Source organism: Diaphorina citri, unplaced genomic scaffold, assembly GCF_000475195.1.
Source record: "Diaphorina citri unplaced genomic scaffold, Diaci psyllid genome assembly version 1.1 scaffold1876, whole genome shotgun sequence".
In the NCBI taxonomy this organism is placed as follows: Eukaryota; Metazoa; Arthropoda; class Insecta; order Hemiptera; family Psyllidae; genus Diaphorina; species Diaphorina citri.
Window position 1 is genome coordinate 1 of NW_007379302.1, and position 58,711 is coordinate 58,711.

At 39.9% G+C, this 58,711-nt stretch overlaps 4 protein-coding genes and 1 long non-coding RNA gene across 6 annotated transcripts; 4 read left to right on the top strand and 1 right to left on the bottom strand.

Annotated features, from left to right (window-relative positions):
• Positions 1-8,824: 8,824 nt before the first annotated feature.
• Positions 8,825-11,889, top strand: LOC103517525 (the record flags this gene model as incomplete). The annotated part of the gene is made up of 3 exons (XM_008482562.1): positions 8,825-8,888; positions 9,261-11,640; positions 11,770-11,889. Coding segments are annotated over 3 exons (2,564 nt in total), but the record flags the coding sequence as incomplete, so codon positions are not given.
• Positions 11,890-11,955: 66 nt separating this feature from the next.
• Positions 11,956-13,950, bottom strand: LOC103517526. Its single transcript, XM_008482563.3, has 3 exons — positions 13,933-13,950; positions 13,355-13,642; positions 11,956-13,196 (listed from the first exon to the last, which is right to left on the bottom strand). The coding sequence occupies exons 1-3, from the start codon at positions 13,948-13,950 to the stop codon at positions 12,636-12,638; spliced, it is 867 nt and encodes a 288-aa protein (XP_008480785.1). The 3' UTR covers positions 11,956-12,635.
• A 1,343-nt stretch (positions 13,951-15,293) lies between these two features.
• Positions 15,294-18,239, top strand: LOC108253470. Of its 2 annotated transcripts, none has more exons than XR_001809753.2 (3): positions 15,294-15,389; positions 17,464-17,668; positions 18,214-18,239. It is a non-coding gene; the product is annotated as an uncharacterized LOC108253470 (long non-coding RNA). The 2 variants fall into 2 exon arrangements; XR_003393766.1 differs by lacking the exon at positions 15,294-15,389 and adding an exon at positions 17,285-17,313.
• Positions 18,240-20,416: 2,177 nt separating this feature from the next.
• Positions 20,417-23,324, top strand: LOC103517527 (ESF1 homolog). Its single transcript, XM_017447488.1, has 4 exons — positions 20,417-20,442; positions 20,997-21,092; positions 21,401-22,064; positions 23,175-23,324. The coding sequence occupies exons 1-4, from the start codon at positions 20,417-20,419 to the stop codon at positions 23,322-23,324; spliced, it is 936 nt and encodes a 311-aa protein (XP_017302977.1).
• A 512-nt stretch (positions 23,325-23,836) lies between these two features.
• LOC108253469 lies at positions 23,837-24,322 on the top strand. The gene has a single exon (XM_017447489.1). The coding sequence runs from the start codon at positions 23,837-23,839 to the stop codon at positions 24,320-24,322; it is 486 nt and encodes a 161-aa protein (XP_017302978.1).
• The last annotated feature ends 34,389 nt before the right edge of the window (positions 24,323-58,711 follow it).

A 58,711-nucleotide genomic window follows, 5' to 3' on the forward strand; every position in this document is an offset into this window, starting at 1 on the left:
ATACCCTATACCTACATATCTATGTACCTACTACGACTGATAATAGGCCAAACCTCTAGGCATACCATTAAGCAGCGTCCACACTTTACTTGTTTCGATACCAAAAAATCCTCTTTGCACCTGAAGGATTTTTATACCACCCATTTCTTCAATACCTCCCTCCGGACCAGTCCCCGTGAGTTCTCATCAATAATAACAATAACAACAATAATAAACTCTTGGGTGGAAGGTAACCACTAGGCGAGATTGACGCCGGAGGTGTTCTCTCCCACTTAACCCTCAGAGCTCTATTATTATTGGTCAAATTATCAAATAAATGAGGCTAAAAATCCATGTCTCGGCTGGGATCGAACCCACGCCATCCAGTTTACCAGCCGAGCGTCTTGACCACTGCGCCACTGAGGCAGGTCAATGTAGCCAACAGGTTGAGGACAGCTGGTTCCGAAAACCCAATCAATAGTCGACGGGACAAAGATTAGACACAGTGATTGTCTTATTAGCAAACCGATTAGTTGAGCTCATAACGTGAAATAATAATATGTACCATTTATTCGCCCACCTAAAAAACGTACCATTTATTGGCCCACCTGTACCATACGCCACATAAGTCTGAACTGGACGAACTTTTTCAAGATCCAATTTCATCAAAAGAAAGGGCTTAAAGACTGCTATCGAACCAGTGCTATTCAAAAATTGTAGTCATAAAAACAAAAATTAGAAAAATAAATGTGTGCAGGTGGGCCAATAAATGGTACGTTTTTTAGGTGGGCGAATAAATGGTACACTTACCCTATTTATAGGTGCCCAACGTGCGTACACTTAAGTACCCACCTACCTCCTAATATTAGAAGGGAAAATGGGTTTAATAAATGAAATAAAAATAAAATGATGTCTGATTGGGGGTGCAATAGTCCTACATACTGGACTCCGCACACAGGAATTTCGTCAAAGGCCCCCGTTTCATTGTAATGTAAAAGTCTGGCTATACATAGAAGTATTGATCTATTTATATTTTAATTTTAATTAATTAATTAAGAGCTCTGACTGTTGAAATCGTTTGGCCGAAGAAAAGAAACCCCACCACTCTGTGATTTTCAGAGAAATGAAAGAAACCTTAAAAAAATAATAATAATTATTATTAATAATAATAATAAAAACAGGAGGGCGTGAGTTCAATCCCAGCCGAGGTATGGAATTTTATCCTCAATATAATTTGAGATTTTGACCACAGAGATTGTAATAGTCTACTGCTGTAGTAAAGGGACTTAAAGGGGACTACACATCTATCCTGCAAGCCGGTTCGTGCATGCCAGTTCGTGCCAAATACTTGTCCGTCGTGCAAGAGTGAAGGCACGATCGTGCTAAATGGCACGATTTGTCTGCATGAAGCCTCGCACGAAGTACTGGAAAAAAAATCCAATCAGTTTTGATTTTAGCACAAAAGGACATCGTGCCAGTGTACTTTTCCCAGTTTTTATTAATGAATATTTTGTCAAAATCGTTTTTTCGTCGTATTCAGCGCGAAGCGACGGACTGATAAATGTGTAGTCACTTTCAAATGCTTGATATCTTGCTTTGCACGATTTGCAAGCTTCGTGCAAGGTTCGTTCCAGGCAAATCTGCACGTCGTGCCCCGCCGGATAGATGTGTAACCCCCTTAAGGGACTTTTCAGTCCTATATCCAAGCAGTATAAATAAGCTCTATTACCTATGTATTATTATCTATTATTATTATGTATTATTTGGGGGCACGGTTGGTCCAGTGGTAACGCGCTTGCTTGCCATGCAGAAGGTCCTGATTTCGAATCCCACCATCGATAAAAATTTGTACTCGTTTTTCGATTGCAAATATTTCAACGGGTTACTTTCTGGTGTTCTCGTGTTGACCCAGCACCTAAATGGGAAGTATTGTGTCTCTTCTCGCCCATCTGATGAGAGGCATACTACGGGATGGACATGCTACGACACAGGCCACATGCGTCTAATGTAGCAGTTGTTCCATTGCTACGAGGCATACAGGCATACTACGGGATGGGCATGCTACGACACAGGCCACAAGCGTCTAATGTAGCAGTTGTTCCATCGCTACGAAATTTTGACCACAGAGAGTGTAGTAGTCTACTGCTGTAGTAAAGGGACTTTTCAGTCCTATGCAAGCAGTATAAATAAGCTCTATTACCTATGTATTATTATCTTGAAATTTCAAATTTTCTTAATGAATTTGTGGGAGCATTCTATCAATGGCTGGAGAGAGGCCCTATTGCTTATCAAAACTACATAAATAAATCAGAATGAAACAGCGACGTCTATTAAATAAATAAAAAAATCTTGAAATTTCAAATTTTCTTAATGAATTCGGGAGCATTCTATCAATGGCTGGAGAGAGGCCCTATTGCTTATCAAAACTACATAAATAAATCAGAATGAAACAGCGACGTCTATTAACACTACATATTTATAGTTACAAATAAATTTCAATTGACATCGACACTCCCGATCAATTGATTTGATGAAGGTTAAACAGCGTTCACACTGTCGGTCAATCGATATCGATCGACGAGGAAAATCTGTGTTGTCGAGGTAGTGTGGACATGTCAGTCGACAATGTGTAAATACATTGAGAGATTCGATTGAGGGAACTGTAACAACGGAGGTCCTTTCGTTCCGAAATTGAAGAGAGGAGACAGGATATTAGGAGCTGTTCCGAGAACGAACCTTATCTGTTTAGAATAAAATCCGCCCCGAGTGGGAATCGAACCTGCGGCCTAACGCTTGCCAGGAAAACGCGCTACCAAAACCAAGCTAACTAGGCTGGCAAAGGGTTGTAATTTGGTTCCCAAGTAGACAGCGAGAGCTGTTTAAAGTTCGCCCTGGCGGGAATGAAACCCATCATATTTGAGGCGTTCCTTTTTTCGGGAATCAAACCCATGACTTCCTAAATTCAGGCTCCCCCTTTTTTACAGTATAAAGGAAAGATCCCACCCTGTATTTTATATCGTGTGTCACAACTCCACTAGTACATCTGGACCGGTGACCCCAAGTCTAAAACAAACAGTGTACCACAATCGATATCGATCGACGAGGAAAATCTGTGTTGTCGAGGTAGTGTGAACATGTCAGTGGACATGTGTAAATACATTGAGAGATTCGATTGAGGGAACTGTAACAACGGAGGTCCTTCGTTCCGAAATTGAAGAGAGGAGACAGGATATTAGGAGCTGTTCCGAGAACGAACCTTATCTGTTTAGAATAAAATCCGCCCCAAGTAATCGATATCGATCGACGAGGAAAATCTGTGTTGTCGAGGTAGTGTGGACATGTCAGTCGACAATGTGTAAATACATTGAGAGATTCGATTGAGGGCACTGTAACAACGGAGGTCCTTTCGTTCCGAAATTGAAGAGAGGAGACAGGATATTAGGAGCTGTTCCGAGAACGAACCTTATCTGTTTAGAATAAAATCCGCCCCGAGTGGGAATCGAACCTGCGGCCTAACGCTTGCAAGGAAAACGCTCTACCAAAACCAAGCTAACTAGGCTGGCAAAGGATTGTAATTTGGTTCCCAAGTAGACAGCGAGAGAGCTGTTTAAAAGTTCGCCCTGGCGGGAATGAAACCCATCATATTTGAGGCGTTCCTTTTTTCGGGAATCAAACCCATGACTTCCTAATTTCAGGCTCCCCCTTTTTTCCAGTAAAGGAAATATCCCACCCTGTATTTTATATCGTGTGTCACAACTCCACTAGTACATCTGGACCGGTGACCCCAAGTCTAAAGCAAACAGTGTACCAGCAGCAACAAACTTGACTCCGTCCCAAATTTCGTATGCCACTTTGCCGCTTGTGTCATAATATTAATATTTATGAAACTGAGTGGTGCCCAAACCTGTGTGACAAACTCTGTTCCATTGCTATAGACCAGGGAATAGACCAGCTTAGTCTGGCTGGGGGACTTTAAACAGGGAGTATACCAGTGTAAATTCCGCTTGAAAAGAAATAACAAAGGTTGAGTGAGAAAGGCATCTCGTAAATTTTTTGCAGCCAAACCATAGGATTGATTTAGAACCTGACGAAGAACACCGACCCCTGTACACAGGAAAAAGCGAATAAGAAAAAAAGAAGACAGTAAAGGTCCGTTCCCATTTGTCGTGAGTTTCATCCGATTTTGTCCCACTACACACGAGTTTTTCTTTCCGAACGACACAAAATGTCCTTGTAGGCATCATGTAGGCAATCTAATTTAAATGAGAATGTTCCCACTACGTACGACACGATTTTTTTTCCCAACGACAAGTAAGAACGAGCCTTTACGCACCCTATTCCCATCAAACCCACTCATAGAATTCTGAAAACCCACATGACTCATCTTCGCCCCCCTGTTTGTGAATCACTCAACGTCATTTGGTATCTTGTAAGGTTTTTTGTCATTTCATTTTTAAGATAATTATATTAATATTTTATTCCATCATAAATTTATGTGTCTATGGACTCTATGACATCAATAAATATGTATACTTAGGTATAATGTACGTACCGATCTATGGGCTATGGGTATTTTCCCATAAAAACGCTCGTGCATATGGTGGCGAAATCTTCAAAAAGAAAAAGTGACCCATGATGTTGTGACACAACACATATCTAATATTATTTGGAAGTGGTTCTTCTTCTAAAAATTAAGATATAATAATAATTTTATTCTTTATTTTTGGTGATTGAAAATTGGCTCCGATTCGACTAGAAAATATAAAACAATCCCCCTCCCTTCTTCCCTCCTCTCCCCCTCCCCCTCCGGCGTTCTACATCCGCTGACGGTTTTTAATATCTCCAATGAAGCTTGACCTGTGACCCTCTGGGCTAGTGGCGTAGCAACAGTTCCGGCCTCTCATTGAGGCTCAACCAGATCAGACTTCTTTGATGGTCAGCCTAGCTAGTTTGCTTGGTTGGTAGCCCATCTACCTTGCAAGCGCTAAGCCGCGAGTTTAACTGTAAGCCAGCCTAGTTTGCTTGGTTGATACCGCGTCTGCCTTGTAGGCTCTATGTTACTGGTTCGATTCCTGCCCGGGACGGATTTTATCCTAAATCGATAAGGTTCGTTCTCGGAACGGCTGGCTCTCTCCTATCCTGTATTCCTTCTCTCTTCGATTTCGGGACTATAGGACCTTAGCAGTTACGGTTCCCTCTGTCAAACATCTTGAAAAAAACTTGGGTTCTACCCCCAAAATAAACCCCATGTTTTTGTACTCAACGAACTCTCAAAACAGGTGGAAACTGGAAATAACCGTTTCATATAAGGCACCTAGCCACCTAGCTATCTACTTATGGTATCTTACTGAGATTAGTCTAAACTCCTACTAAGATTAGCCTGAACTCCTCGTCTGAAGTGTATGTTATATCACCGACACTCCCCAGTAGCATCAAGTAGCACTTCAATATGATGACTCCTCGTCTGAAGTGTATGTTATATCACCGACACTCCCCAGTAGCATCAAGTAGCACTTCAATATGATGCTCTTTGGCAATCGTACAACAAACAGACAAGTCATGAAGGGGGAATAGAGGAAGGGAGATATTAGGAGGAAAAAAATATAGGGGAAAGAGGGAAATAAAGATGTAGAGAAAGAGGAAAAAGTAAAAGAAAGCACAAAAAGAAGAGGGAGAGAAAAAAAAACAACAACAACAACAAAGGCAAAATATGAAATTAGGAAAGTACAAGTTATGTAGAAGAAGAGGATACAGTTTGAAAGAAGGGAGAGAGGAGCAGGAGGAAGAAGAAATATGGGGAAAAAAGGGTAGGAAAGATGGAAGATGGAATAACGACGACGAGGGGCAACATTTAAAAATCAAGGGAACATATTTAAGAAATATGGAGTAAGAAATATGAAAGATGGAAAAGAGAGGCGATAGAATTTAAAATCAAGGGTATGAAAACAGGGAGTGGGGAAATAGGAAAGATGGAGAAGAGGAGGTATTTTAAAATCAAAGTGCTCAACAAGGTTGTTATTATTATCGGCACCTACGTACCTATATAATTATACTTTCCCCGAACGGATCATTCTTCTGGACAGCCAGCCTAGTTAGTTGGTAGCGCGTCTGCCTTGTAAGCGCTAGGTCGCGGGTTCGATTCCCGCCCGCGGCGGATTTATCCTGAAGGGATAATATTCGTTGTCGGAACGGCTGGCTTTCTCCTGTCCTGTCTGCTGTCTCTCTTCGGAGGGAAAGAAAGATGTAGAGAAAAGCGAGAATGAAAAGAAAACAAGGCCAATAAAGGAAAGCGAGGGAGAGGAAAATAGATAGGAAAAAGAGTACCTAAGTCAGAAACAAAAATACAAATACTACCTGGTGATGAAAATACGAAAAATGCCATCGGTCAACTTTAGGCCCTTTAGAGCACTAGACTCACTCGGAAAAAGGGCCCATACAGGACCCCGGAGGGTGGGGAATAGTTGGGATCCAAAATTAATTTTCTTATCAATACTTTCATACTATTTGCAAGACTGGAAAGTCCCCACCGACAAGGTCTTGTAAAATAAAATATAGGTCTTGTAAAATTATTTAAATGAACATTTCTGTAAGGCTTTATTCATTTGGTGCTTAATAGATTGACAATTTGTCAGCCTTGAAATGAATAAGCCTACATGCCTACAAAGAAATTTGAAAATAGGAAAAAAGGGTAGGAAAGATGGAAGATGGAATAACGACGACGAGGGGCAACATTTAAAAATCAAGGGAACATATTTAAGAAATATGGAGTAAGAAAATATGAAAGATGGAAAAGAGAGGCGATAGAATTTAAAATCAAGGGTATGAAAACAGGGAGTAGGGAAATAGGAAAGATGGAGAAGAGGAGGTATTTTAAAATCAAAGTGCTCAACAAGGTTGTTATTATTATCGGCACCTACGTACCTATACTTTCCCCGAACGGATCATTCTTCTGGACAGCCAGCCTGGTTAGCTTAGTTGGTAGCGCGTCTGTCTTCCTTCTCTCTTCGATTTCTGGACGATAAGACCTTGGCAGTTTCAGTTCCATTTGTCTAACCTCTTAAAAAATCTTCTGGGCAAATTAATTGAAAATTTCCACGTCACTTTCACTGCATTCGACAGAATTGAGGAGCCTTGACGAAACATAATTAAAATGAGAACGGGGAGGGAATCTGTACAGAAAAAGAGGGAATACATAATATGTACGGAAAAAGAGGGAATCTGACGGAAATAAGCAAACTGTGTACAATTTGTTTAACAAGTAAGGTCGTACTGCGTTCATCAATAATTCAATTATCGGCGGATAATTCGGATGAAAATTGTTAACGTCATTTAACGTCACCTTGCGTCGCAAGGCTTGCGATTTCACTTATAGGTGAAACTATATTCCATTTATCTGTACATATAAATATGTAACAACAACAAAAACATCACCAACAACAAGACCACAATATAGGTACTCAATTACTCATGTCCATCTCAGTCCATCTGTAATTGTGTGTACCCTTGTATACATGACATTCAGTAAATATCTCCACATGACAACTCACCAAACTGTTTCTATGTCAAGGAACTTTCCTACCTGAAACACACAACAATCTCCTAAAACAAACATCAATAAAGAAAAAATGAAAAGAAATTAAACAAACATGGGAAAAAAAACATTAATAAAGTTACTGTAAATCCCAATGTGGACTGACTGCCCATTTTAGGGTAAACGACTAAGGCGGGGGACACCTTGTACAAGATGAAGTTTGTTTAGGAGATGGGTCCAAATAATGGACATCAGGGGGCCCTGTTCCTCCAAACTCCAAAGTCTCATCATTAACTGAAATACGGTATCTAAGTGTGGCGTTATTTCGGACATTCGACGTAATAAAAGGCGTTTAATGGACTAAGAAAAACTCAATTTTGATAAAGGGAACTGTAAAAATCGAAGAAGGACGGGATAAGAGAAAATCAGCCGTTCCAAGGACGAACCTTAGCTGTTTACAATAAAGTTCGCCCCGGCTGGAAATCGAAACACACACAAAAATTTCATGAATAGGGCCCTGATTCTTGTAGGAATCTAAAAATGGTCATAGTACCAAACTCATGTAGATTATGGCAGATCTTACTATTGGGAGTGTTCGGTCCCTGTCCGCCTACCATGTCCTAACAGAGAGTTTGGTTAAAAAATATTGCAGCTAAATTATTAGTATACCTATGTATCCTGTTTTCCTTCTCCTCGCTTTCGGGACGATAAGACCTTAGCAGTTACAGTCAACTCCATCAAACCTCTTGGCAAAGTTAAACGCATATTATAACTTCGTAGTAGTGTCATGGATCGTAGATTATGCAATTATGCACCTAAATAGAGTAAATAGTAGTTTATTTAAAAATACTCCCAGACTGAGAGAGACACTTTAGAGTCTTTAGACGTAGATAGGTACTTGGGCAGTAAGTACTTTCCATCAAAATTTGATGTTGACTTTGATAATGGATAATTGTAAAAATAAATATGTAAATAAAAAAAAGCTATTAATAAGGAAGGTACTTACTATCCAAGTAGGTACCTACTTCTAAAGTGTCTCAGTCTGGGAATATTTTTAAATATACTGTTATTTAGGTGCATATATATAATTATAGATACATGTGCAGGTATTTACTTACCTTTTTTAATCATACCAGATCTTAATCGATGAAAATATTTTTCACGTGCTCGTATTTTATTTATGTTGTAAATAAGAACTTATAAGGAGATCTTGATTTTTCTAGAATAAAATAAATAGGGTAAGTGTACCATTTATTCGCCCACCTAAAAAAACGTACCATTTATTGGCCCACCTGTACCATACGCCACATAAAGTCTGTAACTCGCAACTCGTGTTCATCTTCATCAAGCGTCCCGCCCTGAGGAACCTGAGCAATCGGTGAGTTCAATTGATCAACCGGTGAATTAATCAACCCATTTCTAATCCATTTGCATTTCCAACTTAGATCTCCGTGGTGTAAGAAAACACACATCACCTGAATCCCCAAACCAAAAGACCCTACGGACTACGGACCCTGTATAATGAGCACGTTCTAGCTTCATGCAAGTCGTATGGTTCTGGTGGTGCTCAAGTACATACTACAGATATACCGGGTCTAATTAATTCCACTTAAGCGTTGGGCCCTCAAGATTGTGGGTTCAATGGAATGATGTGCTTAATTCTTAAATAAATGAAAATCTACTCGAGTAGGACCGTTAGTTGAATGTTTGAACAGGTCATCTAACGTAATGACTTTTGTTCTCGTTTCAGATTCATCATCAACCTCCTGATCACCAACCTGGCCGCATGTTGGTCTATCTTGCCTATCCTCTACTATGACACTATCCTGTATGATTCCATGGAGAGAAGTACTAACCTCAGTGTCCTCATAGCCTGTATCATTGAAGGCATCACAGCCGGCATGTGCACTGCCAGTGTATTCAGTGTTGTCCTTATTGCTGTGGACCAATACTTTGCTGTCCTGGAACCTCTACGCTATCACAGCATCATACGGAAGCGTGCCACCTGGCAACTGTTCTGCATGGCTTGGAGCATCTCCCTGACGGTTGGCTTGATGGGCGTGGCCAACAACTTTTACCGCTCTGCTTACGCTGCGGTTTATCCGATATTATTTTCATTCATTATTTTCCTCATTCCGTTCATCGCCATTTGTTACATTTACTTTTGCATTTACTGGGCAGCGCACGAGAACAGTTTGCGTACGCGCACCAATTGCTCGAGTAGTTTATTCAATGAGTGCAGCAATAGTGACCTGAGAATCAGTCATGATAGCATCTTGAAGGAGAACAAGGCTTGTCATAAACAGGGGGACATTAAATTCAAACACAAGTTCCCCCGTTGCAAATGCAATCCCTACCAGAAGCCGGCGAGTCACGAGTCTTTATCCAAGAAGATGAAGCATGAATCGAAACCGCTACTGGTGAAGGACCGCAAGTGTAAACACAACCCTCACAAGGGAGTGAAAGTATCTAAACCAAATGAACTCTACCCCATTACATCGATTGAGGACATTGATCTTCTAATGACAGACAAGAAGGCACCAGTCTCTCCGGAGAAGAAATTGGAAACCCTATGTGATGAACAGATTGTCATGAACATTGATAGCAAACCTGTAACTACAGATGAACACTTGGAATGCGACAAAGTTGATTCGCCAGTTATACCCGAACCAGTGGCTGAACCACCGAAACACCAAATGTTCTTTGTCACCAACAACAATAACAACAACTCAATCCTCAAAGTGAACAACAATGTCAAGATGAGTTCACTGAATAGACAACTTATTTCCAATACGATTGTGACATCTCTGAATAGTTGTGGAACACCCTGTATATTAGGAGAGAACAAAGACTCAACGTCGTCACTGAGTGATCATGCTCGCAATCAGTCACTGGCGTCCATTTCAAATCAAAACACTTCATCTGTGATATCTCTAAGTCAAGTAGATGACTGCTCGTTAGTATCCTCGTTGAGGAACCAAAGTATAATGTCTCTTAGTAGTTATAATCCATCTATCGCCTCATCTGTCAGTGACATCACGCTATCCAATCACTATGGGGTGTCCTACTTCATTCATGATGATCTGCTCAGTTCATATTTCTGTGATAAAGACTTTCTTGCATCTCTTAATGTTTATAAAACGGATGATCTACCCCAGGAACACGAACCTGTGACTTCACTCAAAGGGAAAGATCGTTATGTTCGGATTAGCTTGGGTTGTTACAACGGCATAGAAAATGTACAGGTGTGTAATCCCAAGCCAGGTTATGTAATGGATGAAAATATTAGTTGTGATGAACTCAGTTGTAAGAATAGTCAACCTTTAAGTTTAAGATTTTCCCAAGAACGCTTGGACGATTCTAGTCAACCCTTAAACAATCCTGATTCCCCTGCCTCTACTAGTCTTACCGGACAAGTTATGGAAACAACAAACAATGCGATGACCTCCAAAACATGTGATAAACAACTTGATCAAAATTCTTTACATGAGGAACTTCCTCGAGATACGTGCCAAAGTAATGATGAAAGTTGTACGAAACCAAGACAAACCAAAAGCTCCCCAAATTTGAATCAAATTGATGTGGACAGATGCAATCAAATGAGCACCAACACAAACCAAACAGAAGAGAGGTATTATGCTGTGGATGAGAAACGAGACCCTCCATCCAAAGCGAGAATGTTTAAGAAGAACAACTACACGGATGATAGAAGAAAACAATTCTATGAGAATGAGAGACGGAAGAGCAATGACTCGAAATGCTCAAGTGACGACATGGAAGCAATGTCTAGTAACTGTCATTACTACAGAAACATGGAGATGTTCCATAGTCCTCGAGAGAAAACAAGAAGTATAGACTCTGTTGTGTCTCGGTCTGGTGTCAGGTCATTCCATCCTTCTAGTACTCGCTCTAGTCTAAAGAGTACGTCTAGCACCCTGGTCAATTCACTCAAACATAGATTCTCCAATGCTTCTATGTTCAAATATCGGGAAGAATCCCGCACAGCAAAGATCTCATTGTCAGTCATCATCATGGCTCTCTTCTCTTGGTTGCCATTCACCATCTTACTCCTCCTCCATTCTCCTCTCTTCAACGTTATCAACTATACTCAATATTCAACTTATTCCACAGTCTTATTTTTTTATGGCCTAGGTATGACATTAAACATTTTAACCATAATAAAATAATACTTAAACGGGCATGGAAAATTCAATGACGAATTATGTATGGCGCATTGCATATTCAAATTTTAATACCAGGCGGTCATACAATTTCTAAGCCGATACATCAAAGGCAAAGGTCGGGGACTACAGTTTTATGCTGAGTTCGTTAATCTTGGTCTACGAGAATGCCCCGAGAATGTTTGGAGAATACTCTGAACAGTCTCGGAGCATACTCCAAGGTCAACATTTCAGTACGAATCAGACAGACAGGCACAGTAGTCCCTGGCCTTAAAGGTTTATAAAACGTTTACTAGATTTTTTTTTGAAGGCAAGCAGGCAGGCAGATAGGTAGGTATCTTGCAAACTTAAAGAAAGTAGGTAGGTAGAGGTAGGCTCATTTTATTATTATTATTATTACCTATTTATCTAAACAGTTATTGCCGGGTTAACCCTTTCAGTGATTAAGGTTATTAGTATTAGCTCTAATCAGGGCAATGATGTAAGAATAATAATTATAGGTACCTTTGTAATAATATTATGATATACCTACCTACTTTCAAAGATTAGTTTGAAAGTACTTTCTTATCTTCTATTGATTTTATTGAAGGTTAAAGATTTTAGCCCGAGCCTGCAAAACGTTGAAAACGAACCATCAGTTATGTTCCCGATGGATCACTTAGGGTTAACTAGGATTTCAAAAGTAGGTAGGTAACTAAAGGTACCCCAACTACCCATACATTATTAATAAAATAATAGAAAGTAATTACGTCAGCCCTGATAAACACATTTCCTTCCTTAAAATTAGCGGGAAATCTCCGACTTCTCTGTTACACTCTGTAGGGACAACCGCACACCGACCTTTGTTTCTCATTCGCGTTTGATACTTTGGGTCTTACGTCTGATATTTGGAATGTTCCGACATCGAATGATAAGCGAGAGGCAGATGATAGGAAGCTTGTTATTCAAACTTCGCAGCAGACATCTGTAGTACTGGTACTCACAGTATTGCTAGAGATGGAGCTCCTCTGAGTATCGCCTGCTGTGACGTTGGTTTTCTTCAAACATCTGTTCCCCCACGCCTTGGTGGAGTTGCAACATTTCTGCTTCATGGCGAACAGTCTACTCAGGAAAGTAATTTTCTTCTCAAGATCAGACGCCGTCTGGTTGTTTAGTTTGCCATTCTGTTCAATCTGTATAGCAACGTCCGAGAGGTTCGCTGGTTGGTTGACACGTTTCTCAAGTTCGCTGTCAGAGGTCATGGTTTCTGCATCGTTCTTCTTCTTCATTTGACTCTCCCGTCTTTGTTTCTCTTTTAACGCTTGGATGCGTTGCTTGTTGATGTGGTAGTCGTTATAGAACGAATTCCTCAGTCGTGTCTCCTCTTCATCCTGCTTCCGGAAGAAACACAACCAGGAGCGCCACATTTTGATCATCTGTCGTTTGATTTTCTTGTTCCTCAGCGCAAAGAGAAGCGGGCTGAACACAAAATGGAAACTCAAGCAGAGAATGGCAAACTTCTCAAACTTGAATGAGGAATATTGAGTATAGTTGATAACGTTGAAGATAACCAGGAGCGCCACATTTTGATCATCTGTCGTTTGATTTTCTTGTTCCTCAGCGCAAAGAGAAGCGGACTGAACACAAAATGGAAACTCAAGCAGAGAATGGCAAACTTCTCAAACTTGAATGAGGAATATTGAGTATAGTTGATAACGTTGAAGAGAGGAGAATGGAGGAGGAGTAAGATGGTGAATGGCAACCAAGAGAAGAGAGCCATGACGATGACTGACAATGAGATCTTTGCTGTGCGGGATTCTTCCCGGTATTTGAACATAGAAGCATTGGAGAATCTATGTTTGAGTGAATTGACCAGGGTGCTAGACGTACTCTTTAGACTAGAGCGAGTACTAGAAGGATGGAATGACCTGACACCAGACCGAGACACAACAGAGTCTATACTTCTTGTTTTCTACGCGAGAGAGATGTGTACTCTACGAGCGCTGGAGTTGAACGTAGAGTACACATCTCTCTCGCGTTTTTTGGTCTGATGATGAGAATCTGAGTATTCTCGAAAGCTCACCAAATAGTATCACCAGTTGAATATCGAATCTCAATTGTCTTTTAAATTTTTAATATATCCTTTATTAGTGTCCTTCGAGGATCCCTCCTTATTTGGGTACCTTCAAACCTTCAAAGAAGAAGCACCCCATCAGCAATGGCTGACAAGACCTTCAAATTCCTCCTAAGATGTCTGGATACCTTCAGAGGAGGAGCCATTATCCGCCAACGCAACTGAAGGTGGTTATAGGTTTCAAACACACTAAAGTAAATCAAAAGAATAATTATGGACCTTCACAAAGTTACAGAGCCATCCATTCAGAAATGAAAAAGATTGGTGGGTATCCAAAGAAAATTGAAAATTTACAAGTACATATTATTAAATAGGTAAATAGTGTAAATACCTATGTAGTTTGTACCTCGGTACATCAAAAGAAATCATGAAGTCTTCAATGACCTTGTAAGATACATATACATAATTATATTAGCCTCAGGACTGTATGTACAATATTGTATATATTTTGTGATATAAATAAAGTACATAAGTATATTATGATACACATGAATGATATAATGTCCTGTTTTATTTTAGGCTAGTCGGCGTACCTATAGTATGGAATTACTTGTAATTATACAATACTAGCTGAATTCTGTCGCTTCGCTCCGGAATCCCGCTAGTTCATCCCGAGGCATGGCCAAACTTGTAGAAAAGGCATGGATGGCACTCTGTGTATTTCTTATGGAGATTTTAGCGATCAAAAATTGATCATATCTCAGGATCGGTTTAGATTTTCTCAAAATCCTTTCTTATCTCGAGGAAGTTCCTCATGTAAAGAATTTTGATCAAGTTGTTTATCACATGTTTTGGAGGTCATCGCATTGTTTGTTGTTTCCATAACTTGTCCGGTAAGACTAGTAGAGGCAGGGGAATCAGGATTGTTTAAGGGTTGACTAGAATCGTCCAAGCGTTCTTGGGAAAATCTTAAACTTAAAGGCACTGAATTCCAGCTTTCTAGGTGTTGTGGTTCTCGAGATAGAGCGATCAGTGTGTGAAATGTGAATGAGTGAATGGATCTTGATTTTATAAGAAAGAAGAAAGATACATCATCATAATTATATGTAGCTAGGTAGGTATGTCAACAAGTTGACTCCGATAATTCGAGAAATTCGACCTTTATCTTTCCAGTTTTCATCTTCAGTCTTTATTATTTGAGCTGTCTGAAGTAGAAAGCATTAGAAAGTCTGTCGCAAAATCTCAAAATTGACCTGACCCCTTTCTTTTCGTGACCTTGATCAGCGTTTGACGTCCTTGAGAAAGACGAAGATGAAAAAGGGGAGGAGAAGGAGGAGGGAGCTTTTCAATCTTTTCGTAGAAATAAGGGGTCCATAGTACTTGTGATGTTAATTTACACTATTTCTTCTTTCATGAAAAGATCCTTATTCTGTCTAGGATAAAATCCGCCCCGAGCGGGAATCGATCCCACAACACACCAGGCTTTAGCTTTAGATTTGTTAAAAAAAAAAAAAAAAAAAATGAAACAGAGGGAGGAAGACATTCGGATTTTGGGAACAATAGAGAGCTATTGGTCTACAAGTGGTATCATATTACTTGCTAGGATTGCCTAAGATTTCCAGAATAAAAGGGTCAAGGCACTCTGGTAAATTTTACCACAAAAAAACATAAATGTGAAAAATAGGCCAAGTTCCTCCTCCCAAAAAAATCCCCCCTCCCAAAAAAAAAAATAACGTATTGGCCAAGGAAAGAGATGATATAAAAAAAATGTCCAAGTTCTTTGTGGGATTCCAACTTTTCTTTCCCCTTAGAGGTACAGGTACTTAAGTAAGAACCTACTTAAAAATGTAGGTAGGTATACGTATTACCTATTTAAATACCTCCTCTACCTACTAACAGGCCATGCACTTTTCAAAACTACCACGTCTTTTTCAGACTTGGCAATGTTTTGTTTTGTTATTGTCCAATGTAGCTGAGAAAGAAAACAAAACATTGCCAAGTCTGAAAAAGACGTGGTAGTTTTGAAAAGTGCATGGCCTGTTAGTAGGTAGAGGAGGTATTTAAATAGGTAATACGTATACCTACCTACATTTTTAAGTTGCCAAAAAAAGGTTATTTCCGCCTGTGGGCGGAGCCAAGTGCAACTTTTGCCGGTCGCGCTTTGTGCTCCCGGGGCTTCGCCCCTGATACCTTATATCGTGCCTGAGTTTTGTTTCGAAGAAATTAAATCTGAAATAATAAACACAGGAAAGGAGGGTGTGTTGTAGGGCAATTTTTATGGCAGCAATTTCACCATCGAAGTTTGTAGTAAACCGCCCGAGCTTTTTTTTTTTTTGACAGAGGGAACTGTAACTGAACTTTTATGTAGAACGAGAAAAGTTCGCAAAAAATGCCTGCACCAGCACCATCAGCGGGATTTAAAAGGGAACCATCCGTATAGATATGAAGCCATTTTTGCCCAATTTCAGATTTTTCCCTTTACTTACTCATCAAGACCTACCACCCTGCCAAATTTCAAGTTTCTACGACATCGGGAAGTGCCTCAACATTTTGATGAGTGAGTGAGTCAGTTGTAAAATTAGCGATTTTCAAACCGTTTTTTCTACCCCTTCCGGTAAGGCTAGAACTTCGGAATTTCGCAGAAAAAATAAAGAATATCTGTTCGATTAATTGGTAAAAATTAATAATTGTTCAATTACCTGTTGGATTCTTGTTCATATTTCCCTGTTAATATCACCGGGTTGAACACACCTCTTCATACATTGCTGACTACTTACTTCAGAAATGATCTACAGATGTAATCAAGAAGCTCCAGGATAGGACCTTTTAATCAAAATGTAAAAGATCAGTAATATGGATCTGTGTCCTTTTATGTAAATGATTTTGAACACAATCGCTTGTGTCAACGTGTTTTTTCCTCCCCTGTTGAATTGATTACCCAACCCATCACAATGAGTGAACTCGAGAGTGACCTGTCACAGCTGGATCTAAATGCGGCTACCTGTTTTCCAGTCTTTTCCACCTCCTAGGTCCTAGAGCATTTGGGTTTTTGGTAACCCCTAGCCACTAATCTACTGCTAAGTGCTAAGCTATTGCTAGCTTCGCGTTGATATTTTTTGAAAGAGCACCGTTTTTTGGGATCTAGCACAGGGGAGCGTGTTGAGGACGAGATTTTTCGAGAAAAATCCCATGACAACAGTAGGGGGATGGGATTTTACTTTTCATAAAACGTCCCTTTCCCACCATAAATTCTTTGTTTATTTTTGACTTGTAATTTTTATAAATTTTATTTTCTGTTTCTCAAGACCTCACAACTTTTGAAGAATTTGAAGTAAAATTTCGTTTTTCATAGGTACTTACCTAATAGGTAATTAGTTTTCTCAACCTCTTTTTATTCTTGCGCTAATTCAAGTCACAAGTGAGTGTTTCTGTTACCACTATAAAGTACCTACTCTTTTTTGTCTACTGTCATCAAGTCAATATATGTCTCTATAGTCCCTGCTGGATTGACTTGTTTGAGGTATCTAACGTGTGTCTGTTTTCCAGAATAAAAGGGTCAAGGCACTCTGGTAAATTTTATTTTGTAGACATTTAGTTTATTACCATATCTGAAGTCAGAAGTTATTTGATCATCAAGATATAAGATCTTCTATAAGCAGAGTGTATGGTAATTGCCAATGTTTTGTTATTATCTCACTAACATGAGTTTTCTTTTCCAGATGAAAACAACAAAACAATTCAGCCGTTCAATTTAACGACTCAGGTGGATAACTATGAAACCACTGCCAAAGAATATCAAGAGATCATTGAGAACAAAGTATTGCTTGAGGCATTCACCAAAACAATTGATCAGAGTATTATATTGGATCATGTGTTGAAAGATGACTATGGCCAAAATTCAGATTCTGAGAATCAAATCAAAGTGTAAGTTGAAACATCTATTTAATAAAAGTGCAAGTAATAAACAATGGTGGGTACTTAGGTACTTTGTCTTTGAGTATATACCTACCTGCTAAATGTATAGGTCTATCTATCTATTCCTTCAATCTGGGGATTGGTTGGCAATCTCTCTCCATTTGTCTCTGTATAGGTAATGAAATAAATCAATTTGAAAATGATGATAAAATGTTCTTTTGTGGTGTTTGAGCTCCTAGGAAGAAGTTTACGCCAATACGCAAGTACGGCACTTGGATTTAAAATTAAAAATTAAAAACTGACTTTTCCAGGTGATATCCCTTTATTCTGAGTTATTTCCTTGAATTTTGGTACGCTCAATGAAAGAATGAGCCATTTAAAAATGGTCTCAAAACGTACACCCTTGAGAGAGAGGAAAGAAACAGAATATTGAAAGAAAAAAAAAGGAAAAAAATCCATGTAAATAGTAAAGAAGTTACATTTCTTCACCACAAAATAACAAATAATAATTTAAATTCATGATCAATATTTTACTTCTCTCTCTTGTTCCACAGGTTGTTTGAAAGTAATCAGCTGGAAAGTCTCGTGACTCATTTGAATGATAATGAAGGAGTCGAGAAAGAAGCAATCGGATACCATACCTCGAGAGGGACTAAAGATTTATTTAAGAGGTTTGAAACAGGGGACTGTAACTGACAAGGTCATATCGTCCCGAAAGCGAAGAGAGAAGGAAGACAAGATAGGAAAAAGCCAGCCATTCCGAGAACGAACCTTATCCGTTCAGGTGAAAATCCGCACCGGGTGGAAATCGAACCCGCGGCCTAGCGCTTACAAGGCTACCCTCCAAACTAACAAGGCTGGCTGTTGTAGAAGAAGATAAATTTTCAAAATACGAAAGGTGCCGGCAACGGCTTCACTTTTTGAACAACCACGCCGCCAAGGAATCTAGTCTCTCCCACCTCCTTGATTTTTTGGTAACCCCTAGTTGCTAATCTACTACCAGAACGTTGCTAGCTTCACGTTGAATGAAATGGCTTCACTTTTTGAGCACTACTGGCTCTGAATCTAGTCCTTCCAACCTCCTTGATCATAAAATGGCATCACTTTTTCACAACTATTGACACACCAACCAGTCTTTTCCACCTCCTAGATCCTAGAGCATTTTGGTTTTTAGTCCGTCCTTCCTTTATTATTACAATTACAATAGTAATAAAAAGGTATAAGGGACGGACTATTGTATTCGCTTCGGTGTCTGTCACTCTGTCGGTCTGTCTGTCCCCATAGAAATTTCCTATTTTTGTGCCAAAATGCCAATAAAGGTGTCTGTGTATCTACCTATTGTATAGAACTATAGACCCTTAAAACACGCTTTTTATTGTCTATAATAGGCCATAAAAGAATAAGACTGTGGAATAAGTTTGGGAATCAAGATTTTTCAAGGGCTGAATTGATGGTTCTAATAAGAATCAGTCTGATTTAGGCAGTTTGCTCATGGGTGGTAGAGTCTAATAGGTAACCGATTTTTACAAGAAAAACTCGCTTCTCATTAATCGATTACGACCCATGAGCAATTGCTTTTAGGCAGTTTGCTCATGGGTGGTAGAGTCTAATAGGTAACCGATTTTTACAAGAAAAACTCGCTTCTTATCAATCGATTACGACCCATGAGCAATTGCTTTTATTTTTTATTACTTTTTTTTAAAATTTCCTATTTTTGTGCCAAAATGCCAATAAAGGTGTCTGTGTATCTACCTATTGTATAGAGAGAGGTACCCTTAAAATTAATAGCAAAATTGTAAAAACAAAGTCCACTTTGTAAAAAATCTTCAGGCCCGGTGGCCACAAAGTGAGTTTAACTCTCGGATCGAGCAATCTGATTGGTTGATTTTGAAAAATAGATCAGTTGCGCTTACTTGGGTGATGTTTCAAAGTCATAGAGCAGGAAAAATGAGGACCAACGGAATTTTTCTTTTTCTCCTACGACTTCTAGATCCCGAGATAAATCGATTTAAAAAATACCGGTAAATCGTGAACTTTGACGTCACGGCATACGCTGCCGTAGTCGATGACGTCATAATTCATGACTCCCGCTTCGTTTGTTTGTGCGCAAGCGTTTCTGCGCATTTTGACGTGAAATCTGACATCACAGCTCTTCGAACTTTTTCATTAGAACGGCAATTAAAAATTAAATTTTCGACCTTTTAAAGTAGTTACTTTTTCCGAGTTTTGACCTCAGATTTGGATTTTTCACAACTTTGTACGTAGGAATCGACCTTTTATTAATAATATTTTCCCAATTACAACTCCTCCATTCCAAAAAATTTAGCCAATCAGACTGCTTAATCCAAGAGTTAAGTTAAACCGAGTTAAAACTCACTATGTGGACCCCGGCCTTAGTAGAGTGGTCATTTCTTTGCCGTATTTATTTTTGGATGTGCTATTTTCTGCTTGCAAACAAGATGTGCTTTTTATTGTGATTTTTTTTAATTTACATTTCTATGTATTCCTAATATATTGTAAAACTAAATAAAAATCTAAATGTGTCCGAAGAAGAAAAGGAAGAAAAGGACTTTATTTATCTCTGTCTACGCCTATCTTTATTATTTATTAGCTTCTATCTTAGCTTCACGAAAAAAAAGTAGTTATCAATACTGATATAAACAGGCGGGAATCGAACCCGCAACCTAGAGCTTACAAGGCAGACGTGTTACCCTCCAAACTAACTAAGCTGCCAAGTTCAAGAGACCTCTCTTTAGGATGAATTCAACGTGCCTTCATATAAGGTAGAATTAAACATTTCCCTTGGTTGGAATTCGAATCCACGACCTCTTTTCTAGGCAATCGGATATCATACCTCGGGAGGGACTAAAGATTTATTTAAGAGGTTTGAAACAGGGGACTGTAACTGACAAGGTCATACCGTCCCGAAAGCGAAGAGAGAAGAAAGACAGGATAGGAAAAAGCCAGCCGTTCCGAGAACGAACCTTATCCGTTCAGGTGAAAATACGCACCGGGTGGAAATCGAACCCGCGGCCTAACGCTTACAAGGCTACCCTCCAAACTAATAAGGCTGGCTGTTGTAGAAGAAGATAAATTTTCGAAATGCGAATGGTGCCGGCAACGGCTTCACTTTTTGAACAACCACGCCGCCAAGGAATCTAGTCTCTCCCACCTCATTGATTTTTTGGTAACCCCTAGTTGCTAATCTACTACCAAAACGTTGCTAGCTTCACGTTGAACAAAATTGCTTCACTTTTTGAGCACTACTGGCTCTGAATCTAGTCCTTCCAACCTCCTTGATCATAAAATGGCATCACTTTTTCACAACTATTGAGAGGGATTTACTAGAAAACAAGAGCAAGATCACGGAGACCTTACCTCGACTTAAGGAAAACTTCAGGAAGACGGAGAAAGATAAAGATAACATAGAAATGTAAGTACCTATCTACATAAAACTTGTACCTATCAATCCCAATGCTGTAATCATTTCTGCAGCTAGAAAAGGTGTTTTTCATTATTAATTTTATTTATTTTCTTTAGCTTATCTTAGAGTAGAGGGTAAGTAATGGGCTTGATTCCCACCCTGGGCAAATTGTTCTCAGAACGGTTCTCTTCTCTTCGATTTTGGGAGATAAATACCTCAGTGGTTAAGTAGTTTTCTCTAAGGAAATTCTTTTAAAAAAATGGTGCCTATCTCAAGGACAAGAAAGTAAATAAAATTGTTTCATTCTGTTTCCTCAGGTTCAATAAGGCATCCAAATATTTAAAGAACATGGAGCTGATGCGTAACATCACACAGCGACTACTAGTCGAGTACAAATTCAGTGAAGTCAAAAACGACCCCGAGCTATGGGCCATCCACCTGCGCATGCTGCAACGAAAAACACTCGCTGACTATTATAAAAGCACCGAGACTGGAGAGGCTGATTTGGATGTAAATACAGAAAACAATTCCATAGCCGAGGAAAGGGATAACTCTCTCGTAGAAGATATACCTCGGGATAATTCCATGACAGAACCTAATGAATCAGTTCACAGTCCTTACTTACCAAATAACGCCAGCTTCCGCAGTCGGCCTGTGAGGACAAGTGTACCAAATGTCGGTCCGGCCAATGCTGCTGTGGAAAGTGCCCCAAATGAAGGCCAACCCAATGTTTCAATGAAAAGCGTCCCGAACACAAGCTTTAGAAGCGGACGAAATGCGACCTTCAGGAGTGGTCTGCTCGATGGCAGTCGACTGACGAGGAATGAAGTCAGCGGGATCGCACGTCTTGCGTTGAACGATACGGAGTCAGACGCGCTGAACATATCCGAAGTGAATCCAACTGGCGTCAATCGAACCGAAATCGGTCTAGATGAGTCCCTTGAGATGGAATCGGAAGACGAAGCGACTAGTGAGAAGCAAATGGAACAGGGATTTACTAGAAAACAAGAGAAAGATCACGGAGACCTTACCTCGACTTAAGGAAAACTTCAAGAAGACAGAGAAGGATAAAGATAACATAGAAATGTAAGTATCTACATAAAACTTGAGAGTGTGAGGTTAAAGGGATTTTTCAATCCCAATGCTGTAATCATTTCTGTAGCTAGAAAAGGTGTTTTTCATTGTTAATTTTATTTATTTTCTTTAGCTTATCTTAGAGTAGAGGGTAAGTAATGGGCTTAATTCCCACCCTGGGCGGATTGTTCTCAGAAAGGTTCTCTTCTCTTCTCTTCAATTTTGGGAGATAAATACCTCAGTGGTTAGTTTTTTCTAAGGAAATTCTTTTTAAAAAATGGTGCCTATCTCAAGGACAAGAAAGTAAATAAAATTGTTTCATTCTGTTTCCTCAGGTTCAACAAGGCATCCAAATATTTGAAGAACATGGAGCTGATGCGCAACATCACACAGCGACTACTAGCCGAGTACAAATTCAGCGAAGTCAAAAACGACCCCGAGCTATGGGCCATCCATATGCGCATGCTGCAACGAAAAACACTCACTGACTATTATAAAAGCACCGAGACTGGAGAGGCTAATTTGGATGTAAATACGGAAAACAATTCCATAGCTGAGGAAAGGGATAACTCTATCGTAGAAGATATACCTGGGGATAATTCCATGACAGAACCTAATGAATCAGTTCACAGTCCACACGTACCAAATAACGCCAGCGTCCGCAGCCGGCCTGTGAGGACAAGTGTACCAAATGTCGGCCCGGCCAATGCTGCTATGGAAAGTGCACCAAATGAAGGCCAACCCAATGTTTCAATGAGAAGCGTCCCGAACACAAGCTTTAGAAGCGGACGAAATGCGACCTTCAGGAGTGGTCTGCTCGATGGCAGTCGACTGACGAGGAATGAAGTCAGCGGGATCGCACGTCTTGCGTTGAACGATACGGAGTCGGATGTCCTGAACCAGTCAGACGCGCTGAACCAATCCGAAATGAATCGAACTGGCGTCAATCGAACTGAAATCGGTCTAGACGAGTCCCTTGAGATGGAATCGGAAGACGAAGCGACTAGTGAGAAGGAAATGGAACAAGATGAAGATGAATCAGATCTAGATGAATTTGTTGGAAAAGAAGAGCTAGAGGAAGTTTTTGACGAAGAAGAATACTACGGGCTAAAAAATTCCCGGAGGGACGGACCCAGCTTGTTGGTATTGGTAACCCCTAGCCACTAAAATCTACTGCTAAGTGCTAAGACTGCTAAGCTATTGCTAGGCTGCTAGGCTTCTAGGCTAGCCTCGCGTTGATATTTTTTGAAAGAGCACCGTTTTTTTTGTTTGATTTTTCCCGGATTTTTTTTAATATTTCAGATTTTTTTTGAAGTTTTTGAACAAAAAGGAAAAGAAATAAAGAATACCTGTTCAATTAATTGGTAAAAATTAATAATTGATTAATTACCTGTTGGATTTTTGTTCATATTTCCCTGTTAATATCACCGGGTTAAACACACCTCTTCATACATTGCTGATTACCTACTCAAGAAATGATCTACAGATGTAATCAAGAAGCTCCAGGATGGGACCTTTTATTCAAAATGTAAAAGATCAGTAATATGGATCTGTGTCCTTTTTTGTAAATTTTGAACACAATCGCTTGTGTCAATGTGTTTTTTCCCCCCCTGTTGAATTGATTACCCAACCCATCACAATGAGTGAACTCGAGAGTGACCTGTCACAGCTGGATCTAAATGCGGCTACCTGTTCTAGAATCTGAAGAAGAATACGAAGCAAGACAAACCACTAATAGACCAACGAGACATGACCAAGCAGAATCAACAGAGAAAGAGACCAGGGGTAGGAAATCAAATCAGAAAGGAGCCAAGGCTGGGAGACAATCGAAATACGAAGCAGAGAAAAGTGAAGACAGTCAAGTTGAATCCATAGAGCAAAATAAAAACACTAGAAAGCAAAAGAGACACGCGGAATCAACTCAGAAAGAGCTCAAAGAGCCCAAGGTTAGACAAACGCGCTCGAAACAATCGGGGCAACTCAACACCAAAGCGGAAGCCCGAAAACCGCCGAGCAAACCCGAACGTGTCGCCACACGGAGATCGGAAACACGTACATCGGATCGTAGATCATTACGAAGGAAGGAACAACAGGACGAAAACGTGACCGAAGAAACGGCTGACCAAACGTTGGAAACGACTGATAACCAGACCTTCGAATTCTAAGGGTTAGGTGATAGCAGTGCACTGATGAAAATTACAAAATAAATAACATTGTTATCTTTATTAGTGTATACTGCGGTCAAGATCTAGGTTTCGTAATCCAGGATCATTGGTTCAACAGCAAGTTAATTGATGTATGTTGCAAATGTCGGGATTTTTGACCATTAGGCCATTTTTCCTCTCGCATGCCAATATTTCCCTACAATGTCATTGCTGGCTTCCAAGGCAGGACAGAAGTTTAGGTGTGAGGAGTTCATAGGGGCATTCTAGGAACATAAAAGACAGATAGGAGAGTCTTTGATATTGATTTTGTGGAGGTGTTGAGCCAGACAGTCGTGCCCAGTGAGCAACCTAAAATATGAAGAGATTGTTGAAGAAGAAGAAGAAGAAGAAGAAGAGATAACCGAGTATGAAGAGATTGTTGAAGAAGAAGAAGAAGAAGAAGAAGAGATAACCGAGTATGAAGAGATTGTTGAAGAAGAAGAAGAAGAAGAAGAAGAGATAACCGAGTATGAAGAGATTGTTGAAGAAGAAGAAGAAGAAGAAGAAGAGATAACCGAGTATGAAGAGATTGTTGAAGAAGAAGAAGAAGAAGAAGAAGAGATAACCGAGTATGAAGAGATTGTTGAAGAAGAAGAAGAAGAAGAAGAAGAGATAACCGAGTATGAAGAGATTGTTGAAGAAGAAGAAGAAGAAGAAGAAGAGATAACCGAGTATGAAGAGATTGTTGAAGAAGAAGAAGAAGAAGAAGAAGAGATAACCGAGTATGAAGAGATTGTTGAAGAAGAAGAAGAAGAAGAAGAAGAGATAACCGAGTATGAAGAGATTGTTGAAGAAGAAGAAGAAGAAGAAGAAGAGATAACCGAGTATGAAGAGATTGTTGAAGAAGAAGAAGAAGAAGAAGAAGAGATAACCGAGTATGAAGAGATTGTTGAAGAAGAAGAAGAAGAAGAAGAAGAGATAACCGAGTATGAAGAGATTGTTGAAGAAGAAGAAGAAGAAGAAGAAGAGATAACCGAGTATGAAGAGATTGTTGAAGAAGAAGAAGAAGAAGAAGAAGAGATAACCGAGTATGAAGAGATTGTTGAAGAAGAAGAAGAAGAAGAAGAAGAGATAACCGAGTATGAAGAGATTGTTGAAGAAGAAGAAGAAGAAGAAGAAGAGATAACCGAGTATGAAGAGATTGTTGAAGAAGAAGAAGAAGAAGAAGAAGAGATAACCGAGTATGAAGAGATTGTTGAAGAAGAAGAAGAAGAAGAAGAAGAGATAACCGAGTATGAAGAGATTGTTGAAGAAGAAGAAGAAGAAGAAGAAGAGATAACCGAGTATGAAGAGATTGTTGAAGAAGAAGAAGAAGAAGAAGAAGAGATAACCGAGTATGAAGAGATTGTTGAAGAAGAAGAAGAAGAAGAAGAAGAGATAACCGAGTATGAAGAGATTGTTGAAGAAGAAGAAGAAGAAGAAGAAGAGATAACCGAGTATGAAGAGATTGTTGAAGAAGAAGAAGAAGAAGAAGAAGAGATAACCGAGTATGAAGAGATTGTTGAAGAAGAAGAAGAAGAAGAAGAAGAGATAACCGAGTATGAAGAGATTGTTGAAGAAGAAGAAGAAGAAGAAGAAGAGATAACCGAGTATGAAGAGATTGTTGAAGAAGAAGAAGAAGAAGAAGAAGAGATAACCGAGTATGAAGAGATTGTTGAAGAAGAAGAAGAAGAAGAAGAAGAAGAAGAAGAGATAACCGAGTATGAAGAGATTGTTGAAGAAGAAGAAGAGGTGGAGGAAAGAGAAGAAATGACTGAGAATGAAGAAGGGGAACAAGATGAAGGGAATGAAGAAGAAAACGAAGCGGACCACAATGTAAGCAGACGGGACCACATTGAAAATAATTTAACAATAACGGTGCTTATTTATACTGCTCGAATAGACCTAAAGGCTCGTTCCCACTTGTTGTTCGGGAAAAACATCTCGTGTCGTGCGTAGTGGGAACACTCATTTAAACTACATTGCCTACAAGGTCATTTTGTTTCGTTTGGGGGGAAAAAAAAATGTTGTGTGTAGTGAGAACGGGCGTTAAAGAATTCCTTCAGCCCAGCAGTAGACTACTATTATTGTGGTCAAATTCTCGAACAATGTTGAGGATTTCATACCTCGGCTGGGATTGAACCCACGCCCTCCTGATTGCCAGGCGAGCGTAGGTAGGCTCATTTTATTATTATTACCTATTTATCTAAACAGTTTATTGCCGGGTTAACCCTTTCAGTGATTAAGGTTATTAGCTTTAATCAGGGCAATGATGTGAGAATAATAATTATAGGTACCTTTGTAATAATTGTGATATACCTACCTACCTACTTTCGAAGATTAGTTTGAAAGTACTTTCTTATCTTTTATTGATTTTATTGAAGGTTAAAGATTTTAGCCCGAGCCTGCAAAACGTTGAACAAACCAGTTCTCGATGGATCACATCGGGTTAATTAAGATTTCAAAAGTAGGTAGGTAACTAAAGGTACCCCAACTACCCATATATTATTAATAAAATAATAGAAAGTAATTACGTCAGCCCTGATAAACACATTTCCTTCCTTAAAATTAGCGGGAAATTTCCGACTTCTCTGTTACACTCTGTAGGGACAGCCACACACCGACCTTTGTTTCTCATTCGCGTTTGATACTTTGGGTCTTACGTCTGATATTTGGAATGTTCCGACATCGACATGAGGAATGATAAGCGAGAGGCAGATGATAGGAAGCTTGTTATTCAAACTTCGCAGCAGACATCTGTAGTACTGGTACTCACAGTATTGCTAGAGATGGAGCTCCTCTGAGTATCGCCTGCTGTGACGTTGGTTTTCTTCAAACATCTGTTCCCCCACGCCTTGGTGGAGTTGCAACATTTCTGCTTCATGGCGAACAGTCTACTCAGGAAAGTAATTTTCTTCTCAAGATCAGACGCCGTCTGGTTGTTTAGTTTGCCATTCTGTTCAATCTGTATAGCAACGTCCGAGAGGTTCGCTGGTTGGTTGACACGTTTCTCAAGTTCGCTGTCAGAGGTCATGGTTTCTGCATCGTTCTTCTTCTTCATTTGACTCAGTAGTATGTACTTGAGGACCACCGGAACCATACGACTTGCATGAAGCGAGAACGTGCTCATTATACAGGGTCCGTAGTCCGTAGGGTCTTTTGGTTTGGGGATTCAGGTGTGTGTTTTCTTACACCACGGAGATCTAAGTTGGAAATGCAAATGGATTAGAAATGGGTTGATTAACTCACCGGTTGATCAATTGAACTCACCGATTGCTCAGGTTCCTCAGGGCGGGCCGCTTGATGAAGATGAAAACGAGTTGCGAGTTGCTCAGTGTTGCCAGTACGAACAGCACCCCCAGGCCCACATTGAGCAGGTTGTTATACACGGTGGTCCAATCATCTGACGTCACGTTTACAGCGTTGCCAGAGAGGCCGAGCAGACCCGAAATGTCATCCTGAAATGATTGGTCCATTTGCGTGTCCGATAGGTGTGTCATCGTCCAATGGGAATCAAGATAGAAGTCCTTTCTGATTGGTTGTTGTCATTGCGGTACGTCTTTCAGTGATTTTTCTGTGAACAGAAAGAAAGAGATGTCTTCTTTAAACCGAGGGTCTCATGACCTTTTTTTCTTAAGGTAGTCGACTACCAGTTGGGTCCTGGGGTTTCGGACCACCTTCACTCACCTTCGCAAATTCGGGACCCAATTGGCAGCAAAAAAAGGATTTGGCACCGAACTGGTTTCCTCCCTACTTGGGGGTGGTCACGAGACAATACTGAGTTACTCAATACTATTAATAAATTTGACAATTGCCTTGACTCATGCACTTGACCGTTACACCATAATTTATGTGGGAATCATAATTGCCTCACAGTACCTACAACTTAATATATTCGAGATTCAGGGAGAGAGAAAGAGAGGAAATTCGACCAATAGTGCCAATGGCCAATTGCCTCAGAGAGAAAGAAAGAGAGAAAAAGAGGAAATAAGAATCATACATAGGTAATTGCCCATTGCCTAACATCTAAAATTAAATCATAATTTATAAAAGGGAGAGAGGGAGAGAGAGAGCTAACAAAGAGAGATAGAAGGAGGAAGAGTAAGAGACAGAAAGAGAGGGAGAGATATCTGTCCAACTGGCAGTGGCGTAGCGTGGTCTGAAGTCAATTGTAAGGCGTGTAGGGCACTAATTTCCATCACCATGCACATTACTACATAAGTCATGCACATGCTTCTTCATACATATTTAAAGTCAACAAGCCCATACATCAAAGGCAAAGGTCGGGGACTACAGTTTTATGTTGAGTTCGTTAATCTTGGTCTACGAGAATGCCCGGAGAATGTTTGGAGAATACTCTGAACAGTCTCGGAGCATATCCAAGGTCAACATTTCAATACGAATCAGACAGACAGGCACAGTAGTCCCTGGCCTCAAAGGTTTATAAAACTTTTACTGGATTTTTTTTTTTTTTGAAGGCAGGTAGGTAGGTATCTTGTAAACTTAACGAAAGTAGGTAGGTAGAGGTAATAATAATAATAGATTTATTGATTGCTTTCTTTTTACAACAATCTTTTCATGTTCCACTATCCACTAAGTACATGTAGGTAGTATCTACTTTTCGGGAACATTAATTGCTATTATAGGTAATTCTTCTTTTTCTTTCTATTGTAGGAATTTCTTCTTATGATTTAAATTTCATTACTGGCCATTTGATGCCTTCAACGCTGACAAGTCGACGACACACCACAAGGAGAGAGGGAGAAAAAAGAGATATAGAAGAAGGAGGAGGAGGAGGAGGAGAGAGAAAAAGAGCAAGAAGAGAGACGAAAACTATTAATTTCGATTTGCGAACTATCTGTACGTCATTTCATTTCTCTCACGTTTTTGCAAATTTAATCCCAAGGTTCCAGCCATAGTTTTTCACGAAAATTTCCCAAATTGATTTTTTTTTTTTTTGAAGAGGTTTGACAGAGGGAACTGTAACTGCTACGGTCTTATCGTCCCGAAATTGAAGAGAGAAGGAAGACAGGATGAAGAGGTTTGACAGAGGGAACTGTAACTGCTACGGTCTTATCGTCCCGAAATTGAAGAGAGAAGGAAGACAGGATAGGAGAAAGCCAGCCGTTCCGAGAACGAACATTATCCCATCAGGATAAAATCAAAGAGAGAAGGAAGACAGGATAGGAGAAAGCCAGCCGTTCCGAGAACAAACATTATCCCATCAGGATAAAATCCGCCCGGGCGGGAATCGAGGATAGGAGAAAGCCAGCCGTTCCGAGAACGAACATTATCCCATCAGGATAAAATCCGCCTCGGGCGGGAATCGAGCCCAGTGGCCTAGCGCTTACAAGGCAGACGCACTACCAACTAAGCTAGCTAGGCTGGCTGAACCTTAACTTAATTTATGCCGTAGGACGAAAGCCAGCCGTTCCGAGAACGAACATTATCCCATCAGGATAAAATCCGCCCCGGGCGGGAATCGAACCCGGGACGAAAGCCAGCCGTTCCGAGAACGAACATTATCCCATCAGGATAAAATCCGCCCCGGGCGGGAATCGAAGGATAGGAGAAAGCCAGCCGTTCCGAGAACGAACATTATCCCATCAGGATAAAATCCGCCTCGGGCGGGAATCGAGCCCAGTGGCCTAGCGCTTACAAGGCAGACGCACTACCAACTAAGCTAGCTAGGCTGGCTGAACCTTAACTTAATTTATGCCGACAACCTAGCGCTTACAAGGCAGACGCACTACCAACTAAGCTAACTAGGCTGGCCATTTCACTTCTTGGATTTGGCGTTGGGAATCGAAGGATAGGAGAAAGCCAGCCGTTCCGAGAACGAACATTATCCCATCAGGATAAAATCCGCCTCGGGCGGGAATCGAGCCCAGTGGCCTAGCGCTTACAAGGCAGACGCACTACCAACTAAGCTAGCTAGGCTGGCTGAACCTTAACTTAATTTATGCCGTAGGACGAAAGCCAGCCGTTCCGAGAACGAACATTATCCCATCAGGATAAAATCCGCCCCGGGCGGGAATCGAACCCGTCCCAAATTGAAAAATTTAATTACCTCCTACCTCCTAATAATATATCCTTTAAAATAAAACTAAAATAATTATCGACGAATAATTATTTAATGAAGAATCTTCATTAATTAAAAATTTAAAAGACAATTGAGATTCGACATTCAACTGGTGATAATATTTGGTGAGCTTTCGAGAATACTCTTAGGAGTTTAGGCTAATCTCAGTAAGATACCATAAGTAGATAGCTAGGTGGCTAGGCGCCTTATATGAAACGGTTATTTCCAGTTTCCACCTGTTTTGAGAGTCCGTTGAGTACAAAAACATGGGGTTTATTTTGGGGGTAGAACCCAAGTTTTTTTCAAGATGTTTGAAAGAGGGAACCGTAACTGCTAAGGTCCTATAGTCCCGAAATCGAAGAGAGAAGGAATACAGGATAGGAGAAAGCCAGCCGTTCCGAGAACGAACCTTATTGATTTAGGATAAAATCGATAAGGAATCGAACCAGTAACATCATAGCGCCTACAAGGCAGACGCGGTATCAACCAAGCAAACTAGGCTGGCTTACAGTTAAACTCGCGGCTTAGCGCTTGCAAGGTAGAAAACGAACGTTATCGATTTAGGATAAATCCGCCCCGGGCAGGAATCGAACCAGTAACATAGCGCCTACAAGGCAGACGCGGTATCAACCAAGCAAACTAGGCTGGCTTACAGTTAAACTCGCGGCTTAGCGCTTGCAAGGTAGATGGGCTACCAACCAAGCAAACTAGCTAGGCTGACCATCAAAGAAGTCTGATCTGGTTGAGCCTCAATGAGAGGCCGGAACTGTTGCTACGCCACTAGCCCAGAGGGTCACAGGTCAAGCTTCATTGGAGATATTAAAAACCGTCAGCGGATGTAGAACGCCGGAGGGGGAGGGGGAGAGGAGGGAAGAAGGGAGGGGGATTGTTTTATATTTTCTAGTCGAATCGGAGCCAATTTTCAATCACCAAAAATAAAGAATAAAATTATTATTTTATCCTAATTTTTAGAAGAACGGGCTACCAACCAAGCAAACTAGCTAGGCTGACCATTAAAGAAGTCTGATCTGGTTGAGCCTTAATGAGAGGCCGGGACTGTTGCTACGCCACTAGCCCAGAGGGTCACAGGTCAAGCTTCATTGGAGATATTAAAAACCGTCAGCGGATGTAGAACGCCGGAGGGGGAGAGGGAGAGGAGGGAAGAAGGGAGGGGGATTTTTTTATATTTTCTAGTCGAATCGGAGCCAATTTTCAATCACCAAAAATAAAAAATAAAATTATTATTTTATCCTAATTTTTAGAAGAAGAACCACTTCCAAATAATATTAGATATGAGTTGTGTCACAACATCATGGGTCACTTTTTCTTTTTGAAGATTTCGCCACCATATGCACGAGCGTTATTATGGGAAAATACCCATAGCCCATAGATCGGTACGTACATTATACCTATACATATTTATTGATGTCATAGAGTCCATAGACACATAAATTTATGATGGAATAAAATATTAATATAATTATCTTAAAAATGAAATGACAAAAAACCTTACAAGATACCAAATGACGTTGAGTGATTCACAAACAGGGGGGCGAAGATGAGTCATGTGGGTTTTCAGAATTCTATTATTGGGTTTGATGAAGGGTGCGTAAAGGCCCGTTGCCCGTTCTTACTTGTCGTCGGGAAAAAAAATCGTGTCGTACGTAGTGGGAACACTCTCATTTAAATTAGATTGCCTACAAGGACATTTTGTGTCGTTCGGGAAGAAAAACTCGTGTGTAGTGGAACAAAATCGGATGAAACTCACGACAAAAATAATGGGAACGGACCTTTACTGTCTTCCTTTTTTCTTATTCGCTCTTTCCTGTGTACAGGGGTTGGTGTTCTTCGTCAGGTTCTAAATCAATCCTATGGTTTGGCTACAAAAAAATTACGAGATGCCTTTCTCACTCAACCTTTGCTATTTCTTTACAAGCGGAATTTAGACTGGTATCCTCCTTGTTTAAAGTCCCCCAGCAAGACTAAGCTGGTCTACTCCCTGTTCAACGTCCCCAGCTACACTAAGCTGGTCTATTCCGTGGGCAATGGAACAGAGTTTGTCACACAGGTTTGGGCACCACTTAGTTTCATAAATATTAATATTATGACACGAGCGGCAAAGTGGCATACGAAATTTGGGACGGAGTCAAGTTTGTTACACTGTTTGTTTTAGACTTGGGGTCACCGGTCCAGATGTACTAGTGGAGTTGTGACACACGATATAAAATACAGGGTGGGATCGTTCCTTTACTGGAAAAAAGGGGGAGCCTGAAATTAGGAAGTCATGGGTTTGATTCCCGAAAAAAGGAACGCCTCAAATATGATGGGTTTCATTCCCGCCAGGGCGAACTTTAAACAGCTCTCGCGCTCTACTTGGGAACCAAATTACAACCCTTTGCCAGCCTAGTTAGCTTGGTTTTGGTAGCGCGTTTTCCTCGCAAGCGTTAGGCCGCAGGTTCGATTCCCACTCGGGGCGGATTTTATTCTAAACAGATAAGGTTCGTTCTCGGAACAGCTCCTAATATATTTCCCTTGTGTTGAACATTTCTGTGAAATTTCGTAGAAATAACAGTTTGTAACATATTTTAGCGGGCTAAACTGTATGTCCTATCAAATATTGAAGACCGCAAGCCTAGTTAGCTTAGTTGGTAGTGCGTCTGCCTTGTGAGCCCTAGGCCGCGGGTTTGATTCTCGCCCGGGCCGGATTTTATCCTGATGGGATAATGTTTGTTCTCGGAACGGCTGGCTTTCTCCTATCCTGTCTTCCTTCTCTCTTCGATTCCCTCAATCGAATCTCTCAATGTATTTACACATTGTCGACCGGCGAGCGATGTCCACTGCACTGACATGTCCACACTACCTCGACAACACAGATTTTCCTCGTCGATCGATATCGATTGACCGACAGTGTGAACGCTGTTTAACCTTCATCAAATCAATTGATCGGGAGTGTCGATGTCAATTGAAATTTATTTGTAACTATAAATATGTAGTGTTAATAGACGTTAGGTAAGTGTTCGACATGATTGGGGGCACGGTAGATCCAATCAAGACCAGTGGTAACGCGACGTACCAAATACAAGGTCCTGGGTTCGATTACCTAGTCAAAATTTCGTTGAGAGCATTCGTCAGCCTGTCAATCAGACGGATCTAGGGTGATGGCTTTGGTTTTGGCTACGATTTTTTTTACGAGCGGATGCCCTTCGCACTCAACCTTTGCTATTTCTTTAACAAGGGAAGTTCAGGCTGGTAAACTCAGTGTTTAAAGTCCCCCATTACAATGTTCAGAAGATGCAACACTAGAGGTTATTGCATCTGCCTTGAGCATTTCAATTAGCTGAAAACTAATTAAAAAATTCATTAGAGTTATTTTAATCAGTAGGTGATAATTAGGAAAATGGTTATTCATAGAAATGATGATATTTTACCATTCATTTGATTGATTCTTTAATTATAGGTTGGAGGTTTTAACTGATTGATTCTTATCAGGGTAATGTTTCATAATATGGGACAATGTTGATGTTTTAAAGTTACCTACTGCAACTTTGAGGACTTTACGAATAGAAGAAAAATTAATTTTTTGGTGGATGTGCTGTATGTCCCAGGTTTCTTTTACGTTTTCTGTGTGTTGTCCTGTTAGATGCGTGTTTGTTTTACATATTTATTTAATTGGTTTTATATTTTAATGTATTTATTTTGTAGTCGTTGACTGAACTCATTTTTAAAAGGCCCCTAGTGGGCCCTCGAAGGTCTAATAGAGTTTGAAAAATCTTTAGAGTTTTAGAGACAATATTTCCCTTGTGTTGAACATTTCTGTGAAATTTCGTAGAAATAACAGTTTGTAACATATTTTAGCGGGCTAAACTGTATGTCCTATCAAATATTGAAGACCGCAAGCCTAGTTAGCTTAGTTGGTAGTGCGTCTGCCTTGTGAGCCCTAGGCCGCGGGTTTGATTCTCGCCCGGGCCGGATTTTATCCTGATGGGATAATGTTTGTTCTCGGAACGGCTGGCTTTCTCCTATCCTGTCTTCCTTCTCTCTTCGATTTCGGGACGATAAGACCATAGCAGTTACAGTTCCCTCTGTCAAACCTCTTAAAAAAAAAAAACAATGGATTTGAATTTCAGTTGCCCCGAGAGTACACGGAACACGAAAGGCGACAGTTGCTGATCGCGCGTCTACCCAACGTGACCACATTGAATGGAGGAGGCACCATATCTAACACTGAGAGAGAGGATGCAGAACGGGCTTTCATTCGATACTATATGGACAGGGCGGAGAGTGATAGACCGGAGAGGTAAGAGTCCACAAAATGAACTTAAAATAAAATTTCCTTTAAAAAAAAATAAATGAACTGGTTTGTATTTAAAAAAAGCAATTTCTTACATAAATATTCCTCTAAGCGGCTTAGCTTTAGGGACAAACAGTCCTAAAAGTTGGGTCAAGCTTCTACAAATTTAGGTTGATCTTTAGAGTCCAAGTCAAAACATAAAATTTAATTAAGTGTAGAGGGGAGGACAAAAGTGGGGATAATCATTTGTGACAAGCATTTAATTAAGTATGGTTAACACAATAAAAGATCGAGAAAAAAGCAAGAGTCCATAAATGAACTTGAAATACGTGGCCGAAGGTATAGTGCAATAGGCTTTCACGCCGGAGGTTCCGGGTTCGATTTTCGGCAGAGTCAAAGTTTTTTCGGCTCTTTGCTTGGAATACGAGGTGCACTCGCTTTCGTTCATTGTTATTTGTATTTAGAGTACAAAGTGATGAATTATACTTATTCTCACTGTCCGTTTTCCAGATATTTGGATCTCCTGTCAGTTCACGGTAAACTGGATCCCCTTGTCAACATAGACCTGAAACCCGAGCGCCACGTTAAAGTGACAATCAGATGCGGCAACCTACTACAAATAATAATAATAATAATAATAATAATAATAATAATAATAATAATAATAATAATAATAATAATAATAATAATAATAATAAAAAGCCGGTGATTTCAGAGTTTGATAGACAGAAAATGGATGTGAGGAAAAAAAAACATATACATAGGTAGTAGAGCTACATATGTACCTAATACGAAGCACGTGGGAAGTACATATGTATTTAACTAGGTACATAACCACTCATGTACCTATTTAGCTATGTACCACTACATATGTATTCAAAGTGATGATTAGCCTAATGTTTCCGGGAGTCTTAAAGAACGCTCCATTTGACGGGTCTGTGCCGTAGCATGCCCAATTGGCCATCCCGTAGTGTGCCTCTTATCAGATGGGCGAGAAGAGATATAAAAGGTACGTGCCGTAGCATGTCCATCCCGTAGTATGCCTCTCGTCAGATGGGCGAGAAGAGATATAACGGGTCTGTGCCATAGCATGGCCATCCCGGGTTAACACGAGATCACCAAAAAGTAACCATACCAGAGCCCAGCCTGGTTAGCTTGAAGAGTAGCACACTAGCACATCTACTTTTTAAGCGCTAGGTTGTGGGTTAGTTTCTGGCCCTGGGCGAACTTTATCCTATATCGATAGGGTTCGTTCTCGGAACGACTGTATTTCTCCTACCTTGGCCTGATTCTCTCTTTGACTTCGGGACGATAAGACGTCAGTACTATCAGTAGTTACAGTTTCCTCTATCAAACCTTTAAAAGGGTAAAAAAAACGTTGAAATATTTGTAATCGGAACAATTTTTTTGCCGATCGATGGTCACCTTCAAATCCGGGACTTTCTGCAACTGCTCTCATTTGAGGAACACCCTGTAAAGATATCATCACTTCTTGAGACCTATCATCGCGAGAATTAATTTTCTTTATCTGCTGTAGGGGCATAGACTTGGATTAGATTTAAAGTTCTTCCATATGCGTCTGCCTGTAGGAGAAGTACTCTTGATGACAGTGGTACGAAGTTCTTTATGGACTTGTTTATAGTATGATCTACTGCTATGGCCACTCCATGAAGATTTGAGCTCTCATTGCTGCCCGAGTAGTAGAAGGTTGTATCTTGAATCTTGCATTGACCTTGACCCATCCATCTCGATTCACTAATTCCTAGAATACCTAGGTTTAGTCTTTTCATTTCTTGGGCCAAAAAAAGATTGGGGAATTGACGATTAATTGACTTTGTTAAAATATAATTGACTTCAAACAAGGAAGATTCAAATTAGGTAAATCTAAAATTAAAATGTCAAATTTATGGTTTTCTAACACTTTCTGAAATTATATTTTTACTAGTTCATCCCGAGGCATGGCCAAACTTGTGGAAAAGGCATGGCCGAACTTGTATTTATCAAACTAAAAACATAAACGAAACGAATTAATTTATTTCTAATTCCACTGTCAGTTTATTAGTTCTGTATTGGGGCAAGGCAATTTGGCATCAGTATCCAATCTGTTTCAAGGCGGTTCGATTTAGGCCGACTCAAGGGTTCGAATCCCAGTTCTGATTTTTTTTTTCAAGTATTATTTTATCAAGTATTATTTATTTCACATTATTATTTATTTCCTCCATTATTATTTCACGTTATGAGCTCAACTAACCGGATTGCTAATAAGACAATCACTGTGTCTAATCTTTGTCCCGTCGCGTCGTCTATTGATTGGGTTTTCGGAACCAGCTGTCCTCAACCTGTCCAAGGGTTCGAATCCCAGGTCTGATTTTTTTTTTTTCAAGTATTATTTTATTGAGTATTATTTATTTCACATTATTATTTATTTCCTCCATTATTATTTCACGTTATGAGCTCCACTAATCGGTTTGCTAATAAGACAATCACTGTGTCTAATCTTTGTCCCGTCGCGTCGTCTATTGATTGGGTTTTCGGAACCAGCTGTCCTCAACCTGTTGGCTACATTGACCTGCCTCGATGGCGTAGTGGTCAAGACGCTCGGCTGGTAAACTGGAGGGCGTGGGTTCGATCCCAGCCGAGACATGGAATTTAAGCCTTTATTATTTGTATTTATTAAAGTGTTCTAACATTGAATTAGAATGTTATATACACTAATTTAAGCCTTATTTATTTGATAATTTGACCACATAATAATAGAGCTCTGAGGGTTAGGTCGTTAGGTGGGAGAGAACACCTCCGGCATTAATCTCGCCTAGTGGTTACCTTCCACCCAAGAGTCTATTATTGTTGTTATTGTTATTATTATTGACAGCTCACGGGGACTGGTCCGGATAGGTACCTTACACAATCATTAGTAATGTCATTACTAATGATGGAATTCCGGATTTTCTGATTTTTCATCATCATTACTTGGAAATAATGACATTACTAATGATTGTGTAAGGTACCTAGGAGGGAGGTATTAAAGAAATGCGTGGTATAAAAATCCTTTTGGTGCAAAGAGGATTTTGTGGAATCAAAACAAGTAAAGTGTGAACGCTGCTTAATGGTATGCCTAGAGGTTTGGCCTATTATCAGTCGTAGTAGGTACATAGATATGTAGGTATAGGGTATAGGTACTTATCTATAGGTACTTAGGTAGGTGTAGGTCAGGGGTTTCCAACTTTCATGTGTATGCGGGCTACATGCTACATTGGGAGCTGCTTCGCGGGCCACATATGTACATAGGGGAGCACTCCCCCCCAAACTTTTCAGAAATGCAGTTCGATCGAATTTTGAGCGCCGCAGGCGAAATTTTTCAAAAAGTGTTCTCCTAATTGTAGCTGAACACTAAAGGGGGTCAGTTTCCAGGTAAGTTTGTACAAATCCCAAAAAGCTTCGCGGGCCACGAAAATGATGTACCGATAAAATGGGATCATATTTATATGTAAAGATAAATGGAATATATAGTTTCATCTATAAGTGAAATCGCAAGCCTTGCGACGCAAGGTGACGTTAACAATTTCATCCGAATCATCCGCGGATAATTGAAGTATTGATGAACGCAGTACGACCTTATTTGTTAAACAAATTGTACACAGTTTGCTTGTTTCCGTCAGATTCCCTCTTTTTCCGTACATATTCAATCTTTTTCTGTACAGATTCCCTCCCCGTTCTCATTTTAATTATGTTTCGTCAAGGCTCCTCAATTCTGTCGAATGCAGTGAAAGTGACATTGAAATTTTCAATTAATTTGCCATTTTCAATTTTCAATTAAGATTTTTTTAATAGGTTAGACAAATGGAACTGAAACTGCCAAGGTCTTATCGTCCAGAAATCGAAGAGAGAAGGAAGACAGGACAGGAGAAAGCCAGCTGTTCCGACAACGAATATTATCCCTTCAGGATAAATCCGCCGCGGGCGGGAATCGAACCCGCGGCCTAGCACTTACAAGGCAGACGCGCTACCAACTAACTAGGCTGGCTGTCCAGAAGAATGATCCGTTCGGGGAAAGTATAGGTACGTAGGTGCCGATAATAATAACAACCTTGTTGAGCACTTTGATTTTAAAATACCTCCTCTTCTCCATCTTTCCTATTTCCCCACTCCCTGTTTTCATACCCTTGATTTTAAATTCTATCGCCTCTCTTTTCCATCTTTCATATTTCTTACTCCATATTTCTTAAATATGTTCCCTTGATTTTTAAATGTTGCCCCTCGTCGTCGTTATTCCATCTTCCATCTTTCCTACCCTTTTTTCCCCCTATTTCTTCTTCCTCCTGCTCCTCTCTCCCTTCTTTCAAACTGTATCCTCTTCTTCTACATAACTTGTAGTTTCCTAATTTCATATTTTGCCTTTGTTGCTGTTGTTGTTGTTTTTTTTTTTTTTTTTTTGTTTCCTAATTTCATATTTTGCCTTTGTTGTTGCTGTTTTTTCTCTCTCCTTCTTCTTTTTGTGCTTTCTTTTACTTTTTCCTCTTTCTCTACATCTTTATTTCCCTCTTTCCCCTATATTTTTTTCCTCCTAATATCTCGGTAAGGCGATATCCACCTTATCTGGAATCCAACCTCTGAACTTAGAGCTACCTCTGCATTTTAAAAGAGAGAGTTTATCAAAAATAGACCTTTACCTGCAGGTAGGCACCGAGATAGTAATGAATTATCGATAAGTGATTAGGGGCACGGTAGATCCAATCAAGACCAGTGGTGACGCGGTGTGCCAAGTACAAGGTCCTGGGTTCGATTACCTCGTCAAAATTTCGTTGAGAGCATTCGTCAGCCTGTCAATCAGACGGATGTAGGGTGATGGCTTTGGTTTTGGCTACGATTTTTTTTTTTTTTTGGATTAAACTCATAATAATGTTAGTATTCTTAGGGCAGTTAGGTACATAAATATTGACCTGGACCTAATTATATGGACCCTTTCCAAGGTCAAAAACTCCAATTTCCAGAATCTTTTGTTCCCCAGAACTCTTCAAAATAAGGTCGACCGTGTCATGGGATCATTGCTGTCACATTGATCTGGATGAACTATAATGCACAGGATTAAACTTATAATAATGTTAGTATTCATAGGGCAGTTAGGTACATAAATATTGACCTGGACCTAATTATGGACCCTTTCCAAGGTCAAACTCAAACTCAAATTTCCAGAATCTTTTGTTCCCCAGAACTCTTCAAAATAAGGTCGACCGTGTCATGGGGACAGTTAATGTGTCCCATAGTATGATCAAAGGTCAGTTTTATCGAAATAAATCTATGTGAATATTCAGGGTTGTCCACAGGGGGGTTCGTCTGAGTCCAAGTGACCCGGGCCTCTCAAGGTGGAACCGAAACCACCATTTTTTTTTCTCTGAATAAGAGAAATATAGGGAAAGGAGGAACTGAAATAGAAAGGGGAAAAGTAGGTACACTGGATGGAGGAATGAACAGGGGATAGAGGTGAAAGCCAGGGCCGGTCCAAACACTAATGGACGGGGGGGTGGATGCTTTGAGTTTTTCTTAGTCCATTAAACGCCTTTTATTACGTCGAATGTCCGAAATAACACCACACTTAGATACCGTATTTCAGTTAATGATGAGACTTTGGAGGAACAGGGCCCCCTGATGTCCATTATTTGGACCCATCTCCTAAACAAACTTTATCTTGGACAAGGTGTCCCCCGCCTTAGTCGTTTACCCTAAAATGGGCAGTCAGTCCACAATGGGATTTACAGTAACTTTGTGAATGTTGTTATTATTATTTTCTTTTTTATTTCATTTTTTTCTTTATTGATGTTTGTTTTAGGAGATTGTTGTGTGTTTCAGGTAGGAAAGTTCCTTGACATAGAAACAGTTTGGTGAGTTGTCATGTGGAGATATTTACTGAATGTCATGTACAAGGGTACACACAATTACAGATGGACATGAGAAATTGAGTACCTACATTGTGGTCTTGTTGTTGGTGATATTATTGTTGTTGTTGTTGTTGTTGTTGTTGTTGTTATTGTGCGGGATGATAGCTTTATAATCTTTATATTCAACCAGCCTAGTTAGCTTGAGCTTGGATAGCATATACATAGGTAGCAGAGCTATGTACCTATTACCTAATATGTAGCACGTGGGAAGTACATATGTATTTAACTAGGTACATAACCACTCATGTACCTATGTAGCTATGTACCATGTACCTACATATGTATTCAAAGTGATGATTAGCCTAATGTTTCCGCAAGTCTTAAAGAACGCTCTATTTGACGGGTCTGTGCCGTAGCATGCCCAATTGGACATCCCGTAGTGTGCCTCTTATCAGATGGGCGAGAAGAGATATAACGGGTCTGTGCCATAGCATAGCCATCCCGGGTTAACACGAGAGCACCAAAAAGTTACCATACCAGAGGCCAGCCTGGTTAGCTTGAAGGGCAGCACACTAGCACATCTGCTTTTTAAGCGCTAGGTTGGGGGTTAGTTTCTGGCCCTGGGCGAACTTTATCCTAAATCGATAGGGTTCGTTCTCGGAACGACTGTATTTCTCCTACCTTGGCCTGATTCTCTCTTTTCGGAACGATAAGACGTCAGTAAAATCAGTAGTTACAGTTTCCTCTATGAAACCTATTAAAAGGGTAAAAAAAAGTTGAAATAATTGTAATCGGAACAATTTTTTTTGTCGATCGATGGTCACCTTCAAACCCGGGACTTTCTGCAACTGCTCTCATTTGAGGAACACCCTGTAAAGATATCATCACTTCTTGAGACTAGGGTTTCCAGACGTCCGGGTTTTCCCGGACATGTCCGGGTTTTTACATGTTTGTCCGGCGTCCGGGGGGATTTTTGAAAATTTCAAACCTATTAAAAGGGTAAAAAAAACGTTGAAATATTTGCAATCGGAACAATTTTTTGTAGATTGATGGTCACCTTCCAACCCGGGACTTTCTGCAACTGCTCTCATTTGAGGAACACCCTGTAAAGATATCATCACTTCTTGAGACCTATCATCGCGAGAATTAATTTCTATTTTTTTGGTGGATGTGCTGTATTTGCCAGGTTTCTTTTAAGTTTGCTGTGTGTTGTTCTGTTAGATGCGTGTTTGTTTTACATATTTATTTAATTGGTTTTATATTTTAATGTATTTATTTTGTAGTCGTTGACTGAACTCATTTTTAATTTTTTGGTGGATGTGCTGTATGTCCCAGGTTTCTTTTACGTTTTCTGTGTGTTGTCCTGTTAGATGCGTGTTTGTTTTACATATTTATTTAATTGGTTTTATATTTTAATGTATTTATTTTGTAGTCGTTGACTGAACTCATTTTTAAAAGGCCCCTAGTGGGCCCTCGAAGGTCTAATAGAGTTTGAAAAATCTTTAGAGTTTTAGAGACAATTTCCCTTGTGTTGAACATTTCTGTGAAATTTCTTAAAAATAACAGTTTGTAACATATTTTAGCGGGCTAAACTGTATGTCCTATCAAATATTGAAGACCGCCAGCCTAGTTAGCTTAGTTGGTAGTGCGTCTGCCTTGTGAGCCCTAGGCCGCGGGTTCGATTCCCGCCCGGGATGATCAGGATCGTAAGACAAATCCTAGCGTATGCAGTATGCACTAGGCTTTGGGTTTCCACTTAATCCAGTAGTCGATCGACACTCGGACATCGTGTGGACGCACCTTTACCAGTATCTGGAACACTATCAATTATCAATTCGTACTCTGTCATTGTGTTTCTGATAACACAATCACAACACCAAGTCAACTGTTTACCTATTCAATACGGTGATAAGCGACATTGGGAACGTTAAGAAATGAGAAATCCATTATCCGAGTCGGTGTAAGTCTTGTAGGGGTATTGAGAATTGGGGACCTGAATACAAAAGATTGAATACAATACCAAATTCACCGAATTGAATGAAACCGTAGAATCATGGGGAGAAACAAAGAAGTTGTTGACACCATGGAGGTATAAGTTGACACTATCTGAAAGAGATTGAGTGTAAGTCTTGTAGGGGTATTGAGAATTGGGGACCTGAATACAAAAGATTGAATACAATATCAAATTCACCAAAATTGAATGAAACCGTAGAATCATGGGGAGAAACAAAGAAGTTGTTGACACCATGGAGGTATAAGTTGACACTATCTGAAAGAGATTGGTCGCATCCTTTAGAAACACAAAGGCTGGTTTGCCAACTAGGCTCTAGGCAGGCTGTAGAAGAGTTTAATAAAGGTTTGACGTCACTCTATAACTACTAAGGTCTTTAGTGATGGTGGTTTTACTCTCCAGTCGACGATAAGCTACCCGCCTCCTCACACCTCATCCAGCCTGATTGGGGCCTGGAAAACTCAGCAGCCGCATACCAATCACCCACAACGTTAGTCAACTTTAGTCATCTTGTTTACACAGCCAGCATAGGACTGAAAAGTCCCTTTACTACCTGAAAAGGTTCCTCGGGAACTGGCATCAGAAAATTTGGCACATCCACCACAAAAAAAAAAAAAAAAAAAAAAAATCAATATCTCCTCCTTTTCTTTCCTATTCTCTTAAATATCGAATTTAAGAGAGGTACCTTGCTTATTCCTTTCCCAAAAAGGGAGTGAAAAAAATCGTGCTTTTGATACATCCACCAATATCTCATTCTCCCTCGTATTAACTTTTGAAACTTGGTATACCTACTCCCAACTTGTGTATTTTGGATGAAACTAGCATATTCTATCAAAACTGTTGTATGTTTACATTGTTTATGTAATAAAAGCATGTATTCAATATCAATGAAATATAAATGAAACTTAAGAATGAACTAATGAAGAAGATGAAGAAAATTTAAGAAGAAAAATAATTAAGAAGAATTCCCTAAAAGTACTCTAGTACTTAAAGGGATTTATTTCAAAAGAACATTCTATTGTTTAGGTGGTATAAAATAAACTTCAATATTATTATTATTATCAATGTTGCTGTCACTTGATTATGTAAGTAGGTAATTACAAATCAAACAAAAACACAAAGTTCAGGGTTCTTACCTCAAAAAGATGAAAAATCCAGCTAGCAGACGGGTTATCCAAAGGAAAAAGGATAAAAATCCACAGTAAAAAAAAAAGTAAAAAATAACTAGTTCTAAACGAATAAAATTTTAAAATGAGATCATGAGGCGCCTTTCGAATCCAGGGATCTAGGCTTGTTCCAGCAAAGTTTGACGACCAAAGCCTGCTGTTAATAATAGTAATTACTGCAGATTTTCACGTAAAGGTAAGTTATTTTGCTATAATAAAGGTTCACTAGAATGACCCGGTTCATTTTGGCGGATTATTTGGTGGTTCCAGTTTGAGAAACGTTCGAGAAGCGGTTCAATTGGTGGCAGAACTCCGCCAACGGTGCCGTCGATTGGTGGCCACTTGGAAACGGTTTTTACCACTTGAAAAATAACGGTTTATTTGAAAAATAACGGTTTTCACCAGTAGAATTCCAGGTTTTTTATCACTTAAAAGCTAACAGTTTAGTCACCTTTTAGGGCAAGAAAAATTATCAAAAAAGTCTTCTAATGCACCATGATTCGGTCAACTTTTATAAACAATTTGGAAAAATATTTAAAATGAGTTTACAAAAAAAGATCAGTCTTATCCTAGCACTTCAGTCTTATCCTAGCAGTTCAGTCTTATCCTAGCAGTTCAGTCTTATCCTAGCAGTGAGGTACCTATATTCTATTCGAAAATTTCAAATTTAAAATGTACCAAACCAAACTGTGCGATTTATCATTTGATCAGGATCGTAAGACAAATCCTAGCGTATGCCGTATGCACTAGGCTTTGGGTTTCCACTTAATCCAGTAGTCGATCGACACTTGGACATCGTGTGGACGCACCTTTACCAGTATCTGGAACACTATATCAATTATCAATTCGTACTCTGTCATTGTGTTTCTGATAACACAATCACAACACCAAGTCAACTGTTTACCTATTCAATACGGTGATAAGCGACATTGGGAACGTTAAGAAATGAGAAATCCATTATCCAAGTCGGTGTAAGTCTTGTAGGGGTATTGAGAATTGGGGACCTGAATACAAAAGATTGAATACAATACCAAATTCACCAAATTGAATGAAACCGTAGAATCATGGGGAGAAACAAAGAAGTTGTTGACACCATGGAGGTATAAGTTGATACTATCTGAAAGAGATTGGTCGCATCCTTTAGAAACACAAAGGCTGGTTCGCCAACTAGACTCTAGGCAGGCTGTAGAAGAGTTTAATAAAGGTTTGACGTCACTCTATAACTACTAAGGTCTTTAGTGATGGTGGTTTTACCCTCCAAACAAGATATAATATTCATTGTGCCCGTGGCCGCGGTCCAAATGTGGTGCGGTCGTAGGTTGGTCACCCCTTCTCCTTGTGTTCAGAGTACAGTTTTTGTTCTTCGAAAATCAGAATAATAGAAGTAGGTACGATGTGTCTACAAATATATATAAGTAGGTATACATAGCTATAAATAGGTAGGGACCGAAGTAGACAAGCTATACCCATGTATGTATACGTAGAAAGGTAGGGTACGTACTTACCTGTAGTAAGCCCTTTGGCACCTAATAATAACCTATAGTGTGTCCAGATCAATGTGACAGCAAAAAAATAGGCATTGTTGCCAAACATGTCACATGTGCAATGGTAGAGAATCTTTAAAGGGGGAAGGTATATTGCACAGTGCTTCCTCCGACAGTGAAACAAAGTCAGGTAAGGCGATATCCACCTTACCTGTTCTGGAATCCAACCTCTGAACTTAGAACTACCTCTGCATTTTAAAAGAGAGAGTTTATCAAAAATAGACCTTTACCTCAATTGCAACAATGTAAGGATTTCCTGCAATCTGATTGGTTCCTTCATTTTGGGTTGATGACTGCTGTCACATTGATCTGGATGAACTATAAACCCTTTTTTAAAAAAAGTCCAATCTTGGGTAGAAGTTGTGTTTTTGTGTATTTTAGAAACTAGATAGGAAGCTAAGGTTTTATGTAAAATTATTCTATTCTCATATAATGTACCTACACAGTTTACAGTTATAGTAGTCCCTATAAGACCTCAGTGGTCACAGTTCCCTCTGTCAAACCTCTGAAAGAAGAAGCAGCAGAAGAAGACTACCTATTATGCACATTTTTTTTTTCCACCACAAAATCTTTTAATGGTGGTAACCCCCATATTTTGAAAGAGATAAACAAATCGAGCTTACTCAAAGCTCATAAAAATAAAATAGCTTACTGCAAGCTTTGAACTTGAGTACAAAATACTCGCACATGGGTATACAGATTCTTCTTCTTCTTCAGGTGCCTTCTCCATCTCGGAGGTTGGCTATCATCATAGCAATTCGAACTTTGTTTACAGCGGCTTTGAACAGGTCACATGACGAGCAATTGAACCATTCTCGCAGATTTCGCAACCAGGATATTCTCCTTCTTCCCACGGATCGTTTCCCGATGATTTTGCCCTGTATTATGAGATGTAGGATTTCGTACTTGGGTCCTCTCATGATGTGTCCTAGGTACGAGAGTTTTCGTTTCTTTACTTCGTGGAGGATTTCGGGTTCTTTTCCCATTCTTCTCAGTACTTCTAGGTTTGTCACATGGTCTGTCCAGGATATTCGCAGCATACGTCTGTAGGTCCACATTTCAAATGCTTGTAGTCTTTTTTCGCTGGCTTTATTCAATGTCCACGCCTCGACTCCGTATAGGAGGACTGAGAATACATAGCATTTTAGGAGGCGGGTTCTAAGGTTTAGACTCAAATCTCGGGAGCAGAGGATTCTCTTCATATTTACAAAGGATGTTCGGGCTTTCTCTATTCGAATTTTTATCTCTGCATAATGGTCTGCCGAGCTGTTCACGTAGGTTCCCAGGTAGTTGTACGAATTTACCTTTTCTAGTCTGTCTCCGCCTGCGTATAGGGGGACATCTGGGACATTCGTTTTTGTTATGACCATGTACTTTGTTTTCTTTGTGTTTAGTGTCAACCCTCGTTCTTGGCTAGCTTGAATGACGTTGTTAAGCATTCTTTGGAGGTCTTCTGTGTTTTCAGCTAGGAGCACCGTGTCGTCCGCATACCTGAGGTTGTTGATGGCTATACCGTTGATTTTGATGCCTCCTGTTTCATGTTCTAAGGCTTTGGCCATGATTTTCTCCGAGTATATGTTAAACAGGAGGGGGGACAGCACACAGCCTTGTCTAACACCTCTTTTTATTTCCAACTCGTCACTTGTTTCCGCTTCGACTCGAACAACTGCTCTCTGGTTGAAGTACAGGTTCTGGATTACCCGGATGTCTCTTGAGTCAAGGCCCTCTTCCTCTAGAGTGTCCATCAGCTGGTTGTGCTGCACCCTGTCAAATGCCTTGTTGTAGTCTAGAAAGCATATATGAATGTTTTGGTTTACGTCTAGACAGCGTTGCATGATTACATTGAATGCAAACAGAGCTTCACGTGTGCCGAAGCCGTTCCTGAAACCGAATTGTGTGTTTGAGATGTTGTCCTCCAGTTTTCTGTAGATTCTTCGGTGGATGATTTTCAAAAATATCTTCAGGGTGTGACTCATCAGGCTGATGGTTCGGTATTCTTCACATTTCTTTGCGTTTGTCTTTTTTGGTAGTGTGATGAAGGTAGACTTAAGCCATTCTCTTGGTATGATTCCTGTTTTGTATATTTGGTTGAGTAAGAGTGTCAGCGTTCCTAGGTGTTCTTCTTCGATTAGCTTGAGAACATCTCCTGGCAGTTCATCTGGACCAAGCGCTTTTCCCGCCTTAATTGTTTTAATTGCATATTTGACCTCGTCTTTAAGTATGTCGGGTCCATTGTCTTCCTCCATGTCATTAGGTGGTTCTCTTTCGTCGTCAAACAGTTTCTGGATGTAGTTTTCCCATTGCTTCAGTTTTTCTTTCATGTCTATGATGATCTTACCCTCTTCATTGATTAGGAAATGGGCCTTTTGTCTTCTTCCCCCTGTGAGTTCTTTGATCTTCTTGTGCATACTGTGGGCATCATGTACTCTTTGCAGTTCTTCTATTTCGTAGCATTTCTGTCCTAGCCATCTTTCCTTAGCTTGTCTGCACTCATATTGTATCCTTTTGCGCAGTTCTCGATATTTTTGTGGGTCGGATGCTTTCACTTTTCGTCGTTCTTCCATTAAGTTCATTATATCTTCTGTCATCCATTCGTTGTCTTTGGACCTTTTCTCTTTTTTCAGATGTTTCTTGCATGGTTCTGTAAGTGCTGCTTTGATGTCTTGCCATGTTTTCTCGGGTTCCTCTTGTCCACTAGGTTGATTGAGGGCGCTTAGGTTGTCATTGATTTCTCTGTACACATTTGCTAGGATTTGTGTGTTCTTGAGCTGTCTAACATCAATTTGACTCTGACTGTTGGGTGGTTTTAATTTCTTGAGCCTTACACAGACTTCTGCCACCAACAGGTTGTGGTCTGACCCAACATCGGCTCCTGGATATGTTTTAGCACTTTTCACTCCATTTCTGTATCTTTGGTTTATCATGATGTAGTCAATTTGGTTGCGAACAATGTTTTGGCTGTTGTCTTGGGGTGATCGCCAGGTATACAAGCGTCTTCGAGGTAATTTGAAGAATGTGTTCGTTATGATCATTGCTTTTTCTTGGCAGAACTGCAAGAGACGGTCTCCTCTTTCGTTTCTTTCACCAAGTCCAAATTGTCCTACCCATTGGTTGCCTTGACCCTTTCCTATTTTGGCATTCATGTCTCCCATAACTATGGTTATATCTCTGTTTTTGGTCACTTCCATCACAGTGTCTATGTCCTTGTAGAATGCTTCAAGTGTTTCTTCATCTTTATCTGCTGCCTTGACCCTTTCCTATTTTGGCATTCATGTCTCCCATCACTATGGTTATATCTCTGTTTTTGGTCACTTCCATCACAGTGTCTATGTCCTTGTAGAATGCTTCAAGTGTTTCTTCATCTTTATCTGCTGTAGGGGCATAGACTTGGATTAGATTTAAAGTTCTTCCATATGCGTCTGCCTGTAGGAGAAGTACTCTTGATGACAGTGGTACGAAGTTCTTTATGGACTTGTTTATAGTATGATCTACTGCTATGGCCACTCCATGAAGATTTGAGCTCTCATTGCTGCCCGAGTAGTAGAAGGTTGTATCTTGAATCTTGCATTGACCTTGACCCATCCATCTCGATTCACTAATTCCTAGAATACCTAGGTTTAGTCTTTTCATTTCTTGGGCAATATTGTGGGCTTTCCCTGGTTCGTGCATGCTGTTGACATTCCATGTTCCGATTTTGACATGTCCTTTAAAAGTTTTTCTTCTATTCATTGCATCTCTCAGAACTGTCCCCCCCGGAGATCCGATTGGGGGACTTGAAACTCCGGAATAATAATTAGTCCTGACTTCTGCCATGATGAGTTTTCAAGGATTATCAATATGATCTTTAATGCAGTGGTTATCCGTTGCCATAACTGCATCCTTATACCGTTGACTAACTTTAGTAGTTCATCCGCTTTTTGGGCCGATTTCTCAACCCAAGGACAAAAGAGTGCCCTGACTTACTCGGTGTAACACTAGGTGCTATCCGAGGAAGTTGCACCACTTATTCCGGTGATGTTTCGGTCGCCATTGCCTCGTTAGTAGAAACAGGGGATACCTACGTGAAGGTGAGGTTGACATTAACATGGAGAGGCTGTGGTTTGACGCATACCATGCCTTACCCCCCTTTATCAAAATTTATCAAAAATCATCAAAATATTTTAAACTTTTATTCAACATCTAACCCTGTAACCTACCAAGTACCTACACATGAGAAATTCCCCCAACCTCCTTGAGGTATGGAGGTAGGTATTCTTATAGGTAGACAGGTATACAACTAGGTAGGTAGGTATGTGTTATTATTATTATTATTATTATTATTATTATTATTATTATTATTATTATTATATTGCGTAATCACTTTATTAAGGTACATAATATTACATATGGGAAATAACTTTCAACATATGAATATCTAAATTTCTCTCATTCATTCAGGACTTTCCTAACGATGGACGTGGTAGATAAAATGACTGACATCTGTGCTTTCTTGATGATAGCTGAAGGATTTTTGATGTTCAACTTCTCTATATTGATTTTAAGAATGGCAGACCGCCACGGGCCCCGCGCTTTGAGGACTTACACTAGATATTATGGGTTTTTTCTAAAAAAAAAAAAAAAACCCCCCCCGTGCTTCTCAAACTCTGTTACTCTGTGCCGCGGGACTCTAGTGTGCCGAGGTTGCTTTAGGTGTGCCGGGTTTCCAGCGAAAGTCGATCGACCTTACACGCTGCTTAGTGTGGACTCATCTTTACCGTAAATCGAAGATATTGACCTAGTGTGGACTCATCTTTACGGACCGTAAATCAAAGATAGACAGGTAGTTTGCCGTGTTGCCGGGTTGCCTAATTGACAATTCAGCTGATAACGGCTTTGGAATTGATGAGTAAATGACAACTCGGCACTCGAATAGATTTACAACACACGGATCTTAAATACCTACGTTACGGTGACAAAATATTGTGATGATGCAAGTGGAAAATTTGAGGAATTTACGTAAGAGTGTTTGGTTGATGGAGACTGAATTAACGTCACTGTGTTTTCAGAAGTTTAGTGGTTTGAGTCCAAATCAAGTCATACATTTCAGGACAGTCTTCTTCTTTGTTCAACTTTTCCCGTGTGCAGACGGGGGGTCGGCCCTTTTTCAAGTGAGCTGTGCAGTTTACTGAACCAGTAGACAGGACGAAGCTCGAACAAATTTAGACAAAAGCTACATGTTTTCGACTTTGGATAGAAAATAAACAGGATTGGAGCCAGTCGTGATTAAAAATTTACTCAATGAAGCGTATACTCAATTTCTGGGTGTTTGTATGCGTGTGTGGCAGAGAGAGAGAATTTACGTAAGAGCGTTTGGTTGACGGAGACTGAATTAACGTCACTGTGTTTTCAGAAGTTTAGTGGTTCGAGTCCAAATCAATTCATACATTTCAGGGCAGTCTTCTTCTTTCTTCACCTTTTCCCGTGTGCAGACGGGGGGTCGGCCCTTTTTCAAGTGAGCTGTGCAGTTTACTGAACCAGTAGACAGGACGAAGCTCGAACAAATTTAGACAAAAGCTACCATGTTTTCGACTTTTGATAGAAAATAAACAGCATTGGAGCCAGTCGTGATTAAAAATTTACTCAATGAAGCGTATACTCAATTTCTGGGTGTTTGTATGCGTGTGTGGCAGAGAGAGAGAGCGGGAGAGAGAGAGAGCGGGAGAGAGAGAGAGCGGGAGAGACAGAGAGAGAAAGAGAGAGGAGAGAAAGAAAGAGAGAGGAGAGAGAGAAACAAAAAGAGGTAAAGAGAAACAAAAAGAGAGGAAGGAGTGAGTGACAAGGAGGGAAAGAGAGGGAGAAAGAGAGGGAGGGAAGGGCCGTAATAGACAAAGAAGGAGAGAGAATATTTTCGAAATTTTCCATGCGGAGGCGAGTCTCAAAATAAAAAATTTCATTCAACTTTCAACAAACGATTGAACAATACGAGTTCGACCAAATGCAAAATCATCGAGTAAAAAACTTGCCACTCGATTCGCCCGTTCAGACACCATCATCATGTGATGCGACATCACCCGGCTTCAAATTAAGAAGTGAATAAACTCGACTATCGAATGACAAGCCGAGTTTTCGGTGTCCATTTTCAATCAATATACACTTGCGACCAAAATTTTTTGGACAGATTGACTTTGGATTCTTGGATTACTTAGGAACTTTTCTAAATATCAACAGGGAGGATATCAGGATCGAATTTCCCTTGCCAAGGAAATAACAAAGGTTGAGTGCCAGCCTAGTTAGCTTAGTTGGTAGTGCGTCTGCCTTGTAAGCGCTAAGTCGCGGGTTGGATTCCCGTCCGCGTCGGATTTTATCCTGAAGCCTGAACGTATAAGGTTTGTTCTCGGAACGGCTGGCTTTCTCCTATCCTGTCTTCCTTCCCTCTTCGCTTTCGGGATGATAAGACCTTGGCAGTTACAGTTCCCTCAATCATAAACCTCTCTTTCCTTATTACCCTTATTAGGGTGCAATAGTCCTACATACTGGACTCCGCACACAGGAATTTCGTCATAAAAGACCCCCCATTTCAGTGTAATGGGGAGGTACCTTTAAGAACATATAGGATAAGGAAAGTAAAAACTAAATACTTACCTGACTTTCCGTGTCCATTAGATAGGCACCAAAACAATCAGGTAAAGACAAAGAATATGATCAATGTAGAATGTAGCATAACTACTCGCGTGATAATAATAAATTAGTTAAATTACAAATGAGAATGCGTTGAGAAATGACAATATTGACCCTCAGATTTTGCTAATGCTCTCTCGAATTAGAAGGCAGACAGTCATGACGTTACACACACACACACACACACACACACACACACACATACATACGGACCAATGCAATGGATGAAACTTTGGATTTATAGGCTCCAGGGACCTCAAAACGCGTTTTGGCACTAAAAACTGACCATCGAAAATTTCCGCAAATTCATTACTTTCCTTATTACTCTTATTAGGGTGCAATAGTCCTACGTACTGGACTCCGCACACAGGAATTTCGTCATAAAAGAACACCTATAACTTCCTATAAGAACATATAGGATAAGGAAAGTAAAAACTAAATACTTACCTTACTTTCCGTGTCCATTAGATAGGCACCAAAACAATCAGGCAAAGACAAAGAATATGATCAATGTAGCATATAACTACTCGCGTGATAATAATAAATTAGTTAAATTATAAATGAGAATGCGTTGAGAAATGACAATATTGACCCTCAGATTTTGCTAATGCTCTCTCGAATTAGAAGGCAGACAGTCATGACGTTAGCCAAGTAGCCATCAGTAGGCCATTGGTTTCTAATCAAGTTGAATATCCGACTTGATTAACGACCTGTATTGACGTCAGCAGAGAGAAAAAAAAAATGTAAAATACCTATAAAAAAATCAATTATTTACTAGCTTGTACCTAATTGTCGGTGTTGGGGTAGTTGCTTGAAAATATTCGAATTCCATGTTATAAGATAAATGTAAAATACCTATAAAAAAAATCAATTATTTACTAGCTTGTACCTAATTGTCGGTGTTGGGGTAGTTGCTTGAAAATATTCGAATTCCATGTTATAAGATAATGTAAAATACCTATAAAAAAAATCAATTATTTACAAGCTTGTAGTTAATTGTCGGTGTTGGGGTAGTTGCTTGAAAATATTCGAATTCCATGTTATAAGATAAGAGATAAGTATTGGGCCAGGCACTCACTTATCAGCTAGACCTGACAGGTACACCTGATCAGGTCCGCGTGTCAGGTCTCCCTGATAATGTGTGTGCTCATCAGGTGTCAAATTAGACCTGACAGATGGACCTTTTCCGCCGTACCTGTCAGGTCTACCTGTTACTGTGTTTGCTTATCAGGTAGACCTGACAGACGGACCTTTTCAGCCGTACCTGTCAGGTCTACCTGATAGTGTGTCTGCTTATCAGGTGTCAGGTATACCTGATAGTGAGTAGGTCTTTTTACCAGGATCACGAAAATGGTGGTGCAAATTTTGTCCAGAGAACCATAAAGCCAAAAAACAAAAAAAAAAACTGGTTTTTGGGGGATTATTTTCACATTTTCTCACACAAATGAGCTCTGATCTTGAAATTCGTCGCGACGACCTATGAACTCAAAGCGAGAAAGTTTTAGATAACACTTCAGTCAATTTAAGACCGGTTTTAGCGTCACATATGTTAAGCTACGCCGAGCAAGGCCAATAAATGGATGGGTGACTTAAACCTTATATTGGGAATAAAGGGAGAACGGGCTCTAGTCTTGATCTTAAATCATTACATGAAAGTAAAATCAAAAAATCAAATCAAAAATGATAATAAACTGAATATTAAGCAAATTAGGTAGGTACATATAGGTACTGATTTTCTCTAATCACAATTGAATAAACTACGGGCTAAAAAATTCCCGGAGGGACGGACCCAGCTTGTTCCTTCGGGTTAAAGAAGAATTCAACCCCCCTTCCGTTGTTCGGGTCAAAGAAGATGTTCCCCTTTTTCCTTCGGGTCAAAGGAGAGACATTTCAAGTGCTTTTGAAATTCAGACTGTGGACAGGGAGTAGAGGGAAGCGATGAAGGTTAGGTAAAGGATTGAACGATGAGATAAAAAGGGAGACAGGGATAGAAGAGGAGAAGAAGAAGAAGGAGGAGGAGGGAGAGAGATGAAAGGGAGAGAAGAGCGAGACAAATGGGAAGGAGATACAGAGAGAGAGAGAGAGAGAGAGAGAGAGAGAGACTAGAAGCAAGAGTACACAGACAGAAAGAGACATGAACTAGGAAAATCTAATTTCCCGTTTCAAATATGAATAAATTTTACTTTCGTCTGTACCTACATTGTAAGTCCTTCTGTGATGTCATCGCCTACGGGAGCGTATGCCGTGACGTCGAAGATCACGATTTACCGGTATTTTTTAAATCGATTTATCTTGGGATCTAGAAGCCGTAGAAGAAAAAGAAAAATTCCGTTGGTCCTCATTTTTCCTGCTCTACGACTTTGAAACATCACCCAAATAAGCGCAACTGATCTATTAATAAGTTTAGGTCATAAGGTCATAATTCATAAACTAGTAAGGAAGAAGAAAAAGAAGAAGAAGAAGAAGAAGAAGAAGAAGAAGAAGAAGAAGAAGAAGAAGAAGAAGTAGAAGAAATTGTTTCTGGTGCGAAACCAAAAATTAAAAATCAGATGGGTGCCAAATCGCAAAGAACCTTCCTACCAATTTAATTACGGCAATAAACAACTTAATTACCTAATTAATGTTTAATTGGTAGGTACCTACCTAGGTACGTTCGGCCAATAAATTTTTAATACCCGCGTTAAGTAAACAAAAGAAGCCATCTAATTACGAGTGACATATCAATTAAGGTAGCTAAGTACCTAATTAATTATCCATAAAAGTTATTTTTGGGTAAGTAATGTAAGTATGTACTAGTTCAGTCAAAGACCTTTTTTACAGGTTGAGTCCCAGACTTTATCCATTTATTTATTTTTTGTTTCGAACACAGCTTCATATCGTCTGACGGTTTCAATTGTCCTTACAGCCATACACGGTGGGTTTTGAGTCAGCTATGTGTGATAAATTCCTAGGGTGTATCATGCTCATGATAAATTCAACGGGTAGGTAGGTATGGCGTTAATTTTCAAATTTGACTTGGAAAAAGTTCATAGGTACTGGATTGAAATTGAATAAAAATAAATTGACGTAATAAGAAAATTCTCAAAAACTTTTCATTCAACTTTCAACAAACGATTGAACAATACGAGTTCGACCAAATGCAAAATCATCGAGTAAAAAATACTAAACAGATAATGTTCCTTCACGGAACGGCTGGCTTTCTCCTATCCTGTCTTCTTTTCTCTTCGATTTCGGGACGATAAGACCTTAGCAGTTACAGTTCCCTCTGTCAAACCTCTTAAAAATATCTTTTTTCATCTCTCCCTCTTTTCTCATCATTTTTTTGATCCACAGTGAGACAATTCAGGGATAGAGAGATAATTATGTGGACACAACTTAAAAGACCATTCCCCAGAGCTGATTCTCAACTTTTTGCTGGGAACTTGGTTGCTCGTTCTTGCGATTGGACGTACCCAAGTTTGCGATTGTAGGTACCCACCAAGCTCGAAATTTTTACCTAATAGGTAACATTTTTTACCTTTATATCGTTTTAACCGGTCAACATTCCGTTTTTTTTTCCAAGTTTGATTCCAACAACAGTTCATCTCAAAATGGGCATTGATCATTGACAAGTTTCCGAGAATGGTTAGTACGAGATGTTATGACAATTCGAAAAAACCAATGTTATGTCAAAGAACGAATGACATAGCATGATGTTAAAATGTAACACGTTACACATAAATGTTATACATGATATTATATCAAAATGAAACGGGTAGGTATATACATATTATGTCAAAAGAAACAGGTATACATGATATTAAGTTAAAATTAAACATAATGTATTACCTATATCAGGCGCTTTGCAGGAATCATCTGGCTTGTTCAATATCTAAATCTGTGCCCACAGACACCTATCTATAGTCGCCGTTTTTTTTCCAAGTTTGATTCTAACAACAGTTCATCTCAAAATGGGCATTGATCATTGACAAGTTTCCGAGAATGGTTAGTACGCGATGTTATGACAATTCGAAAAAAACCAATATTATGTCAAAGAACGAATGACATAGCATGATGTTAAAATGTAACAGGTTACACATAAATGTTATACATGATATTATGTCAAAAGGAAACAGGTAGGTATACATATTATGTCAAAAGAAAGAGGTATACATGATATTAAGTTTTAAAATCAAACATACCTAATGAATTACCTATATCAGGCGCTTTGCAGGAATCATCTGGCTTGTTCAATATCTAAATCTGTGCCCACAGACACCTATCTATAGTCGGCGGCCGTCAATCGACGCCGACTGAAACGCCGTCCACACTGCCTCGACAACATAGACCGTCGATCAACGATTGTCGACTGTGGACACAGCTTAACGACGAATGAGTTTACAGCGGGGAAATCAATCTTGAGATCGCAGAAGTAATTCCCGTTTAGGTGCTGGGTCAACACGAGAACGCGAGAAAGTAACCCGTCGAAATATCTGCAATCGAAATACCTATGACTGGAAATTGTTTGTCGATGATGGGATTCCAACCCGGGACCTTCTGCATGGCAAGCAAGCACATTACCACTGGGCTAACCGTGTCTTATCTTCAATTAAAATGAAGATAAATCCCACAGTTTTGCCAGCGTACACTATGTAATATTTGCAATCGAAAGAATGAGTTTACAGCAGGGAAATCAATCTTGAGACCGCGGAAGTAATTCCCGTTTAGGTGCTGGGTCAACACGAGAACGCGAGAAAGTAACCCGTCGAAATATCTGCAATCGAAATATGACTGGAAATTGTTTGTCGATGATCGAATTCCAACCCGGGACCTTCTGCATGGCAAGCAAGCGCGTTACGACTGGGCTAACCGTGTCTTATCTTCAATTAAAATGAAGATAAATCCCACAGTTTTGCCAGCGTACACTATGTAATATTTGCAATCGAAATACGAATTCAATATTTTGTCGATGATGGGATTCGAACCCGGGAGTTTCTGTATGGCAAGCAAGTGCGAAGTTTCTAGAAGTCGGAATAAGGAAAGTACCTACCTAGATACAAATGAGAGCTACGTCGGAGCTTGTAGTATATCGGTCTTCAAAGACTGATGGCCAGTTCATGTTATTTGTCAATCCCGTCAGTACAATAGAATAGACAATAGGGGCTGCTAGAGGTTTCTGTTTCGAACAAAACGTGTTGTAAATGTGACTGTACTAAACAGATAATGTTCGTTCTCGGAACGGCTGGCTTTCTCCTACCCTGTCTTCTTCTCTCTTCGATTTCGGGACGATAAGACCTTAGCAGTTACAGTTCCCTCTGTCAAACCTCTTAAAAATATATCTTTTTTCATCTCTCCCTCTTTTCTCATCATTTTTTTGATCCACAGTGGGACAATTCAGGGATAGAGAGGGACAAATAGGATATAAGAAGAAGGATATCGTCTCAATAAAGATAAATGTTCGCTGTACGCGATCTTTTCGCCTTTGAAATACATTTTAAAATTGGGATTGTGTAACACCGGTATCTTCCAGTGTAACACGTGAGGGATCTATCTACATGCCAAAGCTGTGTCCACACATATAGTCGACGCAACGGCCGTAGATCGATGTGTGGACACAGATTAACAGTCTATCTATTTACTAAAGTCACTTGAATTTTGAAAATCACTCCAAAGCTGTGTCCACGCATAGTCGACGCAACGGCCGTAGATCGATGTGTGGACACAGATTAACAGTCTATCTATTTACTAAAGTCACTTGAATTTTGAAAATCACACTAATCAGACGACTACAGAAATTTCTTGGTTTTGGCTTCATTCATTTTTCATTGTTCACTGAATTTGCTTAGTACCTAAAGTTCCTGTTTGCGACGACTTTCAAGAGGTAATTTGTAAAATTAACACTATAAAGTAGTGCCGATGCTACGGGTTAAAAATAAAATCAGGGAAACCAAAAGAGTAGTGTAAAGCTGTGTCCATACATAGTCGACGCCGCGCCGTCGCGTCGATCGACGAGGTGAATCTATGTTGTCAAGGTTGTGTACGGTTTCAGTCGAAATCAATCGAGTCGATCGACGGCGTCAACTATGTGTGGAAACAGCTTAAAACCCGGGGTTTACAGTCCCAGGATACCAGGATACCTTCTACTGGATTAGTCTCCAAGTATTCTTACAGGTATTGGTATGACTGTAAACCCGGGCTCCGGGCTGAGGGTACTTTCTTTTCAACACATTGAGCTCCGCGTCACCCATGAACATAAATAATTTCATCTTTAAGGCTGTGTCTGCATAGTCAACGCGGTCGATCGATGTTGGATCGATGTCGTCTGAAACCGTACACTGCCTCGACAACATAGATTCACCTCTTCACCTCGTCGACTATGTATGGACACATCTTAAGGGTGATGACTCTACGACGCTGAATCTTCAGAACACGAAAGCTCAAGTAGTTATGTTAAAGTGGATAATTAGATAGTAAAACTCCAATGTTCTTACCCTAATTGACTTCGATTCATATTCATAAAGAGGACTACGCATTAGACGGATAAGTGTAACATCTGACTTGTAACCAAATGGCGGGACAGAACGGAAAACCCCCATCTTCTAACGAAAAAGCGTTCGCTTTCACCAACTTCATGTGTATCATGGGTCTGCTCACCAAGTATGATCTCATGGACCGCTACTACATCAGGATGAAGCTGTACCGCCTGTTTATCCTGGCTGTCATCAACATCGCGTTCTATTCCAGCATGGGCTTCATTTTCCTTCA

Excerpts from the sequence above, each read along its gene's own strand:
- LOC103517526 (XM_008482563.3), bottom strand. Across the intron at positions 13,197-13,354 it reads CTCAATATTCCTCATTCAAG|TTTGAGAAGTTTGCCATTCT; the intron begins TTTGAGAAGTTT and ends TCCTCATTCAAG.
- LOC103517527 (XM_017447488.1), top strand. The coding sequence starts at position 20,417 with ATGAATTCAACGTGCCTTCATATAAG. Across the intron at positions 21,093-21,400 it reads GATAAAGATAACATAGAAAT|GTTCAATAAGGCATCCAAAT; the intron begins GTAAGTACCTAT and ends CTGTTTCCTCAG. Across the intron at positions 22,065-23,174 it reads AAGCGACTAGTGAGAAGCAA|ATGGAACAAGATGAAGATGA; the intron begins ATGGAACAGGGA and ends AGTGAGAAGGAA.
- LOC108253469 (XM_017447489.1), top strand. The coding sequence starts at position 23,837 with ATGCGGCTACCTGTTCTAGAATCTGAAGAAGAATACGAAGCAAGACAA.